Source organism: Nesoenas mayeri (assembly GCF_963082525.1).
Source record: "Nesoenas mayeri genome assembly, chromosome: 1".
Taxonomy (NCBI): Eukaryota; Metazoa; Chordata; class Aves; order Columbiformes; family Columbidae; genus Nesoenas; species Nesoenas mayeri.
This window is the reverse complement of record NC_137541.1, coordinates 182,625,792-182,686,739: the sequence shown is the minus strand read 5'-3', so window position 1 is coordinate 182,686,739 and position 60,948 is coordinate 182,625,792. Positions and strand designations below refer to the sequence as shown.

Below are 60,948 nucleotides of genomic sequence, written 5' to 3'. Positions count from 1 at the left end.
GCTCATGTTTAAAAAGAAGAAGAAGAAAAAAAAACCAGCTACTTTTATCTGTTCGACTTTGAAGGGAAAAAGGATTACCAAGGCTAAATAAGCCATCTGAGTACTTAGCTAGCAAGCCTAAATAGCACTCTGATAGGAAGTTCTGGTAGAGAGCTAATTAAATTAACCCTCTTTGATTTATTAACAAGCAGAGCAACATATCACACAGGATTGTCCCATGAAATGAATGTGCTTTCTGATTCCCTCAGCTGCTTTGGTGCAGTCACCTCCTGGAAAACCCGGTTATGGGGACTCAAGTTTCATGAGACTTAATGTCTTGAAAAGGATCCCTGCCCACCAACAGAGATACGCACTGGTAATAATACACAAAAGCATGTTATTTTCCTTGCACTTCCCTAATTCCTTTTTAATGCCTAGGACAATCTAATGGCTAATTAGTCATTTCCTGCCCACCGATATGCAGATGAATGACAAGCAAAAACCTTCTGCATGTTTAATTATTCTGTTGATTTAGAAGCCACTTTTCCCTCAGTGCAAGTTTCTATCTGTGTGTGCTCTCATGCATCATGTATTTCATTATTTTTAGAAGCATGCTCTGTGCCTTTTTATGCTCTTGTAGTTCCAGCATCCAGTAATTACCACGTTTTGTGTCCAACGGACCTGATCTACCAGTGAGTGTAAATCAGGAAAATATTGCTGACTTTAAATGGAGTTATTCCAAGTTACACCAGACCTGAGACCTGACCTTTCCTATTTTTAGGTGGGGAGAGGAGGGAATGTTATTTGTGTGCTGGGACCCTTGTGAAGTAACAGAAAATAAAATGTAGAAAACTTCATAGTGTTGAAAATCCAAATTGAAGCCCGCAAAGGCACAGGTGTAAATTTATTTGTACAGTGAGCTCTTCTGCTTAACCTCTCTTTGCTTATTTGATTTTTATCCCTCAGTAAAACATAGTTTCCTTAATCTATTTTTGCTACTTTCCAGCAGTTTCACTGGTGGGCCCCACATTTAGCTTTGGTATCCGAGCGCTCTTTCGTTAAATTAAGGCAATTAATAAATGGAGACATTAAGCAATCAATTTTGCCTTGCATATCTCCATAGCCTTACGTATGACTGGCTGTAATCGCAAGATAAATGCAATGTGCTGATGTATGGTAATGCTCAATAATACATTCTCCGCCAGGCTCAATTCATCAGGGAGTTTCTGGAGGGGAGGCATTCGTTATTGGCTGTCTCTGGACCTCAAGGATAACATTTCTGTCCTTTCCATTGGCCGCCCCGCTGCTGCAAGCCTCTTCCCGTCTTATTTTGATGATGAATATGAAGGCATGCTAAGCCGTGCCGGAGCGGAGCTCTCGCCGACCGCACTCCCCTCCCCGGGCTCAAGGACTCAGGGGCTCCCTGGCTGCTTCCCCTGCCCACCGCCGGCAGCAGCGGCAGCAGCGGCAGCAGCAGCAGCAAACGCCAAAAGTTGTGATGCTTTTCTTCACCCAGTGCTTTGGGGCTGTGTTAGATCTTATTCACCTGAGGTTTCAGCACTACAAGGCAAAGAGGGTTTTCTCAGCTGCTGGGCAACTCGTCTGCGTCGTCAACCCAACGCACAGCCTAAAGGTGAGTTAAAAATACGTTTTTCTCTTCTGACATCTTCTTGTCCACCCCCCCCCCCCCCCCCCCCCCCCACCAGCGGCTTTTCTCCGCAGGGAATGAAATGATGCTCTGAGAGTGCTGTTAACACATTGCAGCCCTGGCAGAGGGGATGTTTGCATTGTTTGGCTGCTCAGTTCCCTTTGGAGTGAAAGGAAAGCAACCCACTGCTCCGAGAGACCATGGGAAGTAGCTGCTCCCCCTCCCCAAAGTTTCCTCATCCCTTTCACCTGTGTAATCAGCACGCATGTTCTGAGCCCCTGGAGAAAATGACTGGAAAAGTTAGTTGGCTGAATTAAGCTCCGTTTTTGGTGGAAGGATGCTGAGCTATCTCCCAGACTGACACCCAAGCACCGCTGGCTGCTATCCAGCCATGGGGAGTGGGGTCAGGATGGGAGGGGGCTGGGGGACAGCGTAGGGGTCTCTGGCTGCTGGTCTTGTTTGCTTTTTTGGGGAAAAAGGCTGTTTCTCTCTCTGAAGGGGAGTCTGAAAGCATTTGTCTGGTGCTGAAAGTGTCCTTAAGCTGTTTGCAAGGTGAATCTATTTTAGGCAAGAGAATACGTTTGCCTTAATGCAAAACTATTTATAGTTCCCATAAAACATTTCTCTTACTTACACGGTACTGCTTTTTCACTGACAAAGTGTCAAGAGCTCCGTCTATGCCAGAGCCCTGGTGTTTGTACATAGAGAAGGAGCAGCAGGGGGAGAAAGAGACTGCCAGGCTCTAATTACTTTGTCATGGTAGTGAATGACCAAGTTTAACTAAGTGACACCTGTTTTGCTGAAAGTCCTTGTGGACCTGACTTGAGATGCCACTCTGCAAGCCCAATGCAAGCTCAGAAATTAATCCAATTCAGGATCCAATTTGTCTCCGCCGGGGTCTCCAGAAGGAACTCGCAGTGTTTGTGAGGAGCATCTTTCCCAAGCTGCAGGTCTCCAGGAGGTCCATTGATGGGGTAAATCCCTCTTTGGAGCGACATCCCCCCGCCCAGAAAAGCCAGTTTCCTGGAGGTATGTTTCCAGTCTTGGGCTGTGCTCAGGCAGGGAAGGTTGTTTCCAGCAGGATGGCATGTCCAGGAGGATTTCCATGCAAGGCTGTAGTCAGCCTGGTGAGCACTGCTGGCTGGGGCAGGATCTCCCAGGGGATGGACAGCTCGGTTGTGGGCTCACCTCTGCCAACATGCAGCTCCTCTGCCAACAGAAGCTATTTAAAACACTCACAGCCTTGTCGTTGTCTGAAGGAATCTGAAAGAACCAAATAGATAAAAGAAATAGTCACGTTCCTAAGTGCATGGGGAGATTTTGTAAATGAGTGTTTCTGTGCTTGACCCCTTTTATGAGACTGTCTCCTGTTACTTTCATTTATAATTTTAATTAGTAAAAAAGGCTGAGCAGAAAAAAGGTTATTGAAGGTCATAAGACAATTTCAATGCCAGTGGCACTGTCTGATGTGGTCCCACAGAGAGGTGTCTGCTGACTGCTTCACTGTTATCTAGGTCTAGACCTGAATTTATCAGTTCAGGTCCTCTTGAATTGCAGATTTGCTGTTGCAGGAGCTGCAGCATTTTACCTTTGGATGTCCAAAAAAAAAAAATTTGATGCTTCTGTTCCTTTCTGTTAAACACAGAGGGCATTTTAGTGCATTAAAATCCCCATGGCCAAGCTCCTCACTGCTCAGACCCAAAGCCCAGTAGAGAGATGCATAATCCTGGTGCTGTCTTGGCAGCTCTTGGAAGCAGGCACTGCACCTAAAACTCTCTTGGAAACAAAGGGAAGCCTTTAGAAAAAGGTCTGATGTGTCAGTGAAATCTCCAGTGAGAACTATCTTGAACTCAGTAGGAATTGCTCCTGTGATAGGGTTGCAGTGGGAACCTAATGGCACTAGTTTCCCCACATGGGTCTGTTGAGACATCAGGCAGGTAGGATAAGCTGATAAGAAACCTCTCTGCTCTGAAAAAAACCTCTGATTGTAAAGTGAAAAACACTTTGAAAGTGCTCCTGAGTTACCCAGCTCACATCCAGACGGGTGAATATGTCAGGCTTTAGCACTGATATGCTCTCAAGGTGTTCAGTCTGGTTTCCCATCAGCTCTGTAAGGAACACACTATCGTTTTGTGTTAAGAGCCAGAAAAGATGGGTGGGGTGGACCCCTTTGTGCCCAGCATGACACCAACAGCACCCACTGGCCAGCAACATCTGTCTCCAAGACGGATACCTTGTCCCACCTGCTCTTACCTGGTGATAGAGAGGTGGTCACCTCCAGCAGGCAAAGCGTCTTGTCTGAAAACTGATATCAAAGACAAGTCTGATGAACTTGCTTCTCAGGGTGCCTATTTTTGCCCTGAAGGTGAACAGGAAGGTTGTGGTTGCTCCCTCCAGCAACCTAGTGCAAAGACTTCTGAAGCCAGAACAGGCAAATCACCCCCAAACTGTCCCATACACCAAATGACACCGGAGGGGCCATTAACAATGAAAGTGCTGAAGATATTCCTCTGTGGTGGTTTACAGTATTATTACTACTCTGATGTTTCATGGTCTATTATTTCTAGCTGGGTCATTTCAACTGTAGCATTTTGTTGACAGCCCCCAAATCTATCTTAACAATTGACAAGTGGAGTGAAAACTGTATTAAGGTTCGCAGTCGATGAATACAAGCCTGCTAGGAAACAAGGGCTAGGAGCAATGCCATTTCTCTCCCTTTCCTTCAAGGCTTAAATGTTTGTGCTTACTCCAAAATTGTAAGCTCTTTGCAAAGGGATTATTTTATTCTGTATCTCTACAGCAGCCAGGCAAGGGGCCTCCTGGCTGACTGGTGCAAATGATAAATGACAGGCATCATATTCTGGTGTGATTACATTGACATCCATCACCTAGGTCAGGTCCTCAATCAGTGCCAATGTACATAACTCCATTAAAGTCAAATCACTGCAGGACCTCAGATCTCACTCCTTCCACCCAGGGGAGTGCTCAGAGATGGTAGTGGGATCTAGCCCACCATAAGGACTCATGGCTGGTGATCACGTATGTGTATCAGAGATTTGGCATCATGGAAAGCACTCGGTGTGTGATACCCTTCAGGGAAAGTTTGCACCAGCTTCTGCTGTCACAGACTTGTACATAGACCAAGGAGGGGTTCTCCAGTAAAGTTATATCAGCACATTGTCACCATAATCACAGCCTGGACCTCTGACTGTGACCAGAGCCCATCACTTACCTCTTTCTTTAAGACAGGTCTGGAGACCGGCAGAGAATCACACGTTCAGAAAAAAAACAGTGTCTTTCTTCCAACTGAAAGGCTCATTAACTGGGAAGGCTGATGAGGGATTCAGTGTATCTTAAAGGAGATGATAAGAGCGTCAGCACAGATATCTCTATTGATCTGCTGCTATTTTCCCTGTGCACGACAGGCTGACATAGGCGGCTCTAAACAAGGAAAGACAATTCTGCAGTGTCACTCTCTGTTTGCCTGTCTGGCAGGGGTGTGAATGGGGTGGGGGGGGGTTGTTTTGGAGCCTCTTTGTCCTTCTTGCTGCTTTCTGCTCTTTGTCCTTCCTTGAGCTTTCCCAGGCACAGCAGCAGCACCTCACGATGTGGTGCTACAGTGGGATCAAAATTCACTTGCCGAGCAGAGAAAATTACATATTTACTGCACTTTTATAGGTCACCTTCATCCTCAATAGTATTATATGTGTTACCTTGTAACCTGTCTTCCTTCAAGTGTGTGGTCGCCCTGACATCTGCCCTTAGAGAGGCACGGCCAGGCAGTGGAGCTTCCTAGTTAAGTGGCTGCTCCCTCTAAGGCCACATTAATTAAAGGAGCACCGCTGCTGCTGCTGGCTGCAGGTCCCAGTGTGCCAGGAAAATTTTAAGGTCCTCTGTGTGCACGGAAGAAACGAGCAGAGTTTGCTGGTCCCTGCAGAGATGAGGCTCAGTGAATTCCTCTGCATTTTTTCCTTGTTAATAGCAATTCTTCCCATCACTGCTAATTGCACCCTGGGGAGAAAGTTGTGTCCTCACTCTTTAACCGGAATCAGTTCCTGCCCAAAAATCAGCCATCCGTAGCACGGGACAGCAGTGCCATCACAGCCCAGCCAGGTGCTGATGCTTTGCAAGGTGCTACGTGCAGCTGCGTAAAATAGATCCTCTTTGTTCACAGAGTTACTAGCTTTTTACACGCAACTTTTATTCTTTGAAGAGTGTGAAAAATGCGCTTCTAAATGGTAAAAAAAGTATATTTACAATGTTCTTGTAGAAACCACCCTTCCTTTTCTCTGTAGGACTTCAAGGAACTTGTTGTATTACAAAAGGAAGCATATTTAGAGGAGGCCAGAAATAGTTCAATCTTATATTCAAAAAGGATCATAACATGGTTTATGGGGCCAAGCTGTCTTCTAGCTATTTTTTAAAGAAACAAGCAAATCTGTTCTGAGTTAGGGAGGGGATTTGAATCCTGTTATAGCAGTTTGGCTCTGCGTGCAGCGGCCAGCCAAATAGCATTGTAATCCACTTTAGCCCCAGCAGGATTAAAGTGCTATGGTGCACGAGATTTATTTATTTATTTAGTGCAAGGGAGGAAAATGACTCTTTAACCTACTTCTAACAACCCCCAGATATCCTCTGCCACCATCTCAGCCCAGATATGCTCAAATCTATTACTTCGGGTACTTATTTGGGGAGCCCAAGTGGCGTTCGGCCACAACGTCCACCAGGATTGTGACAGCCATGGCGAGGGGGGCTGCAAACCCTCCTGCTGCCTGCAAAGTCAGGTTTCTGGCCAGGCATTTGGGTCTCAGTCTGAGCCAGGGCTGAGCAAACACTGGGCACCTCAGACTTCCAAATCCTTTTGTGGGGATGTGGACAGCAGCAGGCAGCACTGCTTTGCCACCCATCCTTCAGCCCTGCCTCTGTTTGATGGGACTTCAGTGGGTAAAACTGGAAATCAAGTTGGCCACGAGCACCCTGGGAGCCTCTGTCTGTGCATCCACAGCCACCTGAAGGTGTGACTGTAATGGTTCTCTGCAGAGAGGAGGCAGAGCACACTCCTGCAGCTCTCCCTGGGGTCTCTCCCTCCGTCGCTGCTGCTGCCTGGTCCTGAGAGCTCCCCTCTTCCTTTTCCTTTCTCCCTTCTTCGCTCTCCCCTCTTCCCTCTCCCATTAACCCTGAGCTCACAGACCCACACACCTGCACAACCCACAGGACCACGATGTGGGAGAGCAGGGTGGCATGGGCTTTGCTCCACTCTTGCTGCAAAGCAGGGCAGTTCCAAGTTCCAGCATAGTCTCCCAGAATAACAATTACGGCACCTCCTTGGCAGAGGCAAAGAGAGGAGAAGTGCTACGGTCTCAGAAGTTTCTGTGTTAATATGCTTCATCTTCCTTCTCCCCCTCTGCCACCCCAAAACCATTCTGGAAAATTAATTAATGGGTGCTGCCTGTCATGCTACAGCTCTGGAGATCGGATAGAGTGGATAAGCATTGAGCCCTTTTCTACCCATGTTTGATTTTGAGGGTGAATTTCATTAACAAATCTGACCTGGTTGCAGGACATTTCAAGACAGGTGTTATCAATGGGAAATGGCACCATTGTTATAATAGTAGAGAAATACCTCTCCCCTTGACAGGACATTTGCCTGCAGTGGTGAAGAGTAGCCACCAGACACCATCACGTATCGCTTTCTAATCCACCCACTCTGATACAACTCAGTATATCAAGAATTTCTCAGTGCAGCCCTTCAGGTTAGATGTAGTGGCCCAGATACCTCCTTCAGGAGAAATACTGCTTCAAAGCAATTGCTGTGGCTAACACCTGGAGTGTGGAGGAAATAGGGATGTTTTACTATAAGCCTTGATTATGTAAAATGAGTGGTGAGGTCTCAGGCTGCTTCCCAGCAGATGTAAGTTATACTTGGACATTCCCACAACTGTCATTAATTAGCATACCTTGCTGCTTGCCTCAGTAGAGAAACCAAGCACTGAGCATAGTCCTGCAAGGCTCAGATGTTAAAAAGTCCCAGGCCAAGTTGCCAAACAGAAAATTTTGCCCCAAATTCAGAATTTACAGAGTAGAAGTTCTTGTTCAATCATTAGGATGCTGTCCCAGTACCAAAGACCTCCCAGTACACTTAACTGGGGACACTTAGAAACTTCTGAGTGACAGTCTGAGGTTCTTTAGTTAATCCAAGAAACCGAATTTAAAGAAACACAGCAGATCCTGCGACTCCTCATAAAGTGAAGGAAAGGAGCTGCTGTGCCTGTGCCCGGTCTCCCCAAGGTGTCAGCCCTTCTTCCACTGTAGAAATACCATGATCCTGCTTGACATAGAGCTGAGAACTTGGGTGTCACCCCTGGCGAGCCTTCCCATCACAATGGGCCATCAGTGTCTCTCACCCTGGTGCAGGTGAGGGAAAAACTGTGAATCCTGCAATAATTTAGTGGGAGACACAGTCTTTACCCATCTTTACTGGAGAGTGAGTGAGGGAGCGAGGAGCATGGGACACACAGCCACACTCTTCTGGCTGTGGGAGGCTGGGATGGTGACGATCCACGCTCCTCTGCTGTGGTGGGAGCAAGGACCATGAGAGTAATGACCATGATGAGAGTAATGACAACTGGAGCTGGCATACATGGCATGGCATGGCATGGCACAATGCAGAGTTGTGGTCCTCCTTGGAGCTGCTGGAGGTGGGTGCTGGGAGGTGCATGTGCCACCAGAACTGAAACAATTGCTTCAGAGAGCTGAACAAGATTTAGGTAGTACACTGAGCCTGCTTTTAGTGTGGCTTTTGCGACAGAGACAAGCAGAGCTGTGTCACCACGTTCAGCCAATTTGGGTCCAGTTTCTGATGGAGCTGGGGAGAGACTGGGCCTGAGCTCTCCACTTGGGTCCTTCTGAAAGCAGGAGCAACTTCCCAGCCCAAGAATGCACATGCTTTATTTGGAAATTGAAAGCATGGATGGTGAGACATTGAGCACTTCATCAAACTGCTTCATTTCTCTTTCTTTCCATGGCTTGCCTCTTTTTCTAGGTTCCCTCTCTTCTGCATTATTGTTCCTCCTCATCCTGCCCATTACCTGCTATACCAAAGTCTTAAAGCAAAAGATTCTTCTCATCTGTCATTCAATAACCTAATTTTGGCCTTTTTTTACTCCCACTGGAAGGAAAGCATCATTAATTTCACTGCAACTTTGGATGTCTTATTTTCCTCTAAGCTCTTTTAGAAAAAATAATTCGATCCCCAGCTTACTTGGTGCCACCAACTTACCTATTGACAGATGAAGTCCTGCTTTAAAATGATCACCAGCAAGATGAAGAGAGCTACACAGGCAATGAAATGTTCCTGTCACCACATGCTGATGCACTTAGTGTGGAAGCCAAGTGTCCTACATGCCTGCAAAACCCAATTGCCACCTGACTGCTTGATCAGGGCTCAAGCAGTCAGGTCTGGCTGGAGATGCCATAGATGCCTGTTGTCCATCCAGCGCAGTAAGCCACCATCATGATCCATTCACCAGTGCTGGCCAAAGAGAACATCTTCCCTCTGCTTCAGTGTGGCGGTGCAAAACCACTGTCATCAGGGATTTAATCTGGCAATCCAGTGTGTGCACTACCAAAGTAGGCACCCTTCTGCTTCCATGCTGCAGGAGCAAGCAGCAGTGGCCTCAGCTGGCTTTCACAACCTCCCACAGAGCTCTTACCCTTAAGGATTATTGAGGGCTGTGCTGAACGGCAAACCCCCAGTGGTGCTTGGAGATCTCTTGAAAATTGCTCTGGGTGACCTGCTGCTAATTGCCACCTGCAATATTTCTGCTCCCCTCTTCCATGGAGTTCTCCTCCAAAGAGGAAAGAGTGTCCTGGCACTGCTGATGAATTGCCTGGCACATACGCAGTGTACAATCTGAAGCACTTTTATTTATTTAGCGGCATTTTGGAGTGACTTATATAACATTAATGGATTTATCTTTAGCTCTCCCCTTTAGTCTCCACAACCACATGAAAACATCTCAGGGGGAGAATGGCAGAGACCTCCGAGTACTTTGCATGTTTATTTTGGTGTATGTTTTTTAAAAAGGTAGAAATGTTTGAAACAACTTTGGAAAGGAATTAACTGGTTATTTCCATAGCAGATGTAGTGCTTTTCTTCTAGAGCAATTTCATTCTGAGCTGATCCAAACTGAAATCCCTCTTCCTTCTACACTGGCCTCACAAGTGAAAAATAATCTTTCCACAGCTTTAGTGATGTTACTGTTATTTTACACGTGGAAATATTAAGCTCCAGAGTGGTTGGCGATAGTCCATTAACCACTGGAAAATGCATGGTGGAGAAGAGACACAGGTTCTTGTGAATATCTTAAACACAAGATCACACACTCTCTCACATCAAGTGCCAGCTAAAGTAGAAAGAGAAACAGAGCACTGGAGCATAAATGAGACAGAAAAAGATTGAATCAGTAATGTCTTCTTGTGCAGAAAACAAACACTAAAGATGAGCAAGGAGGCAGCTGCTATGGAGCAGAAAACCACATCAGCAGAGGATGAAAATGTTCTTCCACTCTTAGGGACTGCCATGTGGAAAATGAGCAAAGTAATAAGTGTGAAAATGGAGTAAATAACCACCGCACAAGGATTACATAGGGCAGCTGGGGTAAGGGGACTGTTAAGGTCACCTTCAGGCTTCGCGGAAAGGAGAGGTTGAAATGGAAACAGCAGGATGGCGGCAGTGATCATGATAGTGCTCTGAACTCAGCAAGACCAGTCAGGGGTTCAGTGTCAACCACGTGCACAGCTTCAAAAATACGTATTTTTTGCATGATCAGACCCTTATTCCAACATACTTAATTCTGAAAATTATCAAACTTGATCCAGCAAAACACCATATGAAAAACCTTCTGGAGTCTAGCAAACTTGTCCATCTCCTTTGAATAGTGTAGAGCAGACTGAAGACATCTTTCTCTTTAATAGTGGAGTGAGCCTGGGTATCTATCTCATTGATACATTGCAACACCTGCTCAGATGAGGATGCTTGGTTGCACACAAAGTGGTGTTGTCTCTGCTGGCAGGATCCTCATGGTATGAAAAGACACATTAGAGACCAATGGGGTTTTACTTGTAGGGCAATTCTGCAATTCCCTACTTGTACTACGTGAGAATTGAGAACATTTCTGAGGTGCACCATCTTTTGGGGTCTAGGATCAATGAGATGAATTGCCCTCAAAGGAAGACTGTCCTTCTTGCCATTGACAATCAAGGAAGCCAGAAGATTAGCTTGGGATGGGTAGGTCATTTTTATCTAGCTGAAGTTAGGTGAAATGAACTCCAGTTTCTTTGAGTTATGGAAAAGAAAACCTAATAAGGACAGTTGTCTCCTTACAAGAAACCCAGAAAGTTTGCACACAAAACCCACCATTATATTCACTACTATTTTACACAGGTTCAGGTAAGACAATCTTCTTTCCACTCCTCAAAAGCAAACTTTGAGGGAGATCTCAGATACAGGAAAAAAAAAAAAAAGAACAACTGACAACATAACTCCAAGGTGAGAGCTTTCAATTTATTTCTACTAGAAGGAACATCTCATCAAGAAAAAAGTAGGCAACAACTTTTTGGACTAATTGATAACAGAAAATTTCAGGTATAGCAAAAAAATAGACCATGGATGCTGTCACCATTGCCAGGCAAGACAGAGGGACAAAGGGGTTCTAGTGGACAAGCTGAAAGTGAGCCAGCAATGTACCTTTGTGGCAAAGGCCAACCTCATCCTGAGCTGTGTTAGCAGGACTGTAACTAGCAGGAGGTCCTTTCCCACTTGAATTGTTCTGGCCCTGCAACCCTGTATAAAAATAGGATTGGTATTTTGGAGTGCAAAGAAGGGTGCAGCAGCATAAGGGTCTCAAGAGCAATCATTGAACACGTGCATCAATAACAACCAAGCCAAAGTCATATCTGAAAGACATATCTGAACAGAATTAAGAAGACAGATGGACATTTGGGACATACTCAGGCACCCAAGGAATCAGCACAGTAGACTGATACCAGTGAAATAATATGGAGCTATACTAGTTACAAAAGTATCTCGTAATTTAAACTTATCTGAAATACAAATCCTTGTGGTAGTCCAAAGCCCAGAGCTATTACCAGCTAATTAAATCCATTTGGATTGGAAACGGGGTCACTGTGGCAGATGAGGGATGGCAAAACAGCGTAAGTCATACTTCAAAATATGCTTTGGAACAAGCACGCTTGTTGGTAATTACAAGCAATGCAGAATAAACTCTGAAGGGGAGAGGACAGACTGTTCATCATCCTTCTGTGAAGACTTTGCACCATGGCACAAGGGTAAACACATTCCTAAAAAGCGTCGAGTGGAGCAAAAAACATGGAGCAAGTCACATGGAACAAATAATCCACTTGGACAAATCTGCCTTTCATTCTCCTTACGGGGTAGCTGCCAGCAGAACAAACTTTCCCTGGATTTATTCAATTTACTGCTTCATGATTACTTTCCCCCTACAGCAGGATCCTTAATGCTTCAGACCCACTTTTTTGGTATGCGAGCTGTGTTAATTAGCTGTGCAAAGAGGTACAAAGCAGAGAGGCTACTTAGGTAGTATCACTTCTGTTCCCTGCCTGGATTCTGAGTCTCATCCCAGGCTTGATGGAATTTGTTTCTATTTATCTTTGATCAGTGAAAGTCAGATGTACTACACAGGTTTGGTGAGTTAGGATGAGATAACATCACTAGAGGTGAGGAAAGGTTGATTTGCCCAGCCTCTTTAGGCCAGCTCATGGTTTGAAGTATGGAAGTCTGCAGGTGAGCTGTATTTTGTTGGGGCAGCTTGAAATATTGCCATCCCAAATGACTTTGTTGTTCTCCTAAAAGTTGTCATTGCCCTTAGTGTAGGGGCAGCAGAGGGGTGCATAAGCCTGCTCCCCACACCACCACCATCCCATTTCACAGGCCTTTGTGGATTCATTAAAAGAGTTTTCATTAATATATCAGACTGAAGAAGAAGCAGAAATCAGGCACATGTTCCCCTTTGCTGCCTTGGCTGTGGGAACGTGACTCCCAGCAGTGGCCCTGCCAGCACTGGAATCAGAAATGTTCTGTAGCAAGCTTCACCAGAGGATACCTGACAGGAGCCTGAGGCACTGGTCCTTGAAAAGTGTTTCGCTGGTGTTTTGTTGGCTTGGAAGTGTAGTTCAAGTTGGATTTTCTCTCCTCGCATTCTTACAAAGTAGTTGTGATGTGGCCAGGGGATTATCTGGCTCGTTTAGTTTCCTCTGTGCCATCATTCTGTCAAAAGTTTTTTTTGGGACCTCTTTACCCCTCTTCCGTCAAGCAGTATCCCTTATAAATACTTGCCTACTTGCCTAAAGGCATGTACCCAGGTTTAGACCCCTCATTATCTGTGCTTTTGGGAGTGGATGAAAAGACACATTTTCCAGTCACCTGCCAACCTCAACAGAATGCAAACTCAAAGAAGGCAGCAGGACTTAGTTCCTTACAAATAGGGGTGTGTTTGCTTGCAGGCAGCTCATGGCTATGTCCAGGTCAAGATATAAAATATGGCAGGGAAAAAGACAAAATGCTTGCAGTAATTCACCACCACTTCATCTGGTTTCCTCCTTACAGCCAAACTGGAATCTTTCATCCAATTGCAACTCCTGACTGGAATCTCAAGGGAGAAAATACAGCTTTAAAAATAAAACAAAACTTTTACTGAGTTTCTTCTGCCATGGAAAATATTTTTTAAAAAAGACTCAAAAATATTAAGGTCATGCGAGGTCATGCAAACATAACCACTGGTTTGTAAATAACTGATTATAAAGACTGAACTTTCTTTCAGGCTGTTGGTAAAAGATGAAGGCACTATCAGAAAACAGATCAGAAGCCAGCTTAATCTCCAGAAGCTTCACAAGGCAACTGGAGATAATTTAGTGTTGCAGCTAAGCACAGTTTTTCTGGTGAGGTATCTCTTAATAATTTTTAAGCTTTTAATGATTTTTTAATAATGAGCCAGTGATCAGAAAACAACATCCCGGTTCACAGATAAATCCAGGCTGTGTTTGGGTATTTTGCCTACTTGCTGCTTTAACTGAAACAACTTTGATTTGCCAGAGGCCAAGCAACAGCCTATAGCAAGAGAACTCAGTCTGATGAAGCAGATGTTGGGGAAGGGAAGACCTTTTCTTACTCACTCATAGGGAAAATTAATTGATGCTGAAAGCAACTTTTCAGCATTTTTTGTCATATTAACTCTTGTTTCTTGACTTTTACAACATAGAAGAAATGTGCAGATTAAGTAACTTCTGAGTTGTTTTTCATGTAAAAGGACCTTGATGCTCTCTACAGGCAAGTCATGCAGCGGAGTGCAGCCAGCTCCAGTCCTGGCCAACCCATAATTACAGCTCAGGCACTCCAGTAAGACCTGTGCCACCTGGTGTTTGCAAACAGCTGAGTGTTGAAAGATGAGCAAGAACCTAGTCCAGCCCTCTGCAGTTAGGAAGTCTAATAGCCTAAGTCCAGTTTTGCAGATAATTTGTTTCTCTGGTGGGGAACAGCCCTACCTCTTGGTGGGCATCACCAGCCTTCCCCAAGACCCATCCAGTTAACATCTGTTCCTGAGTACATGAGCAAAATCAAGCTGAGCTCCCTGGAGAGCACTCAGTGATGTATGACCCAATGCTCTGAGCCCAGGCTACAGCTAACAGTGGCAGAGAGTTTGCTGTGCTTGCCTTTATACGCAAAACTGCTTTTCCCCTCTGTGTACAAATACAGTCTTCGAGCTCACCAGCAGCACTGGCAGGCTTCCCACCTCCTGAACCGCTCGTCCCAGGAGCTGGGGTGAGAGAAAGGATGGAGCTGAAACACAGAAGAGGCTGGATACGAGCCAGGCTGAGCCTAGCAGCTAAAGAGCTGCATTAGACAGGTGCTGTGCCTGAACTAATAAGCTCTGCAGGAGACAGGATCTATTCATTGCAGCATCCTGCCGAGGTGTTGGGGTTTATCTGCCTCCAAACTTGACGGTCACATCCACGTGCTGCAGCCATCCATTGTGCCCCCAGACCCGCCGCAGGGATCAGGGAGCTGGGATGCTCTGCAGGAGATTGTGCCTTTGGTTTCTCTCTCTGTAAATGAGGTGAGGGACAATGTTCTCCAATGTCAGTTTGGTGGTTTGGGAAGGAGGCCAAAACAGACACATCTCCTGCTATAGGTTAACCTGCTGTATGTGTGTGAGGGACCCATCTGCGAAACTGGCCCTGTTGCTATAAACGCTGTGAAGCCACCAATCCTTTTGGTGTCAATGAGGCTGTGAGGATACGCTCTTCCTGTTTCACAGTCAGGCTGTAAATATCTAAGACCCAAAATGAGGATGATGAAGCTTAATTGTAGCCACCGAAGATTCTTTTTTTTTCTTCTTTTCTTTTTTTTTTTGTCTTTTTTTCTTTTTACTTTAATCCCTTAATGATGATTATACTGTAAGTAGAAAATATAAAGCATTTTAGGAGCATTAAGTAATACTTAGAGGGCTCATTAATCCACAGTTAATATGCAGCCACCACTGAGAGGGAATGAAGCAATCACGCCGCCACAGCATTACGCAGTATGGTGTCCCTGCCTGCCTCCAGAAGGGAAGCAGAGGATGCTCACTCCACCTGGCACTGTAAGAGGAGGCAGAGATGGACAGAAGACAATGGTCTGGCGTAGACACCACAAGGCATGTGAAGCTCCCTGACCTCCCTTGTCATCATGCATCAGGGTTTTGGGGTAGATCTACACCAGCATCTTGACTTTTTCACTAACAAATTCAGCAGAGTAGGCACATTTTACTTTCAGCTTCCAACCAAAGTAAAATTCAGCCACCTAGGTCAAGGCTGAAGGTACTGTTTTGCAAAGGTGAGTGTCAGTGCAGCAGCTTCTGTGTTTTTCTTTAGAAAAAGTCAAACCCCTTGGGAGGTCCATCATAAACCATCTAGGCTTCATCAGACCAATGACCCGATAAAAACCAAAAATATACATGGGAGTATTCACCATCCTCATCTTCACTGATAAACAAAAATGTTCTTCAGCACTTTATGTTTTCTTGGTGGCTCCCCGTGGAAAAGAGTGATTAGACTGTGCTTCATTCAGTACCAAGCACAAGGAGTTCCCAGAGCTGAAGCAGAGGCAGAAATTGTAGTGTTTGCAGTACAGCCAGTCTCGGGGGTTTAATTCCAGGGGAGGATTAATTCTCATAGAAAATGTCCTAATGTCATGTGGCAAATTAAAAAACAAACAAACAAACAAACAAACTTGCCGGCTGAGTAATAGCAGATTCTTAACTAGCAGAAAATTCAAGGGAGTACTGTGCACTGCTTTATGACAGGTTAAAATAAGAATGGAGGGGCATGTTAGGCAATTGTAGATGTACAGGTGCTCGATGGTCGAAGGAAAGGTGCTCCTTTATACTGCCAGGCAACTTAATTTTCTGCATACTTGTCACCACAGAAAATGAGTACTGAGGCTGTCACAGCCTCAAATGGTTTGTGTGTGTGTGTGTGTGTGTGTGTGTGTGTATGTGTACTATCATTATTTTCAGTGTGCAAGCTAAGGCTGAGGCCACTCGTGATGGCCAGGTTATGGGACACACTGAATGGCATCTTGGACGCAATATTTTCATGGCCAAGTCTCCAAAAATGCACAAATTCCATCAACTCTGCGCAGCTGCTTCTGTTGCAAAGCAAAGAGAGGAGCAAGAGCGGGAAGCCTACCTTTCTGGTGGGCTTACCTCTCAAACCCAGTCCCAAAGCTGAAGAGGGGAAGAAATGCATGTGCTCAAAAGGGTAAATAAGAGCAGCCAGCATGCAGGGCCCCGCTAAGGTCCCAAGCCTGGAGCTGTGCCCTGCAGCTTGTGTGTTGGTGTCACCGTGGTGGGAAGTGACTTGTGGTGTACGTGCAGCATTAGCAACTGCCCCAAACTTCATGGCTGGGAAACAGTGGGTGTGGAGAAATCATCCTCAAAATAGACCAGCTTGTTGCGAATTGGACCCCTCCTTCCTGCCCTGTGCTACCCTTGTTGCTAATGTGGACATATCCTCTGAGCATCCTCTAACCCAGAAGCTATACCTGAGGAAGCAATAAATGCCATACCATGATGTGATGCCCCTGATTTTCTGGAATTTTAATATAAGCATAATCCATTGATGTTATTTAATTATCATAATGCAGCTGCCTTATAACATTCAAAATACATCTATTTGCTTTAATTTTATAGCATAGTAATTCACTACCAATGTCTAATTTAAATGTATTTACAGAGGGAAATGTCAGAGATGCATCACTTTTTCATGCCCAGTAAATGCACCCTCAATAACCAATTTGGTATTTAATTGGCTTGCTTACGATCTCACCTCTGAGATAAATTATTTCAGAGAATGTGTTAGCTAAGATGCTTAAGCAGGTTCTCCGTGAGAGGATGCACCAGCTGCAGGTCAGCAACAATTTTTTGCTTTATTATGTCTGGATGTTTTGCTGTTCATACAGGCTTAATGTAGTTATGGCGTTCACATCATTTTTAAGTTAAACTATTAACCACACAGAAAATCAATATGCAATAGAACAAGGTTAATTAAGCAAACCATAAACCAACGCTTTGTAGACACAGCAGGTACCAAAGACTGTCATAAAACTGCTGGCCTGTCATGATCAAAGGGGAGGAGACTGTTACTATGAACAACACATTTCTGTGCATCAGATCTGGGTTAAGCGATACATACATGCTAAGAAATAATAATTGGGAAGGAATATCTGTCTGTCAGGACCCAGTAGCAGTGTGGTCCTTCAAGGGTTCCTTCTGCTGTATCTCCCTGAACAAAATGGGAATCGCACATGTTCAATGGCTCCTCTATTAATGCATCATGCTTCCTTATGGGAAGTGCAGCACTGATCCCTCAAACAAGGGTCATACCACCATCTCCTGGCATTGCCTCTTAGCCACCAACCATAGGAACTGTAGGGCATCATGTTTGTGCCTACTTTGGTCTAAACGAAATGCGAGTTGCAAGGCTGAGGATCTTCCACTGCTCCCCACCAACTCTGTGTACTCACAGCATGTTCATCCACCACTGAGGACAAGTATCTGGAGGGAGCCTGTGAAGCTGGGGGCAGGGGCAGGGGAAAAGAGTGATGCCATTTTGAAACTTATCATAGGATCATAGAATGTCCTGAGTTGGAAGGGACCCACAAGGATCACTGAGTCTAACTCCTATCCCTGCATATGACATTCCCAAAATTCCCACCATGTGTCTGCGGGCATTGTCCAGTCTCTTCTTGAACACTGTCAGGCTTGGTGCCGTGACACCTCCCTGGGGAGCCTGTTCCAGTGCTCCAGCACCCTCTGCGGGAAGAACCTTTTCCTAATGTCCAACCTGAACCTCCCCTGGCACATCTTCCTGACATTCCCTTGGGTTCTGTCATTGGCCACCAAAGAGAAGAGTTTGGTGCCTGTCCCTCCTCCTCCCCTTGTGAGGAAGCTGTAGCCACCATGAGGTCTCCCTTCAGTCTTCTACAGGCTGAACAAACCAAGTGACTTTAGCTGGTCCTCATATGGCTTCCTCTCCAAACCCTTCACCAACTTCACCGATGTAACACAAGGTGAAGCTTTGGTGAGGACACCATGAAGTTTTCTTGCCTCCCAGACATAAATACACATCTTCTGAAGCTCAGAGAGGCTCTTATGGTAAGCTAACCTTGCCAGTTGCACAAATCCAAACCCAAAATCCTTTCTCAGGAGTTTAAGTCCACTTCATCTCCCTGATGTCTTTTAGAAAGACCTCTAGGTTAGACACAATGACTTTCATTGACAGAGATGACTTGTCTATGGGCAAAATATGATATTTTTAGAAATGGTACTGTCAGCAGAAAAAAAGGGTTACATTTAATTACCGTTGGAAGGGCTTTGGGGAAGCTGGGAAGGGGTTGTTCAGTGTTTTCTTTTTCCTGAATGTTAACAAAATAGCATCAACTTGAGATACCACACAACAGCCTGGAAATTAAGTATCCCCTTTCTCCTGCTTGGGAGAAGTTTGATATCCCCGTAGAAACACTGACTCTGTTGTAAAAAAGAGGGTAGGCTTGCTGGGGGTTGGAGGGGAGGAAATAAAATAACCCTAGAAAAATCAATTACAGCTGATTGTCAATAGAGGTTTGCATCGATTCAGTAAGACTCCCCTTCCCTACACAGTTTTGCAATAGCCTGAGCATTCCCTCGACACTCACCACATCAGCCTGGTCCCTCCACAGCCGCTTTCCTTCACTCTCCTCTGTCTCCCAGCATTTGCAGGTGCAGTTACAGCTCATCTCAACTGCTGGATCAGCACTTGCTGCCCTCCAAGACTTCCTGAAAGTCACCCCAGCTTGCAAAACCACTGACTGGTGCTTCAGCACTCTGCAAAAGGCAGCAGTGTCTGCACACATGACTTACCCTCAGCAGCAGAGTCCCAGCTCTCTCTGCTTTCCCACATCAGCTGCAACACCCTCACCCTGCCCCATTTTGCCAGATTGCTCCTTTACTTTTCCCCCAGTTGCATCCTGAGCCATCCAGCTGGTTTCCCCATCCAGGAGCAGGCAGAGAGCATTCTCCAAGCAGAACATCATCTCCTGCAGGCTCCTGAAGCAGCCCTGGTCATCTCACGTCGGGTAGATGAGGTTTTCTGCTACCTCAGCCTTGGGCAAACCACACTGGTAGTGTTATAATGCCTTAATGTGCCTCTTCTGTTCCAATTAGATATTGAAACTCCTGTTTCAGGGGACTGGATCTTCTTGTATGTCTATTTTTTTTTTCTTCATCTGCAGTAAAGACTCTATGGCTCATTGGTCTGGAAAATATCATACTTGTCTTTGGCAAATAGCCAGGTTTTCATAAAATGTTCCTCAAATATTAACTCCCAGTCTGCTTATAAATACTGTTACCTGTGTGGTAGAGCTGGAAAAACCAAGGCCTTTCAGAGGTTAAACAAAGGTCTGTGACACAGAAAGGATAAAGCCCCGGTTTCCTCTCTTTTCATTAAGGAGAAGTTCACTTTCAGTAATTCTGTGGAATGAGAGATGAAACCTCTTCTGAAGTCAGGGAAAGTCCCAGGGGCTCAGCGCTTGCAGGTTCACACCTCCTACCAGCAAAAAGAAGGGGCTTTTATTGAAGTTGATCAAAATACACTTGATTTTGAAGTCACAGAAAGTCATTAATTATGCTGTTTTCAAAGATAATCAGTCTGGGCACCTGCAACATACAACAAACTGAAATACAGTGCTATAACATTTTTTTAAAAAATACATAAAAAGTAAATGTAAGTTGATAGCATTTCTAGTCCAGAAAGAGTATTCATTGGAGGACAGATGCTACCCACCTCATCTCGAAGTACATGAACCAGGAGCTTTGTGAGGACATTTCAGCTCCTGATCGGGCTATTGTGCCAGCCCCAACAGTCTAGAAAATAAATGAAGTGGCTTTCAAGTCTGTGTTGCACCATCTCAACACAGAGATGAAGAGACAAAAGGGAGACCTGATGGTGGCTACAGCTTCCTCACAAGGGGAGGAGGAGGGAGAGATACTGATCTCTTCTCTCTGGTGTCCAGTGACAGAACCTGAGGGAATGGCAGGAAGATGTGCCAGGGGAGGTTCAGATTGGACATTAGGAAAAGGTTCTTCACCCAGAAGGTGGTGGAGCACTGGAACAGGCTCCCCAGGGAGGTGTCACAGCCCCAGGCCTGACAGTGTTCAAGAAGAAACTGGACAACACCCTCAGACGCATGGTGTGAACTGTGGGGTTGTCATATGTGGGGATAGGAGTTAGACTCGATGATCCTGGTGGGTCTTTTCCAACTCAGGACATTCTATGAAAGATTATGTTAAAGTTGTTATCCAAATCAGAAAAAATGGAGATGCTGTTGGCTGTCCAGGGGCAAAAGTGCAAATTTCATGCAAGATGACTTCTGTTTGTCCCTGAGGGCAGTGCTTGTGTGCATCACCCACAAGATACTCCCTACCAGCTATGCCTCTGGTGGTGGTGGTCAAGGAAGGGAGACCTACAGCAGATGCTTTCTGTTGATTATTTAAGACAAAGAGGGAAGTTCTGATTGAATTAAATCTGTGGTCGTATTTACTTAGGACTAAATTACAACTTTTATGTCCTTATTTCTCAACAGGGAGTGCATTGTGCTCATTTGCTTGAGATTTTATCCACCTCTGAACCAGAACTGGAGGATAGACAGTGGAAATGGGAGGTTGTTTCAATGCCAAAAGAAGGGACTAGGTTTTTAATGAAATGAGCTCCCTGGAGAGTAATGGGGTAATTGTCCCGTGATGGTTACATCTGCATTATTCTGATTACTCGAATTCACTGTGAAACTGATGATAGTGCAAGGCTTGTACTTTTCTCCCATCTTTTTCTTCCCCTTAATATCACAGAATGGTCTGCTATTAATGGACATGTATAAAATTGCTTGGCACAGCGTCCTCAGCACTCAGACCAGGAAATGATCATTTCAGGGCCAATGCTAAGAAAACCTGTTGAAGTATCTCTGGGCAGAGTGAAAATCTAGTACCTAGGGATTAATTATCTGGAATTTAATGAGGCCAAAAGCCAGGTAGCAATTAAATGTCTATAGATGGAGAGGGTGGTTTCATAATAGATCTCAGTGGTGAGGTTGGCTTTAAAAGTTTCTGCTCTCTCATCTCAGTCTGTAACCAGTATTACCATTTTGGGCGCTGTGCTGTGAACCAGATTGCTGAAGTGATCTGCATTGCAAACTCTTTTGGGGAATTATATTTGAGCTGTGACACTTTAAAATTAGGCTCAGGTTTCTGCCAAGTGGAAGCAATAAAGAAAATGCATGTGAGTGTATGCACGCACGTGTATGCATTTATACACAACAATATAAATGCATTGCAGAAGTGATGTTTGAACAGAGGAAGTACAGTATCGAAGTCCCAGATTGGCGGGTTATGTCTATAATGCTGAATGAAAGAGGGACGGAAAGTAATCTCTTGCCTGAATCTGAATGCCAATGACTTCTTCAAATGGTTAAGGTTAGCTCTTGCTATAGAAATTTCACCTTGGAGAAGTGCAAGGACATGGAGTGAGTTCATAATTCGGGTATGTGGATGATCAGGAGTCCACTGCTTGGGTTCACTACTTGATATTCTTTGCTGGACATAGCCATATATGCCTCTGCACTGAACACACCCAGCTCCAGATACCAGCTTTTTGGTTTTGGCCCATCTGTCTGATGTAATCAAATTCAGAATATTTTGGTTTGATTTTTGACCTTCTTAGTTTTATTTATATATGTAAATACATGAAGAAAATGAGGGGTTTATTCCACAGTAAATTATATTTTGAATAAGTCAACAGGAAATCCTATTTTTTCCTAACTTATATTAAGAGATATGTGAATAGTTCCTATTTAGTGCTTTTAAGAAAAACATGTTGCATGGTAAAACTCCTAACCACTTTATCATCTGCCATACAGATGTCTACTTTCTGTTAGCCAAAATCCAGTCCTATCCCCTATTTCATCCAGTCCAGTGTTTCCGCGGAGTTTATGTTTCTGTCCAAGTATAATAACCGTATGACTTCAATAATTGCTGCCATAGCAAGGAGATCAGACACGCTTCCTGGCTTCTCCATACAATACATCAACTCTGGTTATGCAAAATAATACAATAAATTATCACATCAGACAAGATGCAGACAACAGGATTAAAACACTGTGGCATAATGCATATAATATGAAATTATAGGCACACTACTTGACTAGGTATATGTGTATATATTAGTTTGCATATGGAGCCTAGGAAAAGATTTGAGGAATTGGAGATAATTTTATTTTTTAAATCAAGAATCAGAATATAACCACTCCGGGACTGAGCAGAGCTCTTTCTCACCTCTTACAAAAAGACTGATGGTTTTCTTACAGCCATGGACCAGCTCGCCACATATTTTGTTTTTTAAAGCTATAATGAGATCAGCCATAGCTCAACTCTCCACAGGCTTGTATCAATACAGATGTTCTTGAAGCATAGATAATGGTTTAAAAGCTCTAATTTTGTTACCCTCTCTGCTTTCTAAGATGATCCTAATGTGATTAGGAATGTCCTTTCTTACTTAGCAGGATCAGTTTTTCTCAGAGGAGGTAGGGAAAGGAGACACTGAGGGTGCCAGTGCTGGCTCCATGTTCAGAAATGTTATTCTGATGGCTAGAAGAACTGTTAATGCAGTGTCCTTCATCACATTCAAAGGCAGGGGAGAGAGACCTACTTTAGTCATTCCTTATTTGTATTTATCTGGAAGCAATGGGCTGTCACATGTCCACAAGTGCACTTTATACAAAAAGAGGCTCCAAAACCTGGTCACTGTGGTTGCACCAGATCAGGCTGGGTTCATGACATCTGATTCATCACACAGCGTCACCTCAGTGTAGTGGAGGACCAAAAGTTACCCAGTGTGTTGGGCAGCAAGCTGCCTAAGTGTTAAGACAACATGTTTGGCTTCCAGACCTCCTAAGCATACACAACCAAAAAAGGAGAAGTTAATGCAATCATAAGGAAGTTAAGCTTAACATCAGAAGTTACCAAGATGCTCCCAAACCCTCAGAAGTTCTTGTGAAATAATAATAGTAACTGAGACAGGGAGGAAGCCTTAAAGACATGTCGCTGCAGTGTTGGCCAGAGGGCCAAGACTTGGCTATCAACATGGGCAACATCATGGGAAGCAAGTTGCAGTTTCTGTGGAGTTTATGTTTCAGAATGAGGGGGTGGGCTGTGGAGATCACTTCTGGTTTCAGAGCTATGTGCCACCAGAGTGGAGCAGGAGGGCAGCAGGGAAGGAAGGGCAGAGGTGTAGGATGAAGGCCATCAGAGGAGAAACACATGATATAAGCAATGCTGCATGTGCTTGTGGTCAGGCCATGTCTGTGCTGCATTTTGGGACAGCCTCACACCAAGAAAGTGTATGGAAAGGTTAAAGAGAAGATAACTTCTCTTCTTCTGCGTTCACCTAAAGTCAGCCTGAGTGGAGAGAAACACCACAGAGCTTTCATGTGGGCAGTCTTGTCTGGCCACCAGTTGTAAATTATCACTTGCCTCCACTATAGTTCTCCATCAGAGGTCACAAACAAAATAATTTTTAAAAGATGGTGTTACCCTATGCCTGCAGCCCCCTTCTTCACTCCTGGCAGTAGGCAGCTACTCAGCCACTGCCTTTGCTATCGCACCTGAAATGTGAGCAGGCTTCCACAGCTTGAGTTAACCTTCATCTGCAGGGGCTGGAGACCATGCTTCCTATTGTATACAACCATAGAATAATTTAGGTTGGAAAAGACCTTTCAGATCATTGAGTCCACTTCTAAACCATGACCCTAAGGACCACATCTACATGTTTTTTAAACACCCCAGGGATGGTGATGCAACCACTTCTTTGAGCAGCCTGTTCCAGTGCTTGATCAACCTTTTGGTTATAAATTTTTTCCTAATATCCAGTCTAAACTTCCCCTGGCACAACCTGAGGCCATTTCTTCTCATCCTATCACTTGTTACTTGGGAGAAGAGACCAATAGCCTCTATGCTACAACCTCTTTTCAGGCAGTTGTAGAGAGCAATAAGGTCTCCCTTCAGCCTTCTTTTCTCCAGGCCTAAACAGCCCCAGTTGCCTCAGCTGCTCCTCCTAAGACTCATGCTCCAGACCCTTCACCAGCTTCACCACTGGCTCAGCCCATTTCCTTCAGGGATGCCTCTGACAAAGCTAGTGTGCTGGTCTTGGCCTCACTCCCCACCAGCAGGATGAGGGACAGAATCAGAGGATCAATAGCAAGAAAAACTCATGGGTCAAAGCAAAGACAATTTAATAAGTGAAGAAAAAAGGGTTGGGGAAAGATGACACAAATGCAGTCACTTGCCACATCCCACCAGTAGACCAATATCCAACTGGTCCCCAAGCAAAGGCTACTTTGGAAAGATTGCTCCCCCACTCCTGGTAATTCATTGCTGAGCATGATGTTGTAGAATATCTCTTTGATTGGTTTGGGTCATACGTCTCAGATGTATACCCTCCAAACCTCTTGCCTACCCCTAGCTAACTTGTCGGGGGTGTAGAGTGAAAAACAGAGACCTCAACATTGTGCAAACACTGCTTAGTGGTAATTAAAATATCCATGTGTCATCAGTATTGTTCTGGTCATAAATCCAAAGTCCAGCACCATATGGACTGCTGGGAAGAAAGTTAACTCCATCCCAGTCAGACCAGTGCTGCTCATTTTGGCTTCACTCCACTCCCTGAGTGACTCCTCCCTTTGTGCACAGTGCTCCTCTCTGGTGCAAAACCAGAAGTCTGACTAAATGGAGCTTCCCAGTTTACCCAGTGGAGGGATATAGACATGCCTAGAACAGATGGAAAAGTAGATCAGGAGGTGAACCCAGAGGACTATGCTATTTACTTTGACTGTTAGGACAGCCTATATTGACTAGATCATATGCAGATGCCTGTGAACCTGTCATGTTAGATAAGATGAATCACACTTTGAGTTGGTTTTGAAACCTTTGAAACACAAAGCATAAAACTTCAACTAGATTTCTCTTTTTGAGAGCACAGATACTCTAGCCCAGCAGACTCTCACTTTCCACTAAATAAACGGTCCACATCTTCAAAGGTATTTTGTTCAGTGATTCTTACTAAAATCTGAATTTTTGTCCTTAAAAAGAGTCAGTGCCATGACATACTTCATACATCACTTTCCACTTGTGTACAAGTGGAAATATAACTCTACCTGCTTTTTTCACCCCTGTGCTTTCGTGGCAACTCCCAACACCAACAATTCACAATGACAGTGTTTTGTTTTCACTAGCTGGAGGGATGATGAAGATTAAAAGGGAGAACAAGAACAAAGAAACCGGATTTTCTTCTATTGGTCACACTGGCTTTCTATGCTAGAGGAAACCGTAACCCTCCTTTTCTAGGTCACTTTGTTCAGGCACCTTTTGCTATGCACAAAGAGATTCTGTAAGCAGGATATACACAACTTTGAAGTATAAAAGTTGTTTGTTGGTTGACACAGATGAAACATTGCTGGCATTTAATGTGCTACCAGGCTAAGCATTAGTATGCTCGGTGGCCCTGATAAGGCATCTGAAGAGTCCTTGTTGGACAGGTGGCCAGTCATCAGGTGGGGAAGGGTTGCTTTCTACTGCACTTGTGACAGATCCTCAGTGCTGCTGCATTTCCAGCTCTCTGTGTTCCTGCCTAGGATTCTATATCTTCCTATGATGGTGGTTTTCTTCTTGAATCTTTGAGTTGTTACCTATCCCCACCTCTGCAATCCTACCTCTGGTTACCTTTTCACCTTTCTCGTCTCATGAGTCACTGTTCTACAGACTTTCTCTCATCTTTGCACAGTGGGCTGAGCCAAGGTATATAGCTGAGCTGAACCAGAGCCCAGATTGGGATCCCTGGGTCACAGAGATTTACATTTCTAGGAAGAGAAGAGGTTGCAAGTGTGTCAGTGCGTGATTTATGGATGCACAGATCTGCAAGTGATTTTTTGCCAGGCACCAAGATCAGAAGTGCTGGTGAGGGTGTATATTATGACTGATATGCCCTGGCACTGTGTGAGGCTTGCGTGCCACTGTTATTGTGTGCCTCACATCTAGGGAACCCCTGTGCAAGCATTTCAGAGTGAACTCTGAGCCTGACTGAGCGTATTTTCATTCTTCTCTCCCTCTTCTGCAGCCACAGCCACTACCAGGCTCAGCTCCCTTTGGCAGAGCAGAGACCTCCAGTGCCTGGCCCTTCCTTTTGAATGCATTTTCCCAATATCTTCATTCAAGGTGTCCCCTTTGTCTCAGCTACCTGTATGGGACCCATTTGGTGCAAGCTCTAGTGCACTGTCACAGTGTAGAGTAACCCTTCTGCAGTCAATAGACTGAGATACTCAAGGTTTTCAGTGATCTCCCAGTATATAGAGGATGCATAAATTCCTACACCTTTGCCAGTGTAGGGGAAAATTGTGATATTTCCTTTACCTGTCCATCAACATGACATGTTGGAGACTCAGGATGAGATTCATCTCCGAAAAAACAATTAGATGTTGTTTGATCTCTAATGCAAAAGGAGTCACCTGATCACTTAGACACCGTAAGAGGCCCTGTATATGAAAGCTGGCACTGAAAATGTACTAATGTTCCTAGTGTGCCTTCTTGCCCCTCAAGGGCTGACATCCTAGGACACTGTCTTGCTCATCTCAATGTCTGCCATTGGTACCTCTCCAGATGCAAAATCAGGCAGCCCCATGCTTCCTGAGGGACTAGATCCTATATTTAACTTGTGAGTGTACCCAACAAAGAATGGCAGCACAGCAGGCAGGAGAAGACACAGCTCCCTGGCAGCACTTTCAGTCTATGTTTCAATCACTGCTTGCAGAGGAACCTAGAAGTGAGAAGTTTCTCCCATGGGTTGGAAGCCACATCTCCTTCTTCTCACAGGAGTACCCTAATGGTGGAAAGGATCAAGGCAAGGATCACTCTCCACTCTTTCTGCTTAAGTGGGGTCATCATGCAGTCAAAACCACAAGCACTTTGGGCCAGAAGAAATATTACCCCATACCCACGTCCCTTGTGGAAATAGTGAACTGCAGCCTGGTTTCTTTCAGGTACTGACTGTCTCCTGTAAAACACAATCCACAAAAACTAGGACTGGATCCTAAATTTATCTTTTCTCACGTCAGCACACAAACTGTGAGAGCCTCTGCTGTCCCCATGTCTCCCTGCTTCTAGCAGCACAGATTCATAGTGGAGGTGCAATGGCTGAAGTGGAGCTGTGCTGGCTTTGTTCAGCTAAGAATTTGGATTTATAGCAGTTCACCCTTCCCGTACGGTCCTTTTTCAAGGTACTTGTTATGCTCAGTGCTAGAGAAATAATAATAGCAGGAATAATGAGGGTGGCAGTACAGTAAAGCAGCCAAGTGAGAAATGCACTGCTCCAGCACAAGTGAGACCTGTTTTGGCCACTCAGCATCTGCATTTCTCCCTGGAGCCACGGCTCCTCTACCAGTAATGTCTACAAAGCCTTGAGGTGCCTCCACTGATACATGATGTCACCTGCACACAGCTGAGCATGTTCAACTGAATGTGACCCTTCACCAGGTGTCTGTACTCGTGCTGATGGGATCTGGATGTATAATGAGAAGCCAAATTTACTTCAGATACCCTTGCTCCAGAGTGCCAGTATCAGGAAACAAATGATACAAAAGGAAAGTAATGCACTCCTAGGGCCGTACTATACACTTAGGATTAATTCCCTGTAACTGAAACTGATTGTTCACATAAATCTCACCCTGCTTTTAAGCTAGGACATAACCTCAGCTTAATTGATATTCGTGCTTGAAGACAAAGAAATCAATTTGGCACGTCTAAAGAGCCTTTAGGTTTTTCACAGAAAAAGACTTTCCCTGGTAAACGAGCTTGTCTTTTTATAGGCTCAGGTTTGTGAACATGGGAGATATGCCTTTAATAGTTACATGCATAGATTGAACTCTCCTTGGTGGGCTTGGAAACAAAAGCATCTCCTGAATACATCCTTACGGTGTTCTCCTTGGCTTTCAAATGTCCAGACACATGAAAACTTGCACAGATTGTTCCCATTCTCCCTTGCTGTTTCACTGTTCCAGGAGAAGGTGCCCATTTATAATTATTTTTCAGTGTGCACACTATCAAGTCCTGTGGAAGCAACTACTGATAGGTGAGTATGCCACTTCCATTCCTGTTTTATTATTCTTTAACCACTGCCCACCCAATCACATCCTCAGATTTGGGTGAAAGTGCAAAAAATAGGTGGGAAAGCTCATTTTACCATCAAACCTGTATTGTGGGCATATCAGCATAAAAAAAAAAAATATAATGCGTGAGAAAGCTCAGCCCCCTTTCTGTCTGACTGGAGTTTGGATGGGGTTAGCCATGTACCCTCTCAAGCACAACCTCCCTTAAAGCTCTGAACCAAGCAAGCAAGAGAGTGGGGAGTCTTGTGCTAGATTTTGAAATGAGCTTGTACAGCAGGTTCACTGCACGCTTATCATGCCTTGTAACATGCACCCCCTCCGTGTCCTACGATTTATGTACTAAGTATTTCTCATATAGCAACCACATTGATTTCAAGGGCAGTTTTCAGAGTGGTGTGACTCTTCAGCTGACAGGGAAGGTAAAGCCTGAATGCCCTCTTCTAGCTGTAGAGGACCTGCGGTATGGCTGAGGAGTTGAAATCGGTCCAAAAGAACTGCTGACACAATGTACACTTGAAGGATGAGATGTTTTTTTACATAGTGCCTTATGAAAACAAACACGTAGCTGACATGTAACTGCAACTTGACATAAGATGTCAAAAGAAAAAGCCTTCCACGGGAAAGCACTTATTATTTTCCCTTCCAAATGACCGAGTGCTTAGGAAAGGTGCCAAAAGATGTCCTTGAAGGCTGACAGTCTCCATGCAATCATTAACCTTCAAGGGCGTGGGAAGTGACAGATGAACTCCCCTGATGTGAATTTCTGCCTCTTGCCTGCGCAAGCTGAGCCACCTCTGGGTGTGGGAAATTTGGGTATGGCTGTATCCACCAAGCCACAGGAGACCAAGACGACAGCACCAACTTGCAATCATCCACATTGTGTGATGGCCAGTACTCCCCCCAGGTTTGTCCTGTGCCAGCAAGTGCTCTTCTTGATGGGTTCAGAGAGACCAGGGGTTGTTCCCACCAGACAAAACGCAGAAGCCATCCTGTATGAGAGGCAAGTTGAATCACATGGACACAAGCTATGCCACTTGTGTCAGGGCCAGGGAATGGCTCCTGGCCTGTTTTATTGACCTGTATAAAGGTTGATAAATTAGTGATGAGGTCTAGGTTTGAGGTCGGGACCTTGACCATCTGCACCACTTGTTCCTTGGCATGAGTTCAGGCTGCCCCATCTTCCTTCAGTGAAGGTTGGTCTCTAAGCTAGATTGTGTCACTTGAGCTTGAGACCAGAGATCTGTCCCTAGACCTCCTTCATTTGGCAGTTTAGGCCTTGCACATAAGACCAGTGCATCATTCTCCTTTAAAGGCTGCAGGCCATAGACATGGGTAAAATAAGAGGAACATATTTGAGGCAACATGGGGACAAGTCAGTGCAGGTCCAGGAAGAGACAGAATCAAAGGGTTGAGAGCCACCAGGAATCTCAGGAGCCAAAGCAGTAACAGGGTGGAATTTGTCTCAGCTGAGTGCAGAAACTGAAAACTAGATGACTGCACCTGAGCTTGGCTTATTCATTCTCAACTCCCCTTTCAGACAGTGGAGAGAGAAATAGCTGAGTGATGCCAGAATCAGGACAATGACAGACTGAACTGGGAAGAAAGTTTAGCTATAACTCTGCCACTCTACAGCTTCAGATTGTTTAACTTAATCCCGATGTTATTTCACATACAGTCTTCTCTAATTTTTCATCCTGCATTCCTTTAACTACAGTCACCTGTGTAAGACCAATAGCAAGGAACTCCAGCTAAAGGGCAAGTCAGTTCAGGTTGATACTGATGTCACTGATGCTCATCTTTACATCTGACTATTAAGAAAGTCATAGTTTACCTTGTTCCACATATTAGTGTAAATCTGCTGTATAAAACTCTTTTTACCTCAATGTCTTATCCTGAAACATTCACTTTCCTCTCATCTTCTGCCAGTGTCACCTGGAGCTGTGACTGTTGTTCTCCTTCCTTGTTCTCTTATTCTTCCTCATAATTCACTGCCCAGGTTGCATGGCTTGAAAAATACTATTCAGTCATCACTATCACCAATGTTTGACACCTTTCTAAGTACAGAAGGAAATAAAATATTGAGCAATATTAAGTAAAAATTAAATGAGGAGCAGTATGGCAGATTAACATAATATTAAGGTTCTCGAATCACAAGGTTTTTTTCCTTGAACCGTTTTGATTTCACAAGATCATTCATGTGACTACTGTGTAACCAGGCCCATAACTATCTAACACAACAGCAAGTCTTCTCCCTAACTGATTCATTTGAATGGTCTCTGACCAGTTTAAGTTGTGGCTGATTCAGATCCTGTATGTCTCTGCTGCTACTAATTTCCATTCTGATAAATAGAAACAGGCTGAAGAGAAGAAAGCAGCATGGCCTACCTTTCCCTTTACTTAATGTATCCCAAATAGCATTGCCTCTGTAATATATCTGTTACCATTCAATACTTAATATAATTTTAGTGAATCATGCTGGAGCAAGGCCAAAAGTTAAAGTTGATCTTCATGTAAAACAGGCAGCAGGAGTAACACGAGGAGAAAGCTCATATGGGAAGCAAAATGGAGATGTGACTTGCAGGTCCGGCTTTGCAATGCTGACCTCGCAGCCTCAGGTCCACCAGAGGGATGAAGCAGTTCTGGGGAAAGAGCATTTGTGATGAATGGGTTGGGACTGCAGCAATGGAAAGGGAATGGGAGGTTTTCCACCATCAGAACTTCCTGTGGAAACAGGTTCTCCACTGCCTGCCCAGAAGGTCGATGCTCTCATCGGTGCTGACAAGATCCCAAGCAGGGATGAGGTTAATGATCCGCATCCTGAGCTGGTGAATGCTGGTTCTGCTCTGGTTTGCAGTGGTGGAAGAGCTGTGTCTGTACAGCTCTGTTCTGTGCTGGAGTGCAATGTCCTAAGTGGCTGTGGATGAAGGAAAACAAAGATATTAAATCCTTCATTGATCATTTAACTTCTGCACTGTGGTCTAAATCAGAAGCAGGTCTTGCCACATAGCTTCACAACACAACCTTGCAGAGAGGCTCAGCTCTGCTGTAGAAGAGAGAGTTATAGCTCTGATCTCCTTTCATGCAGAGCTAAGTTGAAACCCCAGTGTGGAGAGGAAAGATATAACCCAGCCCCACAAAGGTAAGGGTAGGATACTGCTCTGAGCATTTTCTCTGCCTCTGGGTGCACTAAACAAACCTCTATGAACTAAAGACTGTGGGACAGTCTTCCATTTTATGTTGGATCAGAAAAAGGAACAACTAGTCAACTAATGACTAGCTAGTGGTTAAGTGGCAGTCAATTCTTACAATTTTCTTTTCTTCAATACATGAGATAATGCCAGGGCACTGTGTCACATAATGGAAAATGCCCGGTGTGTCAGTGTAGGTTGCAGGGAAGAGCAATGCTGCTAGAGCAGAGATGACTGGCAGATCTGAGGGTCCAGGGTGCACCTGGAGCACAATCTCAGACCAGTACAGGTTCTGTGGTGCTGAGCTACATGTGCATGATGTGCAGCCCCCTCACTCTAAGGGCAGGAGGGTCTGAGCAGAAGCCAATTAAGTATTTCTTGAGCTTGAGACTCTGCTAGACTGCTAGGGTCTCATTTTGCCTTCACACAGCTCAGAGTTAGGTTATCCATGATGTTCTTCAGTATTTCCCTTAAAACTTGAAAGCTACTTGTTTCCTAGCACTGAGGATGCTTTTGAAGGAGAGCAGCTTTGTTACTTGGCAGCAGGGACCAGTCTTCAATCAGCATCGGGTTAAGTGCATGGGAGTCTGCTTCAGCAGCTGCTGTTGGGAGAAAACTGTCCTGTTCACTCACCCCCTTTGGATTCAAAACCTCTTTGGTGGGCAGTTTAGCTGCAAGCAGTGCTGGAGCGGAAAGGGCCAAGAAAGTACATAGCTAACGAAGTCAAACATGCAGCAGCTGGATTACACTTCCAGGTAGCAGTGGGAGGAAGCCAGTGCAAGTGGAAAGTCATGCTGGGCTCCACAATTCAAGCCCACAGTTCAAGGTCTTCTCATCACTGAGCTTTTCCCACATGTAATTCTAGAGAGAGCCTCTGGTAAAGGCAGTGTTCGTCTCATTGTCAGTTCAATTTTTGTGATAGCCCTGCTAGGGCTCTTAATTTCTTGTGTTAAAACAACAAATGGGATGACCCAACTGCAATCTCTAATAGGTATCAGGGGTCAGTAATCATTCATTTGTTATAGTGCCTCTCACCCAAAGGATGAGATGAAAATTTGTCCTCCTAATGGCAAGAGCTGTAAATTAGTTTTATTTCACTGCTAAATCTAGAGGCCTGAAAATTAGGATGACCAGCTCTTAGCTGGGAAGAAAATGTGTCAGCTCAAGGGATTTTCTGCATTAAGCAAATAGGCAGCTCATAATCACCCATTAAATAGTCACAGCGGCTGTCTTCTGACACCTTTTCCTACTCCGAGTCGTGACTCTCCCACTGCACTGAACGTGATGAAAATTTTCAAGTTTGATGTCCAATTCTGGGCTACTCACCCCAGCTCCCCTTCTAACCACAGAAGAGAAGTGAACATCTCCTGTGGGTGCTGCACAGTAATTTCATCTTTCCCTGAAGACAGGGATGTACAAGATAGGGATGATGAATTGCCCTGTGGAGGTACATCTTATCTCCATTATTAAGGGAGCTTCAGGTGAATAGCTCAGATTTGAGTTAGCATGGACTCTCTGTGGATTTGGAAATTGCAGGGTGAGCCATCACTGCATGCTCATAGGGTGGAAAGAAGGTGGAAATGAAGGGTTTTAAAGACAGATGGAAGCTACATTGATAGGAGCATGAAGGTGCTTAATGGCCTTCACTGAGCAAGTCACTGCATATGAAGTCTCAGAAACACTTGGGTGGCTTCTCCTGGGAGTGGGGGTGTCCCTCTTGCAGTAACTATGCATGAGATTCATGTCTTTGGCCTGACAGGCTGCACAAAACACCACAGAGCCATGTTAAACCCGGTGTCAGAGGTCTGGCCAGAGCTCTCCTAGCCCTCTACAAAACCAGAAGTGAATGTAATGCCCATCCCAACTGAACTCAGGTTGTCCCAAGGGCAGGCAGTTCCTGGCAGCAAAGCCATGCTGTTCACCCCAAGGTCACATCCTGACAAGGAGCCCAGCCTGCAGCCAGGAGCTGGGTGGTTTGAGCCCTGGGTGGTGGTGGAGCTGTGCCCTCTCTTGGACACATGCACACTGGCCTGGAAAGGAGGTAGGAAATGCTTCAGTGTGAGACATGGGGAGCAGACCTTTCCTCAGTGTCCCACCCATGAGCCACCACACTTGCTGCCTCCAGCCCTGGCAGCCCTTTGGGTAGAAGGAGAGAGGTTTGTCCTGAGAAAGGCTAAGATGTCTTTGATGTGATGAAATGACTGGTCTGCCATCTTGTTCAATAACATGTCATACAGAAAGCTCTATAAAAAGCTCTCTATAGAAAGCTGAAAATTAAAAAAAAAACCAAACCCCCACAACACTCTCAAATCCTCAAAATCCATGAGTGTATCAGAATAGTTGTACAATTATTCACTTTTATGATATGCAAGGTATGGAGTGTTATACAGCCAGACAAGTTTATAAGAGCATGCATTAAGCCGCCTGCATGGGGAGAATCTGGCTGAAGTTAAAACATAAAACATTAAAGTGCAAGAATGGCTTTGAATAAGAAATACGAATATGGCACCTCTGCCCCCTTTCTCCAATGTTACACTTGCATTGAAATAGGAAATTTTAGGATGGAGAGCCAGTGAGACTAGAGCCAGTATAAAGAGATTGCACAACCTATGCCAATGGATTTCCAGCAAGACCCTTCCTGACTTTAAAAATAACGAGACTCCAGGAGCTGTGGTTCTGCTGGGTGATGAGTCTCTAGCTTCTGGATTTTTCATGCTTTCCCCATGAACAACATTGTCATCCCCTGGTGACATCCAGACAGTCAGTCTCACCTCAGTGCCTGGTAATACCATGGAGCAGATCATCCTGGAAGATGATGAAACATATGGAAGTCAGCAATGTTATTTGAGACAGCCAACATGGCTTCACTGAGGACAAATCGTACCTCACTAATTTAGTGGCCTTCTGCACCAGTGGACAAGGGAAGAGCTATGGATTTCATCTACCTGGACTTATGTAAGGCCTTTGATACAGTCCCCCTCAACACCCTTACCTTTATAGCGGAGCAAGATGGGTTTGATGGAGGGACTGTTAGATGGATAAGGAGTTGACTAGATGGCAGTGTCCAAAGAGTTACAGCCAATGGCTCAGTATCCAAGTGAAAACCAGTATCCAGTGGTGTCCCCCAATGATCCATACTGGGATAAATACTGTTTAATATCTTAACCAATGACATAGATAGTGGGATTGAGTGCACTCGCAGAAAGTTTGTGGATGATACTAAGCTGAGCAGTGCAGTGGCTTCACTAGAGGGAAAGGAAACCATCCATATGGACCTTGGCAGGCTTGAGAAGTGAGCCAATGTTAACCTTATGAAGTTCAATGTCCTGCACCTGGGTCAGGGCAACCTCAGTATCAATACAGACTAAGAGATAAAGGGTTTGAGAGCAGCCCGAATGAAAAGGACTTGGGGATCCTGGTAGATGAAAAATTGGACATGAGCCTAGAAGGCAAATCATATCCTGGGCTGTATCAAGAGAAGAATGGCCAGCAGGTCGAGGCAGGTGATTCTGACCCTCTACTCCACTCTGGTGAGACTCCACCTGGAGTCCTGCATCCAGCTCTGGGGTCCCCAGCACAAACCAGATATGGACCTGTTGGAGTGGGTCCAGAGATGGCACATGAAAATAATTAGAGCTGCAGAACAGCTCTGCTGTGAAAAAAAGCTGAGAGAGTTGGTGTTACTGAGCTTGGACGAGAGAAGGTTCCAGGGAGACCTCACTGTGGCCTTCCAGTATACATGGTGTTTCAAAAAGATGGACACAATTTGAAATCACTATATCTTTGAAATTGGGTCCATCTTTTTGAAACATCCTCTATAAAGAGGGATTACAAGAAGGATGGAGCACGATTTTTTTTACTAGGGCTTGTAGTGACAGGAAAAGGGGCAATGGATTTGAACTGAAAGAGGGTGGGTTTAGACTGGACATAAGGAAGAAATGTTTTATGGTGAGGATGATGAGACACTGGCACAGTTTGCCCAGAGAAGTCGTGGATGCCTCATCATTAGAAGAGTTCGAGGTCAGGTTGGATGGGGCTTTGGGCAACCTGATCTAGTGACAGATGCCCCCACCCTAGGAAGAGGTTGGACTAGATTATCTTTAAAGGTCCCGTCTAACCCAGCCATTCTGTCATTCTGTTATTCTATGAACCTCCTTTGCTGGTAGCACACAAGGTCAGAGCGGAGGTCAGATCATACCAGGGGATTTCCTCCCCAAAAGGACAGTGCTGCAGGAGGGGCAGCACTGAGATTGTCTTGACCTCTCCTCCTCTTCTTTGTCTCAGATCTGAGGCATTTTGACAGGGCAGGCTGGGCGAAAAAATAATGTTGTTGTATTCTGTACTCTGCTCCTTCTGCAGGCAGAGCACTGCAAACTTGAGGGCTGTCAATACAGTACCTTTCCACAAGCATGAATGATAGCTTAGAGATTTCTTGTTAGCTTTTTTTTTTTTTTTTCCAACAAAAGCATTTAAAATTTCATTCTATTAATAGAGGTAATTTTCTTGCTGTACGTGGAACATTGTCTTCTCTGGCTAAGTTGAACCTCCCTTTCTGTTCTCTCTTTCCACTTGTATCCTCCCCATGTGAAGAAAACCTCTAGAAGAACTATTCTTTGAGAATTTGAGGGGGAGGAAGAAGAAAGAACAGGCTATGATTTGCACAAAATTAAAAGCAGCAGCATTTGTGACACAAGCCAAATGTACCCACAGAAATGTCCCTTTCCTTACTGCAAAGAATATATCAATGAAGCAGAAGCATACATTACACAAAAGAAAAAAAACTCACTGAACTTGCAACTTGTTTTTCATGCCCAAAGATAATGGTTAACATTGGCTTTCTGGATTGTTTGTCAATTTTTCCCTTTCTTAAGATTGACAGCGCAAACTCCATCCACACTTTCAGCTGACAGTGGAATAATGATGAATTTTATGTTACCTTGTAACAGGGAGAATTTCTTCATTCAACACTGCGGTCATATTGTGAGCACCCAGAGCTAAGGCAAGCTGACACCTCAGCGCTAGGTCAGCAGTGGAGGAGGTACAGAGATGTGTAGGGGAAAGGGCACTTACTCTGAACCTGGCACAATTTATTTTTCCCTCTTCTGTTCCATGTGTTCCTGAAACCTGAGCATGACCTCCACCACCTCAGGCCATTATGGATGGGTTTGAGATATGTGTTGCCCACCAGCACCAGTGGTGCCTCAGCAGGAGGGAGACAAGTGCCATTTTAAGCCACTCTTGCATTCCTCCAGACACAGATCTCAGGAGATCTTAACCAAAAGTCTTAACCAAAAACGAGGAGTCTCTTATGACTCATATGTTGCTCAGTGACTGCTACAGAGATGTAGGCACAGGCACAGCCTATAGGACAGGACAACGAGACAACGTTAGCATCGTTGTATGCCCTGTAGTGTCTCCCTGCTCCACCTACGTGGACCCAGCCCAGAGTGTGAACTCAACTGTGACCTGTCTGGCGTAGGCTTAATTGCACATTAACCCTATGACAGTTTCAATAGCAATGTGACATAGACCACGGAGCAAATCTTTGGCCAGGAGTTGTGTGTGGATGGGATCAGACACATGGTTTCCACCAGGAGAGGTTGCAGATTTGCTCAACAATCACCACCTCACCTCATCTCTTCTCTCCTTCCAGTAGACCAGGAATGTTTGTGCCATCCTTTGGCACTGCCAGGGTGCATTTCTGAAAGAGCAGTTACTGAATTTAAATGTCATATAATTGTTATAGCTGGAGGTTGCTTGATGGAAGGGAAGCATTTTGATTGTCTTGGGTTGGATTTGGTCTAATTATCTCAGATGACAGCAGCAAATCTGCTTCTCTTGGAGACATGCTGTTACTGTAGTAACTTGTAAATGAATATTAGATGATGAGTTATTAGAAGCAGTCTAAACTGGTAAGTTTATGAGCACAGTGGGCAATCATTTTTTCTTCTTCTTTTTTTTTTTTTTTAATTCCTTTCCATATTAATTTCTTTCTCAGTGTGAATGTAAAACACAAAATCAACAGGTCAGACACAGGGTTCTTGTGAACTCTGCCTCCCCTATCAGACTGAGAAGATGCAGCTTGGAATACTTTATAATTTTGCTCTTAATTAAAGCCTGTAATGGTTTTGCACTTTTTAAACAGGCTTTATCCAAAATACAAAGTCAATAAAGGATGAAGTGAATCTTCAGTTAATTCTACATTTTGGATTCCCTCTTTTTACATATGTAGGTCATTAACTATATCACCCAGAGCCACAACCAACATTGCCTCATGAGCGATCTGGTGATAAAAAATGACTAAACCCTGCCCTTCTGGAGCAGGACCAGATAACATGTTCATTGGCTTCTGACACTTGCCCCGTGTGGCCAAAGAGAACGACATTTAGAGGCATCACCCTTGCTTAGAACAAGATATAAAATCTTCTTCTAGTCCAAAGACAAGAGGATATATGCCTCCATGTCCCAGTGCATCAGCAGTTGCAATGCAACATTTAATACTTTGGACTATGGTTTGTTGTCACTGCATTGTGCCCAGTCCTAAAATGCAGCAAAAAGATTTCAAGTTACAAAAGTAGGTCCCAAAGGCAACTCTCCAGCCCAGCTTCTTCCAAACCTGTAACAACTCCAGACCTTCTGTGAGGCTGGGCAGTCTGCTAGGAGGAGGTTCAGGGTCTTCCAGGACTGAATCAGAGAAGTAAATGGTCAGGTTATCTTTAAGCTACCAGCAGAGGAGAAAGACCATGTTCCTGACCTGCAGCCACCCACCTTTTCTACCTCTGTTGCTGAGGGTAGCTGTATCTCAGGATCCAGGTCTTAGATTCATCTGCAGTAGCCATCAACACTTCAGGGAAGCTCCTCATGACAGAGAGAGTCTGTCTCCATTCCCTCCATGGTCACAGCAAGGATGCCAACTCCTGCTCCACCAAAGTAGCCTCAGTTTAGCTCCTTTCTTGGGTGCCTCTGTAAAGGGCTTAAATGGTACTGGCAAGGTCATCATCATGGGCTTTTTACTGAGGAACAGGAACAGTTTATTGTCCTCTAGTGACCCCCTTCATTTTAAAATCCCTTCAAAATTTCCAGGAAGCCGCTGTTTCTGTCAGGGGGTCCCAAACCCAAGCAGAACAGAGCAGAAAAGCAATGTGGGTGAGGATAAACCTGCACTGAGCAAGGATGCTCTGGGCATTATGAGCACGTCTGGTCCTATTTGTTCCCACATTTGTGGTCTCATACTGTGTTTACCCAAAGCCGGGATGCCTTTTTCTTTCTGTTGTTACAGATCTTAAATCTAAGGTTCATCCTTGGTTAAGCTCTTGGAGCAGGCACAGGGCAATTACCCCAGAGCAGGTGATGTGTATCAACTTATCAGCCTGCCAGACCTCCACTGGTCCAGATGCTTTCATTTCATTCATTTCATCCCCATGCTTTTCATTTATTCTGGCTAGCAAACAACTGTGACAGATGCTTCATAGGAATTGCCCACGTGCATTGTTTTACTTGTTTCTACTCAATATATTTTATTCCTCAAAGGAAGCACAGAGAGTGATCCTAGATGAGATCCAGCATAAGCAGCAGCTAAACTGGGATAATTTCTCTGGGTGTCTGTGACCCATGTGCAGCTTTGGCTGAGGCTCAGCAAGGCAGCACATCACTCTTCAGCCTGAAATGTGTGAAGTCTTGATGTCCTCCCACCTGGGCTGGGAATGCTCTATCAAACTTCACTTTAAAGCAGGAGACCTTGCTTCACCCTGCCCAATGTATACTGAGTGTCTTTTAGAAAGCATCTATGAGACTGAAATGCTTTAGTATGGACTATGTTTATATTTCATTATAATTACATTGTTTTTAATAAATTGAAGAATGTCAAGCATCTTTATACTTTTTGCTTGCACTTCAAGACCGCCTGACAGCTTATGCTGAAAAACTGCAAGCAAGGGATTTTCACTTGAGAATAATGTCTTTTTTTCCATCTGCGATACATTTTAAATGTTGTAATGTATTTTTGCTACATCTATAACTACCACAAAAAAACAATTTTTTTTTTTTCCAAAATACCTCTAAAAATATGTGACCTCATCTAAAATTTAGGGTCCTCTGATACAGAGAAGAGTGGTGTTACAGTGTGGACGCATACTAAAGCAGCATTTTCTCTGCATACTTAGAGGTGTGTAATTAGTTTTAGGACATCCATTAACACATCCCGTGCACTATGTCACCAAGTCATGCCTGATTATGTTGCAGAATGAGATTAGCAAAATGAGTTTGAAGTTCTCCTCTCTCTGCCATTTGATAGGAGAGAAAACAAATCCTTCCACTGCCAAAGCTACAACTAACATTCAGTACTTAAGAAATTCAACAGATGCATTCATAATGAATAGGATTTTGTGTAATTAAAATTTTAAATAAATCCCCAACATGAGCCGTGGCTTGGACTTCTTAATTTCAGATATGGAAGTAAAGCTTTGGAAAAAATAGGTTGAGGGTTGTTTGTTTTCTTTTTTTTCCTTCCGTCTCTTTTCTTTCATCTGAGAGATTTACAAAATCTCATTTGCATGCTAAAAAATAGCAGAAGAGAAATTAAGTGAAGACCAGGATAAAAAGACTCACTAGTTTCTTCATGTCACCTTTATAGTTCTTTTAAGCATCTGTCCCTGTGTGGTGGGTGTAAGTACTGTGGAGGTGGATGTTAGTGGGTGGCAAATCTTTTATGAGGCAGGAAAAAGCTGAGAATTAGAAAATTGTTGGAGGCAGTTTCAATAAAGATGAGAAGAAGCAATCAGAGCCTGAGAAGCCAGGGAAGAGGAGGAAGACAATAAGAAAACTGAATAAATGGCAAATTGCACTGGCGAAGAAAATGCAGATTTGTTCCAACAGAAACCCTGAAAGTTGTCATGGAGCTCTCACCCAAAGCATCACAAAGCTTCAGGCACAGGCCCTTCCTTGCCTGCAGAAATCTTTAGGTCAAAGACAAAAATCCACCAAGTTCTCATGGCACATTTCCAGGTTGCTCGTCTACCTCCAGGGAGACTGCATCCTTTGTTGTCCCTTGTCACACATAGGGTGATAGAGGAGATAAGTGATGGCAGGTTAGCAAAGAGGTCCTGTAGCTGGGAGGAAAACCACATTGCACTGGACAGCTGGATTCCACTCATGACTCTGCCTGAAAAGCCCTGTGTGATATTGGATGGCTTCCTGTGAGTTGATCTCTGCTCCCAAGTTGCTTAACCTTAAGTCTTAGACTTGATTGGCAGACAGTTTAATCACTGGTAGCTACATTTGAAGTTAAGGGAGGCTGGGTTTTGAAAGTATGAAATGCTCTAGGAGGCAATTCTACAGTGAAAAATTAGGGGCTGTGTGAAATATGGTCAATACACTTGGATCTTTAATCTCTCTGTGCCTAAATTCCTTGATCCTAAACTAGGAAATAATACTGCTGTTGTACTTCAGCTCAACATCATAGGTATCAACTAGCAGGTGCCTGTGATGCACAGAGACAGCCACAGCAATGAGCCTCATGGAAGAAAAAATACACGACAGCATGAACTCTTCTCAGAGACAATAAAAAAAAAATGCAGTCTCAAATTTGGGACTATTTTCACAATGACATTAAAAATAAGCTCATCATCATCCCCTATTTTTTAAATAAAAAAGCTACCAGAATGGTTTAGCCTGAACAAAACAATGTGTTTTTTCCCCACTGCATTATTCTCAGAAATATTTGCAACAGATCTGTGTTACGAGTCTATATAAAAATATGTTTATGTATGTTTATGTAAGTGCATATGTAACTTAATATATTTTTCAAAGTCAGCCTGAATCAGGTGTTATGCCAAACAGCCTAAGTTTTACAAAGTTGTAGACAATAGGAGCCTGGATCTTGCAGTGGGGTCAGCCAGGGGAGGAGGCAGCATTAGCACAGGGGGTGAGTTTGTAACAGGGGTGTGAACATAGCCCCTCTCAGTCCCTCTCTCCCACTGAAGGTCACAGCCACCAATGAACATGCTTGGCTCCTACCAGATCTCCTGTAATCCAGCCAAGAAAGTTGTAGCTCAGGAAGAAAGAGTTTGAAAGAGTTTTCCGTAGAAAGAGCAGATATGGGTTCCCTCTCAGGAAGAGGATTAAGTAAGAATCATAGAATAGTTTGGGTTGGAAGGGACCTTCAAAGCTCATCTAGTCCAACCCCCACTGTCTCAGCATGTGCTAAAGCTGGACCTGGGTAGAGAGGGAGCACTTTCTGCTAGTTCAGTATGGCTGGTGTCCAATGGCTTTATTTTCATCTCTGCCATTTTATGGGTGACCCTGCCTTGAAGCTCTACTGTGATTGCTGTTGGGCTACACCATTGACTTCACCAAGCAGATAGCCCAGCCAAGGGGTGAATTAATGAGTGTTTGCGAAGTTGTATGTGATCACTGGATAAAATACATCTGCACAGGTGTGAAGTGTCTGGAAAGGGATAATTATTCACAGCACCTGCTTTGCTGTCAGAAACCCTTATTGACTGGACAACAAATGAGTCCTTGTCCTCACTCCTTGGGGTGTTCTCCTCAGCACATGCTGCACTGTTCATGGACACGTAAAACGATGTTTTTTTGCACATTATGTGCATTACTGTAAGGAAAAGTATGAATGAAGCATCCAGGCTCACAGTATCACGCTGGGGAGCACTGGAAAGTGCAGAACAGTGACATTTAATCTTCACTCTGAAGACCTGAGCAGCTTTTATGCTTCTACAATGCAGCAGTGCTACTCATCCTCATACTCCAGATCGACAGAGTCTGGGTCATCTCCCTTGAGTGGGAGGACTAGATTCTACCCTCTCGCACCCTGAGGGGTTTGCAGTGAGCAAATTCTCCATTTGCAAGTCACAACTTTAATTGCAAGGCATTTGGCAGCTCAGGGCAGCAGCCACCTTTGCTCTCCTGTTTGAAGTTGTGCCAATGTGCAGAGAAAAAGGACTTGTAGCTGGTGCCTGCACCACACAGGGCTGGGAGCTCACCCAGCAGGGCTGAAGTGTGGGTTGCTGCTTCTGTTTCCACTATTTTTGCCATAGTTGAACTGAAGTCTTCACTAGTTAAAACAAGAAAGGTTCCCCAGAGCATGAGGAGCCCACTCTCCTGGGTGAGTGCCTCAGCTTTGTAGCTGCAGACTCTGAGCTATGTTTGTGTCTTCCCTACCTCTTGAAGCTCTTGGAGATCTCTAACTCTTGCACCTACTCTTTGATCTCCCCCTGAATTCTCAATCAAGTCACTGGTGACTGGAGGTAATGGTGATACGGAGCCACGGATTTACACCCATGTGTGAACAAGTGTCCATTTCTCTCTGTACAGCCTGCATTGTCCCCAGTGCAGAAGAAGAAGCCTATAGTGGTACAACACCCTTCTGACCAAAATATGGGTGCCCTTCTGCTCCTTGTCTAGAAACCAGTAAAACCTCTGTGGGTCTGCCCCGAGGAAGGGTTTGGTCCTGTCTGTGTGTAGAGAGCAGTGTCTGGGAGAATGTTCCTTTGGCACCTCTTGGGATGAAGTGAATTGCACTCCGGGGCTCTGCATCAGCTGTAAAAGGACCTGATGTTCTTCAGAGTTAGCCACCTACTCCTCAGACATCAAAGTTAGAACAGATGAGTCACATCTAGAGCGGTTTGTCACATTTTTAGCAGAAATTTTGTAGTAAGGCTGGGACAGGACCCAGAATCATTGTGTTGCAGATCTAAATATAACCTTTTGGGGTTTTTTTACATAAGAAGAGCACTGTGTGTTTATAAATTGCTCTTTGCCAAATTACTTGTTCTGAAAGAGAATTGAACCGTAATAAGCTGCATTATTAAACAGAAATTTTTCTGTGAGTGGCAGAGCCTGGTTTCCTGTGGTTTAGTGCCTCATGGTGGGATTATCTCATGTCTAATGAGGAGCACTCTGGCTGAAGCCTTTTCTCCTGTTCATAAAGTTGTTGTCTCATGTGGATTCTCTGGTGTCTATAATACATTTGGGATCAAACTGCTGTTGTTTACATTCCCTCATATCTGACAATGTAATATTGCCCACATGGCAAGCTGTTCTTCCCTGAAGATGTAAAAGCATCATACTTCTCTACCCTGCTGCCTCTTCTCACAAAACCGGTTGAAAATTAAAGCCTTTGAGACTTCTATCACAGTATCACAGTATCACAGTATGTTTGGGATTGGGAGGGACCTCAAAAGATCATCTAGTCCAATCCCCCTGCTGGAGCAGGAACGCCTAGGTGAGGTTGCACAGGAACATGTCCAGGTGGGTCTTGAATGTCTCCAGAGAAGGAGACTCCACAACCCCCCTGGGCAGCCTGTTCCAGTGCTCTGTCACCCTTACTGAGAAGAAGTTTTTTCTCAAATTTAAGTGGAACCTCTTGTGTTCCAGCTTGATCCCATTGCCCCTTGTCCTATCATTGTTTGCCAACGAGAAGAGCCTGGCTCCATGCTCATGGCACTCACCCTTTATATATTTATAAACATTAATAAGGTCACCCCTCAGTCTCCTCTTCTCCAAACTAAAGAGACCCAGCTCCCTCAGCCTTTCCTCATAAGGGAGGTGCTCCACTCCCTTAATTATCTTGGTTGCCCTACGCTGGACCCTCTCCAGCAGTTCCTTGTCCTTCTTGAACTGAGGGGCCCAGAACTGGACACAATATTCCAGATGGGGTCTCACCAGGGCAGAGTAGAGGGGAAGGAGGACCTCTCTTGATCTACTAACCACCCCCCTTCTAATACATCTCAGGATGCCATTGGCCTTCCTGGCCACAAGGGCACAGTGCTGGCTCATGGTCATCCTGTTGTCCACCAGGACCCCCAGGTCCCTTTCCCCTACACTGCTCTCTAATATGTAATTTCCCAACCTATACTGGAACCTGGGGTTGTTCCTGCCCAGATGCAGGACTCTACACTTTTCCTTGTTAAATTTCATTAGGTTATTCCCCGCCCAACTCTCCAGCCTGTCCAGGTCTCGCTGGATGGCAGCACAGCCTTCTGGCGTGTCAGCCACTCCTCCCAGCTTAGTGTCATCAGCAAACTTGCTGATAGTGCACTCTATTCCCTCGTCTAAGTTGTTAACGAATATATTGAATAATACTGGCCCCAGTACTGACCCCTGAGGCACTCCACTAGATACTGGTCTCCAACTAGACTCCGCACCATTGACTACCACTCTCTGGCTTCTCTCCTTAAGCCAGTTTGTAACCCACCTCACTACTCTATTGTCTAGACCACACCTCCTCAACTTAGCAACTAGGATGCTGTGGAGACTGTGTCAAAGGCTTTCCTGAAGTCAAGGTAGACCATATCCACGCAGTTAAATTTGACTGAAATTGGCCAATAGGCTAAAATATAATTGAGAATAATACTGGACTGACACAACAATATAATAACCCTAATTTTATCAGGTAATCAGGCAATAAATGCTGGAAAGTAAATACTGGAGCAGATTAAACACAGAAAAAATGTTCATAAATATTTATTTAAGAATTTAAATGCATTCAAGGTGACCATATTAGGCCCATTTTGCATTTTAATTGTAGAGGTTTGATGCATAGCCATATGAAAGGCCAACAAGGGAACAGATGCCCCAAAAGTAACACTCATACCTCAAAAGAAAAGTAAAATAATAGTTTTCTGTGACACGTTTTTCAGAGACAGGGAATTTTTAAATGTTCCCTTCAGAATATTACAAAATTTAGAATTCAGAAACAGAAATGTTGAATAATTCAGAAACCAGATTTTGAAGATTGTTCTCACCTAGTCAGAGAATAAAAATAGATCATGTGTTTTGTGCTAGATTTCCAGAATTTACAAAAAAAAATGAACTGAAAAAAAGTCAAGCCAAAAATCCTTTGCTGAAGTGATTAATGGAAAAGTTTTGAAAATGTAAGATGTGAAAGGGAATTCTCCATTATTTGCACACATACACACAAAAATCACAAATTAAGGCACGAAGAAAGACACATTGAATAAATCATTCATCATAATTTATTTTTACAGTTCCTGAGCCATAGAAAAGTGCTTGTCATCAAGTGATTTTTGGAGATACTTGTATTTTCTTACCTTGGATACAGTTTAGATGGATGAGTTACCATTGCTCTCCATGCTTATCAAATTAGGAGGATGCATTTTTAAATTCAATTACATCCTCAGTGGAAATGGTTTTTCTGACTCTGGTAATCTTTGGAGAGGAATTATGCACAGTCTATAAAGCTTCACATTTCAAAACCTAATTTTGAATGTTATTCAAGAGGTTAATTTAAGATTCATCTTCCTAAAGAGGAGTTAAATAAAACTGATAGAAGGCTGGAACTTGTTGAGTGGTTGAGAGGTTTATCAGCATGTGAGTATGAGTTCATTAGTTTTAATTAGTATAATCACTAATGTTGCATTAACAGTTTGGTGAGAGAAAGTAATTGCTCACACCCACTGTATTAGATTGGGAGATTAGAATTCATTTTATGAGGCAATTAGCATTTCAGGGATTTTTTAAAAGGCTTTTATGATCTGCCATTGCAGTAACCTCCTTCACCAAAAAGAGTTTAAATTAACCATAACTTTCATTCTAATGGGATGCAAAAATTAATGTAGAATTAAGTGTGAACCAGCAATCCCACTGTGATAAGCAGGCAGCTAAATCTCGATTAGTTTATAATGACCTATTTTATTTCCCAGACAATGACAGTCATTTATCTGTCCTCAATTCATTATCATCTTGGAAAGTTTATATTCTTGAATTTTATACAGCAAAACAAATAAAATATGAGGAAAAGTAGAACAGTGGTATCAAAGTAATAATTCTCCAAAGAAAAAGCTGCAGGGTTCAATAATGGGGCTTAAATAGTCAATTATTCTTCATAGCAGATATCAGAGACAGAAGAAACAGCTCAATTTGACACCCAGTGCCTTGGAAAGAACGATGAATTTCATAGTAGCAACAATCACAACCCTGCTCTGCCTATCACATCCATTGGCAGTTACTGACAAAATGAGAATGAATATACAGCACTTTGTAATCCTGGTTGGCAAGGAAGCCCAGGTCATCTCAGTGTTGGGACAGTTGACCCAAGAGGTTGCCTTCCAAAACATCTGGAAAAGCAAAAATGAAAGTTCTGATGTGAAAACTGCTTGAAATATGAACACTTGTTCTCATGGCAAGGCTGTAATGAAAGTCATCATGGTATCCATGGAGAGATGAGACAATGCATCATTTGCAACATATCTGGCACCTGTTATAGGGGATTATGCTTCTCCCTGGTTAAAAAAAAATCTCTGCTCAAAAGTAGCTGAATAAAGCCAGTATCTGCTATGACTTAGATGTGGCATGGAGGAGGAGAACTGTTAGAAGTTAGAACCATACTATTTTTTGTGTAATTTTGGATACATATGTTAAAATAAGCAGACATAGGGCTGTTTCCAGCTGATTACATGAATATTCCTAAAACATACATTAGAGCAAAATGGACATGTATATATACAGGTACTCTTCATGCTTATACTCCTGATAAGCATCTCCAAAGGAGTTCAGAGGGAGACAATGTCCTTCTACATTTATGTATCTAAAATTTTGGTAGAACTAGATAGATGGGATCTCAGCTTCAGTTGCTCAGGCCGCAGCCGGTGCCACCTTTAGAAGGTGAATTAGTCCAGCTGAGACCTGAACCCACCACTGGGAAGGACTGCCTCCATCTACTGACTGCAGATGCAGTCCAAGGGAACCAGGTTTTTGTCTCCAGTGGCTGAAGTAAATGCTTAAAATTGGGTAGGGCAAATCATGACCAGCATGCCTGTGCCTTACAGTTTGCCTATAGAGTTATTGAGGAGAGTCATTACTCTTTCTGAATAGCATTACATGTGAATGCACTTTTGGTCAAATAAGACTTTCTCATTTCTCTTCAACAACATCCACTTGACACGGTTAGAGGCTTTCACTTCCTAGTCCTCATGTGGAATTATTCTGCAAGACCTACTGCCTTCTCAGCTAGCTGTCTTACCTTAATCCAAATTTGCTTTAGTATAATAGTGCCCTTAATTTGCCACCCATCCACCTTTGAAAGACATTTAAGATTTATGGAGATAAGTGTATCAATTAAGCACAAACACATTGACCAAAAAAAAAAAAATTAAGGCATAATATACAACAAAACCTGACTTGTATTTCACAAATTATGGGTGTTATAAAGCATATTGTTTCAGGAGAAATGCCTGTATTTACTAGCGTGTTTCATTAAAGATTAATAAAGCCATACATATTTCATTTTCTTCTTCTGAGCTGCAAGAGCCCTAAATATATAAAATACCCCATTCTGTACTTGCTTTTCTGTGATTTTTTTTTTCTTTTTTATCAGATTTTTCCTCCAAAAGCAGTGAAATTTTCTTTTAAACACATACATCACTTTCATTTGAAGTGACCTATCATGGCTCAAATACTTTTTCTCTCCTCCTGGAGAACAAGGCAACTGCCAGCACCTTCTGCTGTGCAGATGCAGGCCTGCACTGCCCTTGATCTCAGTCTGGCTTCCACACTGCTGAGTTCCTGGTGTTCTCACTGGTGTTTTAGGTGGGGTATTAGGTGGCTGGTGTCTATGGGGTTTGTACCTTGCATATCTCCACCAGTTCCTGGTCCACCTGCTATCACATGTAATTTCTCTCTTCTCATAGTATGCACCGACCCGCTGTGCAGCTGTGCAGACATCTGCGGAGCAAAGTGTCCTCCCTCCCTGTTATCACCACGAAGCCGTGCACGACCCTCAGCTGGTTCCTTGCATGTGCCCGCTCTTCTCCTGCCCGTGGGAAGGGCACTTGGAGGTGGTGGTGTCCCACCTGAGGCAGACCCACCACATCAATATCCTTCAGGGGACAGAGATTGTCTTCCTGGCCACGGACATGCACCTGCCCGCACCCACAGACTGGATCATCATGCACTCTTGCCTTGGACATCAGTTTTTGCTGGTCCTCAGGAAGCAGGAGAAGTATGAAGGCCACCCCCAGTTCTTCGCTACGATGATGCTGATTGGCACACCGACCCAAGCTGACAATTTCACCTACCGGCTCGAGCTCAACAGGAATCAGAGGCGCCTTAAATGGGAGGCGACCCCCAGGTCGGTACTGGAGCGTGTTGACTCTGTTATTTCAGACGGGGATTGCCTTGTGCTGAACACTTCCTTGGCTCAGCTCTTTTCTGACAATGGAAGCCTAGCGATAGGAATTGCAATAACCACCAGCAAAGTTCACAACACCGAAGCTGAAATGTGAGCGGGAAGCGGAAGAGGAGGGGGAAAAATGGTGCTCTAGCTGCCTTGTGAGAGCAAGAACTTGCGGACTTTTTGGGGGGGTCTCAGGTCTTTTATGGTATTTAGTACTTGTCCACAGTGGGCATTATGTAAACATCCTGTGGTTACAGTCTCTGTGTAATGTATTTACCGTTTTGTTAATACAATTTTATGAGAAGTTTTAAAGAGGCTAATCAATTTATTGCTGCCCTCCAGCAACACTGGAAGCAACACTTGCTCCTGGAAAGGGTACCCAGGGTGACTCATAGAAACCTTTGGTCTGAACATGCTATATGCAAATGTGTTTCCTTCATTTCCTGCCTAATTGCCTGGTATTAAGGAGGTCCTCTGCCTAGTAAAAGGTAAAGTATTCCACTAATGGACAAGAGCACCCAGATTTCCATATTACCAATAGTGATTTAACTCTTGCACTCATATTACCAATAGTGATTTAACTCTTACACTGTGGTCACAAGCAAACCCTGGGGAGCTGGCAATTTCAGAGCTCCTTTCAGCTTCTGAGAAAGCAACCTTCACCACCCAGACAATGAAATCTTCAGAAGAAAAAGTCACCACCTCTACTGAGCCAGGGCCTGGGAAGAATCATCCTGCATTAAATTGGGGATGACATCTAATGAGTGGGTGGTGAAATCTCACTCTTGTGTCATGATGGGCAGTGAGAGGCTTGCTAGATGGTCTGGCTCCAGGATAGAGATAACCGCAGCCAGCCGCAGGGCCATTCACCTTTTTAGCTGTTATTTCCTTAAACATTCAAAAAGAGATTTTCAGAAAATAAAGTACCAGGGCCATCCTAAGTTGTGTACTGATCTTGCTATTGAATTCTGTGCTCCTCAGACCCACAGTGTATGCTGCTAAATATTGATTTTAAACAGTGCATCCAGAATATCTGCTTGCAAACTGGCTATGAGATTTGAAATATTCACCTTGAGAAATAACCCTATTTTTTTTTCTTCCATACACTTGGGGGCTGGTGATGGTTATTTTCTTCTGCTGAGTGTGTTTCACAGATGGCAACAGCCACAAGAAGACACAGGCTTCTCTAAGAGCTTCTCCCTTGGATGGCTCCTTGGGGAGTGTCAGAAGCAGGTGCTGGCCATCTCCTGACACTTGTTCCCATCTGCAGTCAGGCGTGTCTCCTCCATAGCCAACAACAGCAGGGAAATCCCACTGCAGCAGGTAATGTGTTGAACTATGGGGCTCTACAGTGCCTGTGACATTGAGAAGCATGGGAAATTGTCTTTTCCTGTTTTCTCTTCTGCCCATGGGTGGTTGTGGCCTGGCTGCTCTTGAATGCTTTTTTTGAGAAGCATCTGGCGGCTTGAGTCATTTAGTAGCTAGAGGGACTGAAGGTCATTGCTTGAATCTCTTGAAAAACCAAAGAAGAAAGGAAAGCAAGCTGAGTTCAGTCCTTCAGTGTTTCAAAAGGCATCTCGTTGTGGTGAGCTTTGAGTAAGCAAAAACACTGATGCAAATCTCTCCCACCTGCTGCTCTCCTAGGAATTATTATAAATGACGCGTGAAATAAAACAAATTGCAATTTTCCTGAGATGAATGCTACGCAGGTAATGTCTTCTGAGTTGCAGATGCACCTCGCCTCCTTCCTTTGGCTTTTGCAGCAGATCACTGCTCAGAGGAGCTAGGGTCTCTTCAACAGGCTGCTCATGACCACTCAAGCTGAGGTCTGAAGAAGAAGCCTCAGTCCCTGTAAGAGTATGCTGGGGCACATCTTCACAGCTCTCTCACCTCTGAATTTGGGGTGCCAAGGAGACATGCTGTTTTGCAGTGCTTCACTGGAGCACACAGGCTTTGGAGCGGTTCGTTGTTTCCCTGCGATGTTAAATATTCAGAACCAGCAACTGCTGCCCTTTCCCTAAATGATAGCTATGAATAAATCATTGGCATTTTTGTGGACTGCAACTGGCTTCTCCAGTTCCTCCGGCAAATATTCTACTGCTGAATTAAAACCAAGCAGAAACAATAAAACCTCAATAAAAGCAATTCCTCTAGCTTAAACTTCCTGAATTCTTTGTACACTGTGGTAAGAAACCTAATACAACTCTGCTTTTGTTGCCTGATCACAACCGGTTCTTGTGGAAGGACTATTCCTCAGGTATTCACTTGTTCCAGACTATCTACTTCTTGCTAGTTGGCACCTTTTATTCTTAAATTATCTACTGAAATGAAGAATGAGCTGTTGGTACTTTTGGGCACACCCCTCGCCAAAGGACGAGGTGTTTCTGGTAGGATGAGTGTTACAGCAGCAGTTCTCTGGGATGGGCATCTCCATCCCTTGCCAGCATCCTGGTTTTCTGGTTTCAGTGCAGTACGAGACACGGTAGCAATGTGGCCCCCGGCATGGACCTCTTCACATCCCATGTGTCCTTCTCCCAGTGTTTTCTCATGACCACATCAGAAGTTCAGCTTTTCCATTTCCTTCCCAGTCCTCCCCCTCATCTGGTGGCCACCCTTCTCAGCTCATTCTCAGGCTCTCAACCTGGGTCTCACCTTTCAACTTCCACAGCCCAAGGTGATTCTTGCCTCTTCCTTTTTTTGCCTCTTGGGTGCTGTTGCTTAAATTGTTCTTGCTGCTCCTTGCAGCCAAACAAGTAACCTCCTTGCTTGGCTCTCTCCACAGCTGCAAAGCCCCAGCTCTGGCAGGGATTTCAGAAATTCAGATACATTGGAGTACTGATGAAAATATGCCCAGTAATACCCCCAGTACCGAAAAGGAGGACACATTTTTGAGAGAAAGAAGACAGTTGCCTAAATCCAACCTTCATAAGTATCTCAACATAAAACTCAAATTTTTAAGAGTATATTTAAGGACTTTCTGCTGTGGAAGATATTCTAATTCTGTCATAATTCAAAGCTTATGAGCAAACCTTCACTGCCATAAAGCAAAGGTGAAGCAAATAGTCTACATGTTGGGACATAAATCCTAAAATACTGGTAAGTAGGATCAACAAAAAAATTCAGTTTACATGCACTCTGATAGTGTCCATAATATGGCATTTTTTATAGCTCTCTACTCATGGTTGAAAGGCAGCTGTAGCTTGGCTTCCTAAATCTGGGCTGAAATTGAGGCTCCTATAATTCATTTTGTACTGTAATATTTTACATCTTTATAATGTTTTATACCAGTCACTCCAAATTCCTTCAAAAATGTGAACAACACAGTCTTACACTTACATTTCTTTGAAGTAAGGCAGTACCCTTCATTTGGTACATGAGAAAATGAGGTGTTGCAAAAATTGTTATGTGGATGTTGCAAAATTCTGTTTCCCTGTCTACCCGAAGGCAGGTTTTGGGTGTTTTTTTGGTTTGGTTTGGTTTGGTTTGGGGTTTTTTTAATGTTTGTTGGGTTTTTTTGTGGGTTTTTTTTTTTTTTTTCAGATATACAAAATGGTGTTTGGGATTTTTTAAGAGTTTTTACATATCTGTGTTCCTGGGTGGATTTTCTTGTGCCTAGATTAGTAAATTGCAACAGTAATTTCATCAGGCTGAGCCAGATGAATAGCTACCAGACCCACTAGAAAACCTACTTTGGTTCTTGTGCACTATCCATCAGACACAGTGTGAATGTTAATGTCAGATCTGCAGTAAAACAGCATTAGTGCTTTCAGCTCAACCCCATTATGAATCAAGCTCACATCATATATCCATGACTCCTTATAAATCAGCTGAAGCATCCTGAATCTCATCATCTTGAAGATGACAAAGGATCTCGCTGTGCCAGTGCCAGCTGGAGGGCTTGCTGAGAAGTAGGGCAGTAGTCCTCTTCCCACTGGACTCCGATATCACATCCTCTGTTTCATACCACCCTTTATGAATACAGGCCTACTGAAGAAAGGAGGGATGGTAAATTATGAAGAATGAAAGGGTTATAACAAGATGAATGGTTTACAATAAATTGCCAGATACTGCTGCATGGCTCTCTCTTTTGGACATCAGAGGAATGAAACCAAATTGACAGTACTCCAGTATAGGTGATTTATCTGCTTCTCTAGCCCATAAAACACCTGAAAAACACTTTGATTGGAGAAGAGTCCATCAAAACAGACTTGGAGATGCACTTCTGCTCCACTTGGATCAGAAACACCTTCTCACGTGGAGGAGCTGCAGCTTCTGAACCGTTCAAACACAAGCATAAGCTTATAATCCCCTTTTTTTTAAATCCAATTAACTCCGAATGCTAACACCATGTGAGTGACAGGTGAAAGACAGAGATTGCCACATGTATCATCACAAGAACTAATCACACAAAAAGATGATTCATCTTCTGTAGAGATGACCCTGGAGAAAACAAGAGGGTTTCAGAGCAGGGTAGCACAGGGTAGTTCCTGCAGGCTCCAGAGACAAACATATACAACTGAGGGAAGAGCTCAACCTCCAGACAGAAATGTTACAGAATCCACTTGGAATGAGGTCACAGCGGGAGCTGTCATGAAAATGATCAGACCTCCTAAGAGTAGCAATTCAGTGAGGAGCTGAGGCTCTGTGCAGGGACGTGTCTTTTCACATCAGCACCGTCTACCCAGTAAAAGGGTCTCTCGTCTGCTGGGAGCCTTGTCTTGGGAGCCGTGCAGATGAGAGGATCAGCCCTTGGCACTGTGGGTCTGCATGCAGATGGCCCTGATGCTGCACAGTGAGTGCAGACACTCAGACTCAGTCCTGCTCCACACCGAAGTGGATATCCAGCTACCTGCAGCTGCTAGTGGCTCCTCCAGGTCCTGGCACCTAATATTTTGTTGTCTTTCCCCTGCATAGCTCCCACCAAGGAAGGAAAGTATTTGCTGAAAACCACTCAAAAAACCTTTGGCAGAACATCAAATTAAACCTATACCTCATACTCTTGGTTAGGATTATGATCAGTCATTCTTTCTCCACAAAGGCAATAGATTAATGCATAGCTTTTTTATAGCCGTTTGGGCTTCGCCGCTCCAGAACAAGCATGTGAAAGATTAGCAGGCAGTGATCATCTTCAAGAGAAGGATGAGGACTACCACCCTTTGCAAAGATGGCTGTTCTCACAATACTTTCACAAAGGGGTGCCAAGCTTCAAAAAAGAACCTAACAAACCTTAGTGGGAAGCAAATAGAAAACACCAATTGCAAAGCCTGCTGTACTTCGACTGGAATGAGCTTTTTATCTTCTAGGTACTGAAAATCCTCCTGAGACACTGCCTATCTGAATATATCACTTAATCTTGTAGAAAGCCCCAGGACCGAGGGGTTCTTGCTGTTAGAAATTGCATCAAGTAACCTTATTGGAGATGAATGACTTTGAACTTTCATGGCAACAGTGATGAACTGCTTCAACATCCATGTGGTGCAGGCTGAAAAATCAGAGCTTTTAGACAAAGAAAGAAACCTATTCAAATGCAAACATGAGGTTTGGGGCAGAGTTTTCAGGTAAACCTAAAAACATTTTCTTTATTGCTGCAGACTGATTGCCTGCATAGCAAGAGTAATTTCACTGCCAGTCAGGTCCTGTTGGCCTGAGTTAAGAGAAACTCAGATATTCTTCCTTCCTCTACTAGAGGGAGACCACTTTAAAAAGTAAAGCAAGCACTGTCATATATGAAACATGTCTGGAAAGGATCTTTATTTTCAGACTGAACTGCTTGGCCAGCAGACTGTAGGCAGAGTGCAACATCTCTTCCCCCAGAGGGTGTTGGAGCACTGGAACAGGCTCCCCAGGGAGGTGTCACGGCCCCAAGCCTGACAGTGTTCAAGAAGAGACTGGACAACACCCTCAGACACATGGTGTGAACTGTGGGGTTGTCCTGTGCAGGGACAGGAGCTGGACTTGATGGTGCTTGTAAGTCCCTTCCAACTCAGAATATTGTATGGTTCTGTGATCTCCTGTCTATTTAGGGTGCATCCAGAGCCACAAGCACAGCCTATGGAGACACTTTCTTCATGTTACAATCCCTGCTTCAACTATTGAAGCTACCAGCTGCCAGCCAGCTGGCTTGAAGTCTTTGATGACTTTAAGACTGTTCTTTAAAAATCTACTAATATCAACTTTTAGGCCAAGGTGTTTTTAGGGCACGAGACAGTGAGGCTCCACTGAGGCTCTGTGAGGCTCATCAGTGTGTGCATGGGAGGGATGCAGGCAAATACTGCGTCTTTGCCTCTGCTTTTCACAGCACTGGACACACCTGCAGGAATCCTTCTGGATCTCTCCCAATAAACTGTGGCAAGTGGCTGGACCACAGAACTGGATGACACCAATTGTAGATATGTTCAGTCCAACAGCAGCCAAAATCGTTGTGAGTCCCTCTCTTAGCTTTGTGAATTAAAACAGCATCTTGCACAGAAACATCAGGCCCATTCTTATCTCCATCAGATAGCTTGGGATTCATCCCTGGCTTCTGATGATGACAGTAGGCTACAAAACATAACTAGGTGGTACTGCATCTTCCACAGTAGTATCTTGATGCACAGAAAGGTCTCTGGGAATCAAAGTAATAAAAATGAATAATTGTATAATATACTAACATAAAATAATAATGCAGTGAGGTCTTTTAGGGCTGATAACATCTTTAAAAGAAGCAGCTGATCCTGAAAGAGATCATTACTCAAAATGAGCTTCGGGTGATGCCTGTGCTTCTGCCTTATTGAGATGTGGAAGAACATAACCAGAAGAATGACAGTCTCAGAACTACCCTGATTACTCAAAGAAATGCTGAACTAAAAAAAATCAGCTAAGAGAGTCCTGAGTGCAGCAAGACTAAATTGCTATTGCCTCTGGGCAGCAGTTTCTTGTGACATGAGTCCTTGGAAAAGGATTTCCAGTAAGCATAGAGGGTTGAATTTCAGCAGGTCACAGCCACTGCTCTGTCACTCCCATAGTTTTTGCAAAGAAATACTTAACTGGTACTTCAAAAAAAAAAAAAAATAGCGTAAGTATCTAGTGAATGGTGTGACCAGTGTCAGAGCTGTCAAGGAGATTAATCCATCTCCTCTGGGTAAGCCTCCATGAGGCTCCTCTGCTGGCTTGTCAGAAGATAGGGACAGCCCCAGGTCCGAGGAGGACCGGCTGTGTTCCTGACAGCCTGTAAATTGTTGTTGCTGTTGTACAGCGATTGTGTGTGATAGCTTCCATGCTGAAACCTGGCAGAGATTAAACCTGGGCCCTCCAGCAGTTTATGTCTGTACTGGCTGATGTTGACAGAGAAGTCTGTGAGTTATGGCAAACTCGCCAGCCCTATAGCCTGTTATGCAGAACTGACATGTGCCGACCGGTGGTGATGTACACACTGGGAGGTCATGTTAAGAAGATTTCTGCATGTGGTATGTCCTTAGTGTATTGAGGGTGAGCACTTAACCATACTGTCTGTGCTGCGTCACATTTCACCTGTGATTGCTCCTCACATCTCACTCCTAATTGCTCTTCCTCTCTCAGCTGGAAACCTGGAGGAACCAGAGCTGAGTCACCAGCAGTGCAGCTGTCCAGGACACTGGGGCCAGCACAGATGCACCACAGGGGGTGCACATCCTGGAGGGCACATCATTGTACACAGAGAGAAACTCCAAATAGCACAGATACAAGTGCTGAGAAGTCCTTGAATACAAGCCTTAACTTCAGATATCCTCCCATTCAGAGAGGAACAGAGATTCCTTTCTCCAAAATGCACTTGTCTTCATTGCTGAGTTCACTCAAGCTGCAACCTAAGTGAAGGTCTTACCATGGCTCATTTAATTTCCCTGTGTGGTGATGGTTACATTTCCCATGCAGTTAGGGGCTGTCAGGTCAAATGAGTCACACTCCGGGCTCTCAGTTCCTCGGTGATGTACATGATTTCTTTGCAGCATAGGTGCAATGTAGCTCTTCTCCAGACCTGATGTTGTCCTCCAGGAACAGGCTTCTTGCAGAAACCACACGTACACCGTCCAGCCACGAGGTCAGAATGATCCTTTCCAGCCATAGATCTGTGAAGTCATTATGCTAACACTGCATTGCTCTGAGGTCCATGATCTGACTACATGTGAGCCAGCACAAGCATCAGAAGCCATTCTACCACAACAGTCTCAGCACTTTACCAGGTTAAGTCACTGGCTCAGACCACGGTGGGTCAACTGCCCATCTTGGAGCTAAGTTAACCCTACCAATTGCAAGCATCTGCAAGGCTGATATACTGTCTGACACTAAAAACAAACAAACAAACAAAATTTTTCGTGTCCTGATTGTGCCAAGCCAACACAACAGCCAGTTCTAGAGAGAGGTCTAAACCATCACAGCTAAATTAGGAGCTACACTGCAGAAGAAAGTTGACAGTTGGACAAAATCTAACTGAGATACAAGGAGTGGTGGAGTTCATCAGGTGCTGAAAACAAGAAGAAATGGAGAGACACTGATGAGGAGGATTATGGCCAAGTGCCCAAATGCAAATGTGACAGGAAAAAAACAGTCCTAGGTTACAGGTTAAGAGGTTTTTCTGGAGTAACCTTTAGTTTTGGCGATAATGCCCTGGCAGAAAGCTGACACAGCTTGGCTTTCAGACCTGTCAGGCTGGGCAGCAGCCAAGAACAGCATTTATTAATTACATATAAAGTGAGCAAATTGTCCAGGGAAGACAGTCAATAAACATGGAGCCTCATGGCACCATTTTCACAGGGTGACCTTTCAAAGTATAATTGCATATTAAAGGACTCGATGGTAATCATCTCTGATCAGAGAAGCACTAACCAAGATGGCTTCAGAACGTATTTGTTGTCAAGCAGGAGTGCATTGGAAAATGGCTGTGTAATTAAAGGCTGCTTTTGGCTAGCTCTCACATGAGGCCATGATCAGGAGAGGTCCTCCTGACTCCTCAGCTACACAAATATTTGGTCTCAGGTCCTCTAGGGAAAGGCAGAAATAATGGTGGTAACACTGAGAAGCATTTTCATTGTCACTAAAATGCCTATGGCTTACTGTTCTTTTCTCATCCAATGGTGACAACTGCATTCAAATCACTTTGTCTGGGGAAGATTTTGGTTGTGGTCATGGTGACGCATGATCCTTGGAACAGTCCTTAGTCCCTCAGACCACACACTTCTGGCTGCAGCTCCAGCTCAAACACCTTCATGGAGTATGAGGCCACCACCCCCAAAGCAGAAGACCTGGCTGTCCACTCATCACCTTACTCAAGAGCAGTCCCCTTCCCTGGCAAGTAGCCTTGCCTCGAGACCAAACACCCCACAAAACTGTCCTTATTCCTTCACAGGCAGCAATCCCATTCCCTTGCAGTGCTTAAAGTCTCTCACTTCAATTCTCCTAAAAAGAACCCAAAACATCTCTGTTATCTCAGTATAATTGCACAAGACTTCATTTCCCCAGAGGGCTAGGGAATCCTGGTGTTAGATGCCACGTGTCATAACAGTGTCCTTTCCCAGGACAGACACATTTAACCCTGAGGCAAACTAGTGCAAGGCATTGCGATGTGCGCAGCAGGCAGAAAACAAACAAGAAACTGTGAGACGGGCTTCCAGTTCCAGTTATGGTAGAAAGAGGCATCAAGGAAGACAATGAGGAGTGAGTGGAGCTGGGCTGGCAAGGTGGGCATCCCTGAAGCTCAGCAAAGGACTATGGAGAAGAGGGTTTTCTGGAACATGTTTAGTCTATGATTTAATTACGGTTCAGGTCACTTAATCCAAATGCTTAGCTTAACTCTGAAATATTGAGGTGTGTCCATCTGTGAGCATCAATGACAGCTTCTTCAAAAGTCCATTTTTTCTTTTAAAATTCAAGCAGCATCACTCTGCTAATGTCTCAAGAAAATCCTTCAAGAAATTGAAACTCCTCCTTTTTGGATGAGCAGTACAAAGCTGTGCCACTTGAGATCCTTATGATGGTAAAGCTCCTAGAGCTTCATTTAAGGGCAAATACATAGTAATTTTTTCCTAGGACTTCAGTCAGGAGATCTTTGTGTATGCTTAAGCATCCTACTGGACAGGGAAGGACTATGTAAAGACTCAAAGATAAGTATGAGTAACCTGCCTGAACTCAAGTGAGCCATGCTAGTTTGGAATTTAAGTAAAGAAAGTGGCATGAGAATAGGTAAGAAATTTACTGTACAAATGCTAAGCAGTGCTTCCTTCCATATGTTTTTTGACATATACTTCTATTTGCTACCATTCATATTCCATTGTCCCTCCCAAATATTTGCCATGGACTTAATATATTACACCGTATGAAGTGCTCAGACAGAATTTCTTAATCTGGACCAATGTATATAATTTTCTAAAAATGCTTATGATGATGTATTACATGAAAGAGCTGCAATAAACCTTCCTATTGGTATCTGTAAAACATTTCACAATGTCTGCCGTGAAAAATGCCATTAAATCCTACTTGGCATTCTCAGCTTGTATCACCCGCTTGCATTGGAGGGCTACTTTTATGAAAAGGGTAGCGCATCATGAAAGGGTAGAAATGAAATATTAGGAATAAAAGAAAATTTGCCAAAGTGCACTGCCTGCTAAAACTTGCCTTACAGTTTGTTATTGCCTACCTTTAATCTTCTACAGTCACAACCAGTCTAAAAAGAAAAGTGTCACCATCACTAAAGGCAAAACACAAGTTCCAGTACTCCCAGCTTGGGCTGTCCTCTGTTGCCCTTATGCGCTGGATTCATCATCACCCGCATTTGGTGGTGGGAGGCTGAAAATACATGTGGGAATCAGAGCTTTGGTCCTGTGTCTAGCCCAAAGCTGGTCATGTGGAGAAATAAAGAAAGAGGTTCTTGGCATTTTCAAATCTTTCTGCCATTTCACTAGATGGAAAAAACATGAGGCTGCTCCTCATTTCTTGCTGGTTTCGGTGTTTGATTTTTGTTTGCTTGTTTGTTTTCTGGACAATTAACGGGGAACATACTTTAGCACTGCTCCATAAATTGTCCAGGACCTTCACAGATTGTTTCTTTAATTTCAGGTTGGTTATTGGCAAGACCAGAATTGGATCTCTAACCCTATTCCCTGTCAATTCCTTTGAACATCAATCTTTTTCTTTGCTTTCTTATTGCCAAAACCTGTTTCAGGTGCTCATGAAGCTTGATAGAAATTGCCTTGAAAAGAGCTGAGTGATCAAAACTGACCAGATGTGCAAGATGAATATTCATGTTTTATTGGAGCAACCTCCACTCTCTTCTCAGAGCAGGGTACCCCCAGCTGACCTGTTGTCTCTCACACAAATTACTGCCTCATTACCACCCATTCCTCTGGAACAGTCTCTGCAAGGGACATTGAGCTCATGTAGAATAATTCAGCAAAACAGTGAAAAAAACCCTGTATCTGATCCAGGGCAGAGGCACCTGCAAATGAAAGTGAATTTGGAGAGACTACAAGAACCAGATTCTCCCCTTGGACATGAAGCATGAATGTTGTACCTTCTGACTTTAGACATCTGGAAGATGAGTACCTGTGCCTGCACAAGTCACCAGTAGTTTCCTTTGTGGAGAGTGCATGTAGGACACTTTGAGGATGTGACCCATTTCAGCCATTTAGACACTTGCTTTGGGAAGAAAGGAATAAAATTGTTACATTGCTCATATCAACCTCTGCTCTTTGTTGGAGGCTCCATCTCCAGCAAAACCAGAGTGAAACCTACCCCAAATGCTGAAAATTAGAAGTGAAAGGTGCTTTGTGTTTGCACTCCTTCTGTATGCTAAAATTCCCCAGGGAGATAATGCATTTACCAGCTGGCAACAACAAAAGAGTACCAAAGGAGCATCCTGGACTGTGTGTTTGCATTGGTTTCAGTTCAGCAGCAAACAGATAATTTAATTTCTGTTGTCCTCACTTTCTCTGGCCTGCCACCACAATCCTAGACTTTGTTTCAACGAGATCTAAAGAGGAGGACTCCATCTCTTTCAAGATTAACAGCTTTCTTCATGGCAGACAAAAAAAAGAACTGATGATGGAGGAAGGAGACCCAAGAGATGATTTTCCTCTGCTTCCCCATGAACAAATACACTGGTGCTTGCAGAGAGAGCAGTTTCCACCTTGCAGAGAAGGCAGTCGTGCCTTAAAAC

General features: G+C 44.1%; 1 protein-coding gene across 1 annotated transcript; it reads left to right on the top strand.

The window, feature by feature from the left end:
* Positions 1-1,477: 1,477 nt before the first annotated feature.
* On the top strand, positions 1,478-48,891 carry SIAH3 (siah E3 ubiquitin protein ligase family member 3; the record flags this gene model as incomplete). The annotated part of the gene is made up of 2 exons (XM_080361642.1): positions 1,478-1,612; positions 48,298-48,891. The coding sequence occupies 2 exons, from the start codon at positions 1,478-1,480 to the stop codon at positions 48,889-48,891; spliced, it is 729 nt and encodes a 242-aa protein (XP_080217768.1).
* Between the last annotated feature and the right edge of the window lie 12,057 nt (positions 48,892-60,948).